Genomic DNA, 72089 nt, shown 5'->3' with positions numbered 1-72089 from the left:
GCATTCGGGCGAGTCATGTCAGCACTTTGAATTTCCTGTGCAATTTTTGATTGTTCGAATTTTATATTTCAAAAAGAAAAAAAAGTATTACATTTGGAATAGGTGGTCTGTTTTAATGAGTTTATGCAACTCGGTTCTGAAGTATATCAATATTTATACATAGCTAGTTTTTATTACTCTTTCTACCTTTCAAATGAACACTAAATTGGCTGTTATGGAGTAAAGTTTACCGCGTAAGCGTCAAGAACTGTTGTATCAGTCATACATATTGGCAAATTCACCCGTGTCTGTAGCTAAAACATTTAGTGGATTAGAATACAGCCAGAGCTTTTCAAAAGAAAACTGCCCAGTGTTTTATCAAAACATAGGGGGAGCAACCACACTATCTACGAGTCTAGTTTATGGGACGACGGACAAATATAAGATATGATGGGGGGGGGGGGGTCTCATGTCCCCTCCTGAATAACCCAGTGTTGAGTGGGTTAAGTTGAATCTTCATTTATTTGCTTGATTTAACCTCGTTTTTACGACTGTTTAAATGTTACCACATTCAGAAAGTCTATCTGTAAAAACAAACGACACATTAGCACGTTTATCCATAACACACACACACACACACACACACACACACACACACACACACACACACACACACACACACACACACACACACAGAGGTAGGAACCTGGGAGGCCGCAGGGGGTGGGGATGCTGTCCCACACTTGGTTTCGTCCTACTCCATATGTGAATGTCACAGACTCATATTTACTTTCCACGTGCAAGATGCAGGTCCGTGTCAACAACATGAAATCTAGGACGAACTAAACCTGGGTGAACAGGAGCAAGGGCGAAACAACATAGGGTTCCAAACGGTTTCAGGGCGAAACGATCCAGATTCGAATCAAAGATGGCAGTTATTAGTGTGCACGTGCAAACGCAGCACTGTTGAAAATCAACAATCTATGCAATGCTAAAAGCAACAACCACATAAGGGTTTTGTTTAAATTGTGCTCGTGTTTTGTTTTGTTTATGTTTTTAAATTATAGTGTCTATTGAATTCCTTTCACCTAACCGAGCACTACCAATGTAGGCGTATACTGACAACGAAATTGGCCGAAGTGTTCGAATACATTTTTTATTTTAATAGACTGGTTACCCCCACATTTCCACAAAAATCACGTACTGGTTTGGCTGCATAGTATACATACCATACAACTAGTCAGTTGAATTATTATCAAAACTAAGTTTTTGGTTATTTTACAAACATTTATTTTGGACATTCCGAAATAATTCACTGTAACAAATACGCGACATACAAGCTTTTGACTTGCCCGACTGTGTTTTCACTCGTCTGGGCCGACCTAGCAGCGCTCAATTTTTACGGTCGTCCGGTCGTCTGTGACGACCTAATATTCAGTCGGGCAACTTAATTCTATGATACTAGTTGCCCGTCGGACGACTGACTTTTGTTTAAACACCAAAAGGCGAGTTGTGTCGCATAATATTGTGCAGTTTCCTTGCCCACAATCGCTTTTAAACTGTCGTTATCTAGAGTAGAGGGGATGATTTTCCGCGATCACGAAAAACACGGACGGAATCGCGGAATTTAGTAACTAAATCGGAATTCGCGATTTTAAAAAAATAACCTTCAAAAGTTGTATTTCTGGTTCAAGCACCATTATAAATCTTTTTGGTAGTTTTAAGATTCAATATTAATAATATACGCATATAGTGTTTTTGTATGCCAACTTTCGTATGCTTAAACACTTCCAGAACCGTTCATTCTCGGAAGTTACGCTGTAAGCTTGTAACAAAGCATGTTGACTGTTTAACCGTGTCACTTTACACAGTAAAATTTAATTTGAAATATAATAACTAATACAATTTTAGAATGTTGATTATATAACAAAATTTCTAGTATGTTCAATTTCAATATTTTTTAATAATACTTATTACGATTCGTAAGCATAACCGATTTACACAACGCTTTCGTTGGAAAATATAATTTCGTAAAACTCTGGGCATATTCGTTAATCTGTCTGTACGGAAGCAATTCACATTTATAGTCCGTCCCACAGGAAACACCTTTTTTCATGCTATGGAATTTACTACAAGTTATTTATTTCTGAACCGATTGTTTTCTAAATTGCACACAAAACAAGCATTTTACTTTTCTTCTTACTGGTTTATTCTAGTAGCACATGTAGCACGTGCTACGACCCCGCGCTTCAGGGGGTCCCGCGGGGAGTAATTGTGTACATTTATTTTCCCCAGGTAATTTTTCCTCTCTCCCCGAAGGGGTTGAAAAAATATTTATCTTGGGAATTGGGCCCCGCTGTTATTTGTGCTATTGGCCCTGCGAATCCTTAAACTGGCTCTGAATACATAATTCTAAACTTTTTTTTTCTTCTTTTTTTTCTTAAAAAGGCCTTCATTTAAAAGTTATAAAACAATGTCGAAACTGTAAACGATCGACAGAACAGTGCTAGTGTCGGTTCACTACCGCTGGCCTATATCCAGCTTGACCCGACCACGTTTGAATATGTAATTTGTGCACACGGCACGCTAGTTAGGCTACATAAAAACATACATGTGTAATCGGGTGGGTACTAGTAATTCTTACTTGTGCACTTTTTTTTGTTTTGGTTCACGTTTTGTAATCATACTGGACCAAATAAAATGTTATCATGTATTTATTGATATATTTTTTGGCAACTAATGTAAGATTACGAACAATGCATTACCAAGTTCTTGTTAATATTTTCATGAAAATAGCGGGGTTTGTCAAATGTGTTTTGTTTATGAATCTTAACCATAATCCATTAAAAGAAATGAAACTGAAAGCCACACAATTATGTATTGTTTGAATTTAAGGGAGAATGGATCTCTTTATTTTTATTAAATACAAACAATAATTAACAGTAATTAAGTTTGTAACTTTGTTTTAACTGCGGCTTATGTACGGACGAAGGTCGAAACTTTGTCTAAAACCAAGTGGTGCGGTTTATACACCAATAAGTGTAATAGGCCAGAAAATATGGTACATCACTTTTTTAGTCTTTATTAGTGGCAAGTAAACATTACTTTTCTTCTTTTTTTAAGTTTGTGTCAACAAAAATGTTTACAGGTATTTAACAAATAGCAATAGCCAACAAGCTCAGAGCTGGAACAATAAAACACAAATGGATATAGTTTATAATAATAAAACATGACACTAATTAACACATAAAAAGGAAAAAAACACCCACGGAATTTGCAAAAATCTGAAACGGAATGTGGCAAAATCTGAAACGGAAAATCATCCCCTCTACTAAAGAATCAGTCGAAATCACGTGGGTTTGTTTGCCACTCGGAACTCCTCGGCCGATTCCGTGAGACATCAGGAAAAATCGTAATCAGCTGAAGTATTCCGAATAGTAAACATTCCAGTGCATTCGATTGGAACATAGAGTGCATTCGATTAGAAAATAGCTGATGTCGCCAAATCACAACAATCTTAAGCAATTAGGCCCTATGTGTACATGTGTATAACTACAAACATTTAAAAACATTATTAAAAAGTAATGTATTTTATTGTCAGACAGTACATATTACATTTTACATTGACAACATATTAATTCCAAACCTGTTGGTTGCTGTTTCATTGGAATATAAATATAACTCTAGTTTCAAAACACGCATGAAATCAGGGCAACCAATTTTTTGGAGGGGCAACCTCAATGTGAACCCATACTTGCCCTCAGGGCAAGCAACCAAAATCCTTAAAATTGAGCACTGCCTAGTGACCGTAAAATGCACACCATGTAATCACCTAAAATATTTCAATGAAGTGTGACGTGAACTTTTGCCAAGGATAAATGGGATATCCAAGAGTACATTTCACACACACACACACCCCTCTCTCTCTCTCTCTCTCTCTCTCTCTCTCTCTCTCTCTCTCTCTCTCTCTCTCTCTCTCTCTCTCTCTCTCTCTCTCTTTTGTTAGTGTTTTGTTAGTGGGTTTGTTGTTTTTTTTTGGGGGGGGGGGTCCTACTTTAGTGGCCCACCCCTCAAACTTCAGATTCAATAATATGGTTCCTTCTGGCCTGTTTATGTTCATTATATAAATTTAATAAACATAATTATGTGCATTAAATATTACGGATTGATATTTAAGCTTTGTGGGTTTTAAAACAAACCCCAACATAATCTTAAATTATTTCATCGACCATATATTTGTAAACATGCAGTCAGGCGCGTCTGCAGGGGTGGGTTTAGGGGGGTCGAAAGCTCTGCCAGCTTAAGCAAATTTTATTTTTTGTCAATACATTTTCGGGAAGCATAACTCGACCCGCCTAAAAACTTCGCTTGCTACAATCTAGACCCCGCACTGATAACCTTTCTGCCTACTCTTTTTTAATATATATGTATATGTATATGTATATGTATATGTATATATTTAATCCTTATTTTAATTATATAATTACTATATTATTAAAATAATAATAATAATTAATTTAACAGGGCAAGTGTATAGGCTATCGCTTGAGGTGCTTGCGTCACAGGATCGAACCACCTCGGTGGATCCTATCAACTGATTGTGTTTTTCTCGTTCCAACAAGGGAAGCATAACTCGATCCTCCTATAACGTTCGCTCTCTAGTCTAGACCCCGCCCTGGTAACATTTGTGGACACGCGCCTGGCGTTCTCGTTAACTTGAACACCAGACCCCGTGCTTATAAACCTTAAAGTCTACACTTTAATGAAGTCCAGACTTTAACGTCATAGCAACGCCATTCAAATAGCATTACGTTAAAGTCTAGACTTGAAGTTTTATAAGCACGGGCCCAGTTTAACATCCCGATTGATGGCTGTCCAAGAAACGATCTCTACATCAGATCTTCTCCGATTCGGGCTGCACGCGCGTTCTGACAAACTGCTTGGCCACAGTTACCATGACGACTACGGGACGGTGAAAACAAACCGTTTAGTCCAGTCAAATTATGGTTTAACCCGCAACAAATTGCAACAGAAACACTTTTAAAATGAATTCTGTTGCAATTAGTTGTGGGTTGACCAGCTAATTTGATTGGACTAGTTATTCGTATGGGACTTGATGGGAGCACTACATGAATGTCATTAATTACGGACTTCTGTCCGTGCAAATTTAAAATGCCGAAAACCTGAGCAGCCTTTAGCAGTACAAATCATATTATGAACATGAAAATGGATCAGTAAGGAGGTGGTGATTACTAATCGGTGGCAGATTTAACGCAACATAGGACTATACTTTATTCTGTCCCATCTTCCCGAAAAAATTTTTTTTTTGGTTTGACGTAAGTAGAAAAGTAAAAGTGCTTTGGAAATGACCCCAAAAACAACAACAACAACAAAAATTTGTTTTTTGTTTTTTTAAATTGTGTGCAATTTAGAAATCAATGAGCTCAGACCGGCCTCGGTGGCTGAATGGGTAGGTGTAAACCACTTGCACCGACCAGTGATCCATAACTGGTTCAACAAAGGCCATGGTTTGTGCTATCCTGCCTGTGGGAAGCACAAATAAAAGATCCCTTGCTGCCTGTCGTAAAAGAGTAGCCTATGTGGCGGCAGCGGGTTTCCTCTAAAAAAATCTGTGTGGTCCTTAACCATATGTCTGACGCCATATAACCGTAAATAAAATGTGTTGAGTGCGTCGTTAAATAAAACACTTCTTTCTTTCAATGAGCTCAGAAATAAAGAACGTGTACTATATTCCGTTGTATGAAGAAAAGAAAAATGTTCTCTGGAGGATTATAGGACTACATGTTGTTTTGGTTTCTTTCCTATTGCATTAACAGGTCATAATTTTTACTCATATTTTTGGTAACATTTTGTAAACAAAATGTTATAAGTAGTATCAGGGCCTGTATAGAGCCGTGACCTACTTTCCGTGACCTTGACCTTGATGACGTCACGGCCTTGTCACGTGACCTCGTCCTACTGACCCGGCCCTGACCTACTTAGACTGGCCTACTGTGCCGTGTGCAACCTCCTACTGACCCGGCCCTGACCTACTTAGACTGGTATACTAGCCCGGCCCCGACCTACTTAGACAGACCCCTGACCTACTTAGACCGGCCCCTGACCTACTTAGACCGGCCCCCAACCTACTTAGTCTAGTCCTGACCTATTTAGCCCAGCCCCGATCCGTCGTACTTAGCAATGCCCGTGCTATCCTGTCTGTGGGAAGTGAAGGATCCCTTGCTACTAATGGGAAAGTGTAGCGGGTTTCCTCTCTAAGACTGCCAAAAGTATGTTTGACATCCAATAGCTGATGATTCATAAATCAAGGTACTCTAGTGCTGTCGTTAAACAAAACCACTTCTAAGGACTCGGCCCGACGCGAGGTAGTGTGTTTAATTTTAGCGCACTGAATGTTGAATGGTTATAACTGTTTACATCCGGGAAGCGGTGGTACCCTTTTTTTTATTGTTGGTGGCAATACTCTTAGGAACTAGAAGTTACATTCTTAAAGACGTGAAATAAGAAATGATTTAAATAGGTGTAAAATAGAATTCTCGTCCCACTATGTCTCCCGTGCTAGCGCATTTACAAGATTATTAAACTATTTTAACATACCCAAAGAACGCGCTTCGCCGCTCGCATATATGTATATGTGGTTTAAATGACAGTCTTTGTTTACATGTGTGAAGTAGCCAACTGCGAACGAGTGGAAGGTACGCCGTTCGTATCTGAAGTGGGCAAATTACTTTTTTTTCTATTATTTTTTTAAAAATTAATAATTTATAGTTTATTTATTTGTTTTTATTTATTTGTTTGCTTATTTATTTATTTATTTATTATGTTACTAATTTTTTTAAGCAGCCTCCTTTCACATTTGTACAATCAGCCTATATATCATCGTTGGGCGGGGGTCTGTATAGGTAGCTTGTTTTGAAATTTAACATTTCATGTTTAAACGTTAGTTTAATTAATTTATATTAGATTTTAGGGTACATATATATTCACATTCATATATAAAGACATTTACGCTTTAAAACTGTACCATGTATACAGAGAAGATTTAAAACTAGTATGCCTTTTGAGGTGTATTGTGATTTTGTTTTTAGTCAGTATATGTGGATGTAGCCTATTAAATATACAGAGATTGTGTTGTTCAATGGTTCAATGCTACCCATCATGTACACATCTAAAAATTTTGCAACAGGTGATCAATGTAATTTGCATGTTACCCACAATTAGGCATGACTGATATACAGTGGATTTACTTGACATATGTTTTTCCCAGTATCCACAGTGAAATTTGAAATTTTCAAATCATTGGCAATATATATTGTAGTGAAAACAAAACACAGTGCCTACATCCATCCGTCCATCGTTTTGAGCGGAGAGACACTGGTCATACCTATCACACACATTCATTCAAACACTCCTGTCATTTTTTTTATTTTTTTTTACATACATTTTTTACATACATTTTTGAGGGTACTGAGTTCCTTTTCCTAAGAGTTTTATTATTATGAGTTAGTTATTGAAAGTTTATTTATTTGTTTTTATTTATTTATTTGTTTATTTATTTAATATGTTACGATATTTTTTTTTCAAGCAGCCTCTAATAACCCTGTGGGGACGGGACGTAACTCAGTGTTCCCTTGATGTGCCGTCGGTCTGGGATCGATCCCCGTCGGTGGGCCCATTGGGCTATATCCAGCCAGTGCTCCACAACTGGACAACGGCCGTGGTATGTACTATCCTGTCTGTGGGATGGTATAGGATCCATTGCTGTTATTCAAAAAGAGTAGCCCATGAAGTGGCGACAGCGGGTTTCCTCCCTCAATATATGTTTGGTCCTTAACCATAGGTCCGTATAACCGTAAATTGGCCTCGGTGGCGTCGTGGCAGGCCATCGGTCTACAAGCTGGTAGGTACTGGGTTCGGATCCCAGTCGAGGCATGGGTTTTTTAATCCAGATGCCGACTCCAAACCCTGAGTGAGTGCTCCGCAAGGCTCAATGGGTAGGTGTAAACCACTTGCACCGACCAGTGATCCATAACTGGTTCAACAAAGGCCATGGTTTGTGCTATCCTGCCTATGGGAAGCGCAAATAAAAGATCCCTTGCTGCTAATCGGAAGAGTAGCCCATGCAGTGGCGACAGCGGGTTTCCTCTCAAAATCTGTGTGGTCCTTAACCATATGTCTGACGCCATATAACCGTAAATAAAATGTGTTGAGTGCGTCGTTAAATAAAACCTTTCTTTCTTGTATAACCGTAAAATAAAATATATTGAGTAAATAAAACATTTCCTTGTAAAATAAAGATTAATTGAACATAAATATTTTATTTTGTTTTAGTCATAGGAAAAGAAAGACATATTTGTCTCGAAGAAAGGAATATTTGTTAAGAAGAAAGGCATGTGTTAAGGAGAAGAAAGGAATGTTTGTTAAGGGAAAAAAGGAATGTGTGTGTGTGTGTGTGTATGTGAAACACCTCAGCCCATTGCTTTGAAGAAAGAACGCGTGACTGCAACTCAACGCTCCAACCTAGCCTATGATCTTTTAACTGCATTTTAAACACAAGTATTTTCCTAGAGTACAGACAACCAGTGTATTATGTCTGGTATATCAAAGGTCGTGGTATGTTCTGTCTTGTGCACACAGCTCTTGCTACTATAAAGTAGCGGTAGAAATATCCAATCACAAATCTAGTCATAGAGTAAAAACACAAAAAACAAACGCAATTGTTTGGTTTTTCATTTATTTCTAAATTACAAATCACTGACACATTAAGGGCGACATGTGAATAATATTAGTGTTCATTTCTCTTCATCTTCGTCCTCATCATCAGTATCATCATCATCGGTATCGTCGTCGTCTACTTCGTCCAAATATTCGCCGATCCAGGAACGATACTGATTTAATTTAGAACGAATCTGTGGTCTGACATCTCTGTCTGGATTCACAGACTGTAGAAGGTTCTTCGAGTTGGGGCCTTTGTCAAAGTAATGCATATAGGTCAGAAAGCGAGAGTACGTGTCTTTAAATAACTTCCATTGTAAATTCTTCATGTTTCTTTCGATGGCATCTTGGGACATGTTTTTTTCTTCGTAGCGTTTTCTCTTGTTCTGTTCCTCTTTTTCTTTTTTCCACGTGGGATCGTAGAGTTCTAGACATCGATCCACACTGTACATGATCTGGCTTTTCCCACCACGTTGAATTTCGAAGTGAGGTTGAAGTTTGCCTTGAACCTGCAGTTTATAGAAAAGGGTCCACTTATCAACGTCGGGTACATATAATTTGTATTGGTCTGACATGTTGCTCCTCTGAAGGTTCTACCTCAAATGACGAGTTTTAAAAACTATTTTATTTATATACCTACTTCCTGTGACTTTCTCGTGCTATTTTAACATTTGAATTTGTGTCTGTCACACAGAAGTATCAAACGTAAATGACCTTTCTCTCTCATCTGATTTATAAACTTTCCACCCAGCCGAGGGACACACTCAGGGACACATATTTACACTAGAGGGACACGTTTTAGACTGGAGGGACACATGCAGGGACACACTAACACACTACCCTACTTTAGCTATGGATATTGGGGGAAAACATATACCAAGTAAAGTAAATCCAATGAGATACCGTTCCCACCGAGACATAATTCTTAACTGGCCTATAGGTCATAAAGCTATTTATAAATAACGAATTCATAAGATACAACACAAAATGTTATTACTAAACAACAGATTCAAAAATGTAGTACATAAAATATATGACAAAACATACAGTTATGACAAAAACATACATGTGTCTCACACGTGTTTGAAACAGTTAATGTCTGAACACGTTATTCACATGGGGACATCTTGGAGAAAGTTGTAATGTTCCATCACTGGGTCGTCCATTCTCTGCCATCGATAGGCGTGTAGTCCACAACAGTAACAGACGACGGCATCGTGATCCCCTGTGTAGAAGAAACCGGCCTTGGCGAGCTCCCTCGGTTTCTGGCGTAACTGTATGGGCCACCACCCAAATGTCTGCATCCGCGTGTAGACGTGGCGCATTTCGGGACGATGGCAGAACAGGTAACGTCTCGAACAGCAGTCTTCTTCATCCCAGGCAGCGTCTGTTTTATATTCCCGAGCGGCATCTGTTTGATCCACGGGTTCTTTGATTTCACCATCTTCATTTTCATCCATATTGTCACAGGCAGCATCCGTTTGATCCACAGCTTCTTTGATTTCACCATCTTCATTTTCATCCATATTGTCACAGGCAGCATCCGTTTGATCCATGAAATGTTCTTCTTCTGGTTTGGTAGCCACTCTTTTACATTTCATTGTATGTCTTTCTGAACATTTGCAGACCAAGACGTCGTCCTCATCGCTACTGCTGCTGCTGCTACTAACACTGGTCGAATATCCCGATGCCATCTTCTTCGTTCCAGATAGAGTGCAACAAGACACAAAAATGTCAGAATCATAAAACACGTCTGTTCTCTAGCACAGTCACAAAGCAAATGAAGTGTAAACCATAAATCCATTCTTTTATACCTTCGAGTTCATCCAAAACAAAACTTGTTCACCACTGGTGACATTCGTTAGGGTTGCAGAAGTTACACTGAAGAAATCCCATCTGGTTTTGATGGTCGTCTTGCATGGCGCAGGGCACAATCGAGTCCAGCTCTGGTACAAAGTCACACATGACTGTGAAACAGCCTTTCAGTTTTTTCCCATTGTTGTAGAGAAAGGAATATCCCCTCTTCGAAGGTTTCACAGATTTAGTTTCATCACACCACCACCACTGACGCAGGTCCACCCCAGCAAAGTTCTTGTTGACGCTGACTTGGACGTTGGCACCAAGGTGTCTGAACAATGTTTCGTCTTTCCCCTGGTTTAATGCTGAAATTGTTTCGTCAATTTGGCTTTTACATCCACACAGTTCGATCCACTGTTTAAGACTAAGGACAATACCTCGCTTGGTGGGGAAAGTTTTCCCCTTGTCACTGTCAAATTTCCTTATGTGAATAGCAGTGTCCCCTTTCCATAACTTGGCCACCACGTAGACGTTAGTTCCAAGTTCTAGACGACATCTCGCTTCATCACTTGTGGAACAGGCCATCTCTGGACTGAACGTAGATCTGATCGTTTTCGGCGAGTGAATGACAATTAAACCGTATCTAGCCTTTTTATACTCTTCGTGTCAGTCTAAGTAGGTCAGGGGCCGGTCTAAATAGGTCAGGGTCGGGTCAGTAGGACGTTGCACACGGTACAGTAGGTCAGTCGAATTAGGTCAAGGTCAGTCTAAGTAGGTCATGGCCGGATTAGTAGGACGAGGTCACGTGACAAGGCCGTGACGTCATCAAGGTCAAGGTCACGGAAAGTAGGTCATGGCTCCCGGCAAGCCTGGGTACTACTGTTATATATTTTGTACATTTTTGTAAATAAAATGTGGTATTTACTTGGCACTTTTCGTTTCTTTTCTCTGCTTCTTCTGGGAAGTTTTAACATGAAAATTGTGAATTTTTAGTGCCACTTTATTTTGGGAAGGGTCCTGTGTTCGAACCCACAGAACGCCTGGATAAATACCTGTTATTATATTATATTTTATTATCATTATTATTAGTATTAGTAGTAGTAGTAGTAGTAGTAGTAGTAGTAGTAGTAGTAGTAGTAGTAGTAGTAGTAGTAGTAGTAGTAGTAGTAGTAGTAATAGTAGTAGTAGTATTCTTCTTATTATTATTATTATCTGATTATTATTATTATTATCTGATTATTATTATTATTATTATTATCTGATTATTATCTTATTATTATTTTTATTATCTGATTATTATTATTATTATTATCTGATTATTATTATTATTATTATCTGATTATTATTATTATGATTATTATTATTATTATTATTATTATTATCTGATTATTATTATTATTATTATCTGATTATTATTATTATTATTATTATTATCTGATTATTATTATTATTCTGATTATTATTATTATCTGATTATTATTATTCTTCTTATTATTATCTGATTATTATTATTATTATTATTATTATTATCTGATTATTCTTATTCTTCTTATTATTATCTGATTATTATTATTATTATTATCTGATTATTATTATTATTATTATTATTATTATCTGATTATTATTATTTATTATTATTATTATTATTATCTGATTATTATTATTATTATTATTATCTGATTATTATTATCTGATTATTATCTGATTATTATTATTATTATTATTATCTGATTTTTATTATTATTATCTGATTATTATTATTATTATCTGATTATTATCTGATTATTATTATTATTATTATTATTATCTGATGATTATTATTATTATCTGATTATTATCTGATTATTATTATTATTATCTGATTATTATTATTATTATTATTATCTGATTATTATTATTATTATTATCTGATTATTATTATTATTATTATTATTATTATTATCTGATTATTATCTGATTATTATTATTATTTATTATCTGATTATTATTATTTTATATTTTTTAATGGGCGGGGGTACTTATGGCAACACTGTCAATGTTTTGCTTGGCAGCAGATAGACGCTCGGGACTATGGACTTATGCACATGTGTATGCAGCAACTTTAAGTAACATTAACAAACTATTTTTTATTTCACGACATATCATGTTTAGGTGTAGTTATAATATAATCGCAATACAGACAGAATCGAAAATAGAAGTGCTGTGCTGCTCAGTGAACAAACACGTCTAACACTAATAGGCGATTCAATGTAAATGAGTCATTTGTTTTCATCCAGTTCACTGGCTGCTAGACACGCTAGGGGTAAATTGTATTGCACTCACATCTTTCAAAATATGACAAAGAACAATCGATCATAACGTTTATTTAACACTTGTCATAATGATTCACTTGTGTATGTCACTAATCAATAGATTTAGTAAAACTGGCCGCTGACAGTCATTCATTTATATTATAAACGTTGTTTACAGCGCCCAGCATCATTTTGGTCTCACAACAGGAGTCGACAGAGGCGGGTGGAATTTCTGGATCCGCCACTGGTCGATGTGCAGTCTGGGAATTCGTATATGAGCTGGGGTGGGGATGGGGAGTTAGGTAGGGACATTAAAATTAATAAACGATTATAGTCCATGTCAGATTCCATTGTCTGTTTGTTTTGTTTTTGTTTTTTGTTTTGTTGGGGGTTTTTTGAGGAGGGAGAGTTTTTTTAATTAATTATTTAAGTTTGATTTCACATACGAAGGACCGTAGATGCTTACCTTGGTGAACCAGGTTTGACGTATGAAGGAGAGTCAAGGTGAATAACAGAAATGTATAATTTTCTGTGCAATTTAAAAGCAACAAGAACATAGTGTGCCCTAGGCCTGGGCCTAGTCGGCCTGTGCACTAATATGACTGTGCATATTGCAAGACTCGGCCTACACCAGTCCATAAATAGCACAAAGGCGGCCATTAGTCGTGGTCTAAACTGTGTAAGGCGAAGTTGAACGAGGCTGGGAAAGACAGCTGAGTCTTATGACACACACGGTCATGGTCTAACTGTGTAGGGTGAAGTTCAACAAGGCTGAGAGATGCAGCTGAGTCGCCCATTCTGGGTGTTCTTAGGATTTCTCCGTTACTTTTGGAGAAAACAAAAATTCCTAGCGACAAAGGGGGCATTTTGTTTTTCATAAATTCAGGGCCAGTTAAAGAAAAATCTTACTGACCCTTCTCATATTCAACTAGCCAACCAAATACTACATTGAAATATAATTGCGCAGACAAATTCAAATCTACTACTCAAAAGAATTTAAGGGTCAAAAATTTATAACCAAATAAGTTTCAGAGTGTATTAGATTGATGATGTAAACTACACCAACATTTTTATTTATTGTTCCATATTTACAAAAAAAACACAAATAAACGTCACTGTATACAAGGAAGTCACATGACATGCTGTCAAAGTTGAAGGTTGTCAAACATGGATTTTACACATTAGAACATTCGTTTAATAGTGTGTAAATCCACCCCTGGCGCGAATACACTCGACACATCGTTGCCTCATGCTGTTGATCAGACGTCTGAAGAACTCTTGGGGAATGGCCTGCCACTCTGCCATAAGAAGTTGACCCAGATCATGAAGGTTGGCCGGAGGGGCATGGTTATCCCGAACTCTCCTGCCTAATTCGTCCCAGGCGTGCTCTATTGGGGCCAAGTCAGGCGAATATGCTGGCCAATCCATCCTGGCGATACCTTGTTGTCTGAGAAAGTCCGTTACCACCCTGGCGCGGTGGGGTCTGGCATTGTCATCCTGCAGAACTGCCCCGCCGCCAATCTGCTGAAGGCCTGGGAGAACCAACGGCCGGATAATCTCATTCAGATAGCGGATTCCATTCAGATTGCCATCCACCACATAGAGGGGGTCCTGTGGTGGATAGAGATGCCGCCCCACACCATGACGCTGCCACCACCGAACCGGTGACGTTGTCTAACGTTAACGTCAGCGAAGCGCTCCCCAGGACGTCTGTAGACAGGAACCCGACCGTCGTTGAACTGGAGACTAAACCTGGACTCATCAGTGAACATCACTCGACCCCACTGAACACGTTGCCACCGCAGATGAAGTGTGCACCAGTGACGTCTGGCCGTTCTGTGACGTGGTAGGAGTGGTGGTCGAACAGCCTGGCGACGGCAGCGTAGATTATTGCCTCTCAGACGATTGCGTATGGTTTGATCAGACACTCGAGTTCCAGTCCAGTCCGCAGATTGTCACGTAATCGGCGTGCAGTGGTTGTGCGTTGACGTAGAGCCATATTGGTGATGTAGCGGTCCTCTCTATTTGTAGTGCTTCGGGGTCTTCCCGAACGTGGACGATTTCGAACAGAATTCGTTGCTTGGTACCGTTGCCACAGTCGGCCAACGACACTCTGACTGACACCAAGTCTCAGAGCAACATTTCTTTGCGTATTGCCATCCTGAAGCCAAGCAATAGCCCTTCCTCGATCTTCGATAGTCAGCTGACGTCGTACCATTGTCGAATTTGGAGTGTGCACCGTACACGAACGCAAGCTCCAATTATACGGAAATTCAGCATTGGGAACATGGAATACACATGCAAAGCGTGCAAATGAAGCGCTTTGTGAAAAAGCAAGTTATGGGCACTTAGCAGACCTTTCGCTTTCGCCCTTTTTTACGTGCAAATGTAAGCATGTTTTCGCCATTAGAACTAGTCGACAGTGTCAATGACAGTGGATTTTAATTCATTTATGGGTTGCTTAGACCCACTTTCGTCAAAATGGAACAATACCATGCGTGACATTATGGTCTAGCTAATATAATTGACATTCAGAAAATAATGTCGAAAATATCGTCTGACCCTTAAATTCTTTTGAGTAGTATATACATACATATATTATACATGCATGCATGCACGCATACATACATACATACATACATACATGCATACAATACATGTACATACATAGCTCAGAGTACATCGTGGTTAGTCTGCAATTTGTGGGCGATTCGGTGCCACAGGTTCGAGTCCCAGCAACGGCATGGGACAATTTTTCAGGCAGAAAAGATTTAATTATCCCCTGCACCAGTGCGTTAATATGTATGTATGTAACAGTCAACCTCGACATAACACACACACACACACACACACACACACACACACACACACACACACACACACACACACACACACACACACACACACACACACACGCGCGCGCGCAGACAGACAGACAGACAGATATACCTACATATATACATTAAATATTTTTAAAAATCGATTAAAAAATCAACATGCACACCAAATAAACCAAAGTGATTTCTTTTCTGGCTCCTAACTGGACATCCTGATACCAAGGTGCAAATAGACAGGATGACCACTTATGTCCAATCATTTAATCAGGACATGATATTTGCTGTGACATGTCGACAACATAACCTCCAAACGATTTCTTAGAAACACTTACTGGAAACATTGCACAAGCTTTGGTATCGTGTTTGCCAAACACGCACATGGGTTGGACAAGGTGCTAGGGCTGAGGCTGGTAGTACCAGTTGAAAATGAAATGCAATGAATCAAATGAGATAAAACACATCACATCTGTTCTGGCGTGAACTATAGATCTGGCAGCAAACGACATAGAACATGATCTAGCATAATTTGACAGCACCAGACTCACCAGACTAACCAGATCCAGCTTTGGTGTTTGGTGGACCTTAGTTTTGCAATGTGTTGAAGTTCAGTTTTAGGACGATGTGGTCCATAAACCTTGATTACACTTCTGTGCTATTGACTCTATGACTAAAGCAGATATGTTTCAACATTGAACACCAAGTGTTGGACATCTATGTAGCCAGTACACATGTGAATCCATTGCTCCATCCTACAAGAGAAAGCCATATCCAGAAAACCAGGGAATCTGCTAAAGGTGCCTGCAAGAATCTAATGTAGATCCTTGCAGAGAAAACCTATCCAGAGGGTCGATGAATCCCAAGGTGGACTACATGTAGGTTTAACATCAATCAAATGTCAAGCTCAGAAGATGCTGAGTATCTGCGTTTCTCAATACACCAGCCACAAAAGTAACCACAGTGTTTAAAATCGTCATGCAGTCAGAATTAATCAGGGAGAAACTAGTTGTTATTACAATTATGATACTTATTGAGCAAACACTTTTTGTAAAAGCTACTGAAATAACTTAACACGTTTTAAACATTCTTCTAAGGTGTCCATCTTTTGGGGTCCATGACTAAACAAGAGTCATGATATTAGGGTATATAAGTACGTCTAAGAAACCATAACGAAACTAGTACTGTAAGGGGGATTCACAATGTGGGTGAAGGACACTGTTTAAGGCGTCAGTGATTTAATGATCATTCTTAGCATGGTTGGTGATTTGAACAGAAATTCAATTGTGTGTTGTAAAGTCCACTCTTAGGTGAGGTGATGCAATGTGGATATAGATTTCATAGCACACCTAATTCACAACAATGGAGATCTATCCTCATACTGGATGTCTTACATATATATGCTAGATAATGTAATAATTGGCCGTCTGTATGCTTTTCGTGTAGGGAACTGGGATGTGTACCTAAGTGCCATAAGATCTATAATCTCATGATGATTTGCCTATGGTAAGATCAACTATGGCAGGTGCCTAGCCCCAGTGTTTGCTCTGGAGACGAATTCCCCAGATACGAATCCCATTTTGGATGGATCCCCGTGAACCAGACTACTAAGGTCACAATAAAGATACTCAGATTCCTGGAGGTACCATTTCAAAGTTGGAGTTATCAAACAGTATTATTAACAGCTGAGACCAGCAGCACATTTCTAAGTCAGTTAAAATATAATTCAATCACAGTTACTTACCAGTAATAAAATAAAAGACCAGGAAGCAGTATCAACAGTTGTTTTTGTCATTACAGGATAGGTCAATTCACAAAAAGTAGGACATCGTTAGAATTTCTACTGCAAAGGTAGCTCCTGGAGATCTCACCACCTTTAGATTCACGAAAGCGTTTAAGTGTGAGAAACTAACAATATGTAGATGTTTAGCAATATGTATAAGAAAGAAGCAAAAGCAAGAGGGAGAGTGAACACTGTAAAAGCAGATTAGTATTTGTTTGGTTTGATCCTAGTGGTGGCAGAAGGACACAAGCTCCAAATGGATGGTATTTTATATCAATCCCTTGGACCATTACGGTGAACTCTGTCCATATCAGTTTCAGGGAAACCCAGGGCATGTTCTTCAGTTGGATCACGAATGGACCCCCTCCACCCGACAACTAAAACCTCCTAAGTAAACGCATTCCTCAGTGTACCATACATTGAGGTCAGTGATCTCGGGTATAACCTGTTTTCTGTGAAGAAGGTTGTGTTATACAGCCATCAGCATCCAGGTTATAGATACTGCTTAAGACCTCGATGTGAAACATATAAAGGGGAATGTCTGGAGCCAGAACTGAGTGTGCAAAGCCCTGTTGATAGAGCATGTAAGATTAAAAAGAAAGAAGGAGCTGAAGCTATTTTGGATCTAGTGGTTTGAAACTGTCCAGAGACGTGTACACTGCCACATTGCATGTGTGTGGCAAATAAACTGGCAATAAAGTACACTGATATGTACAGACTACTAGACTATGGGGAAATGACAAATAAGGGCGAAGAAAATGAATATGATTATCACATTTCTCTTGAACACTGCATTGCTTACAATCGTTAATTAATTCATTTATACTTATTCCTGTGCTTCTGTTCAATTAAGGTTCAAGCACACTGACCTGGGCATCAGCTCACCTATCTGGGATGTCAGTCTTGGACAACGGGTTAGTGATTAGTGAGAGATGATTCAATGTAGTGGGTTTACACCTTCCCATTCAGTCGTCTGACTCAATCTGTGTTGGACTCCGTAAAGGGATTCGAACCCAGTACCCACCAGCTATAAGTCCTATAACTTAACCACTACACTACCGAGGCGGGTTTAGAATAACTACAACATGTTACTATAACTTAACCACTACACTACCGAGGCGGGTTTAGAATAACTACTACATGTCTGGAGAGTATTCTTAAACAGCAATAGGGAAATGAAATACAATTTCTAAAATAATAAACAAAAAGAAGTTGTTTTTTTCGTTGGGGGGGGGGGGGGGGATAACATTTTTTATTTTAGTGATTTTAATATATAAATTACACAACAAATTTTCAGTTATGTGGATTCCTCTATAAACTAGCTATAAACATGTGTATTTGTATGTATTCCAAAGCCTTTATTAACGTTGTGAAGCTAAATGATATATAAATATTTTTTTGAAACTGAAAGATTGGATTATACAAAACTTAGGCACTGCAATGTATGTATTACCATTGCTAAAATGTTCAACTTTAATATTTTATGAAATGTTTTTTTTAAATGATATCTAATATTACCACAGGTGTGGCAAATATCATTAACAAGGGCTGTTCAATGATGAAGTAGCACTGGGTTTATGTAGGTTGTTTTACCGTGTGTTGGTCGTATTTGTAAAATCATTATTTTAGGGTAGGATCAGGAAAAGTGTGATATTACTCAAAAGCTACCACTATTCCAATGATATCACCTATTTTCAACACCAGATATGCATACATTGCTAAAAATTACCGTGAGCCTTATTCCCCAAATTAATACCGATAAACCCTATTGGCTCATGGACTATTACACATAAAAAAAATTATTTACAAATTACCATTAGATTATATGCATATTAAATATCATTTTTAACACAAGGGGTGAATACAAAATGTTAGAACAGCCATGGTATGCAGCGTGACTTACATTGTCTCTGAAGTAAAATATAAAGCAGTACAAAGATACTAAAGGTATTTATACGCGTGCTTTAGTCAACTAACTAGTCTGGGAATAGACGTCCTCTTTGGGGCGATGCAAGAGGGATGGCATTTCTAGTAAAGGATTTCCTCGGGAGTGGCTGTGCTATAAACGAGACACTAGATAGGAAATTGAACTTGAAATTGTTCATTTAACGACGCACTCAACACCTTTTATTTACGGTTATATGGCGTCGGATATATGGTTAAGGACCACACAGATATTGAGGGAGGAAACCCGCTGTCGCCACTTCATGGGCTACTCTTTTCGATTAGCAGCAAGGGATCTTTTCTATGCACCATCCCATTGACAGGATAGCACACACCATGGCCTTTGATGTACTAGTCGTGGTGCACTGGTTGGAGCGAGAAATTCACTAGACAGAGATCTATGGAAGCATCCATTAGTTTATCACATGCTCGCAGTGTGTTTTGTTACATTCGATTCACTTTCAATGCGTTTCTTTTTTTAAGTGGCACCATACTCGCCAGACTATAAAATTGGGACTGCTCTATATTCCGAAGGTTCAGTGGTTTGAAAGTCCAATAGTCCGAAGGTTCAATAGTCCGAAGGTTCGAAGGTTCAATAGTCCACAGGTTCGATTCGAAGCACTGTAAAAATTTCTTCTCCCGGTAATTTTAAATTTAAATATTTTATATTTACATATTTTTTTAATGCGGTGTTGGTGTATGTGTGTATGAATGTATGTAGTGCTAGGGTTAGCTTCGGGTTTGTATAGGGCAGGGTCTATTATCTGGCAGTAATGACCCCACCCTTCGCCGGCTTGTCCTTAATTTTTACCATTTGATTTATCTATTTAAAATTTATATTGGTGTTTGGCTTTTTCTTCTGTTTTTTTAAATGTTTACTGGCATGCTCTTTTAATGTGTTTCTTTATTTTATCCAGTTTTTAGAAATCTTTTGATTTATAAAAAAATAAAGAATTTAATAGGGCGGGATACTGCTCCTATGCCGGCGTTCTGTGACCTGGTTAACCCATACCTTCTCTCAGTGGTTTGGATTTATAAATCAAAGGGTGCCAGTGTCTGTTGAATGACGTAACGTTTTTGTTCTTTTGGTCAACAGAGGCGCGCCTCGGTTCTTCCTGGTCTGCAGAATGCGTTTCACCGCCACGACTTGCCGGATTCAACTATCTCCTATCAACCACTAACTTTTAATCTGCCTCCAGCGCTGGTTAAATAATCTGTGTCCCTCTCCTAGGGATACCACCGTTGGAAATCTATACGAGGGGTACTGAAATTGGAGGGCACGACGGTTGGACTGGTGGGGGGGGGGGGGGAATGAGGTATTCCACCAGAATTTAGGGTTAAGACGCTTAGGCGTAGTCGGTTTAGGTCGTAGGGTGAGGTAGGTTTGTCTGGGGGCTTGCCCACTCTCCCCTGTTTTCGCGCTTACCCCCCCCCCCCCCCCCTATTTTGGTCACACTCTAGTTACCGATATGCTCGGTACCCCTCTTTAAATACTGCTAATTGTTAAAATCTAATAACAACTTCCTGTGGCCTTTGCACAACTTACAATCCTTCCTTTCTCCCCAGACAGGACGCAATTTAGAATTTTATTTGTTATTAATTTGTAATTGTTTTTTTAGAACAGCCCGCTCAAAAATAGGTGTATAAATTTAAATGGTGATAATTTGTTTTTGTTTTTTTGTTTTTTTATATATATATATATATAATTTTTTTTAATTAAATTAAATTTTTGGAATTACACCAAATAAATTTGTACTAGTTAATTTTAGATTAAATATGTCCCTCTATTTATTTTTACCTGTTTTAGAGTAATTTTCTAAATTGTCCTGTTAAATTTCTGGCCCGGAGCAGACCTCTGGCTATCCAGGACTCGGCCCCGGGGCAGACTTCTTGAAGCTCTAGTGCCGTAGTGGGGGTTGTTAGTTGGACTTTTAAGTAATCCCCTGTTCAAAAGATGGAGAATCTAGTACCAAAAAAAAAAAAAATGATATTTTGCTTCCCGACCCCAGTAACCCCCCTGTACATGGCCCCTGAAAATTCGCCACCAAAATTTCCCCCTTATTCTTATTTTCGTAATTTTGAGCTTCTATATGATAATATTGGCTTATGATGCGTCCTTATATAGGTTTTCGATGGTGCTGAGTCCAAATATGGGCTTAGAAATAATCTTCGAAAATCCAATATGGCGGAAATCCAATATGGCGGCCATAATCGACCATTTTCTGATATGAATGATCAATATAATATAATAATATGGTTGTCATATGTCGTTTTATAGGTTTTCGAGGGTACTGAATCAGAATATGTGGTGGGAAATACTGTAGGACCATCCAGTATGGCGGAAATCCAAAATGGCGATACACTCAATGAATCAATTTGTGACTATGATCAATAAAATGAACATAAACTCCTGAATTATGGTATCATTATCATACAATACATTCTGTAGCTGTAATTACTTTGTACCATTTTATCATAATGACCGAATCTTGGGATCTACGCATCCATTGAGATCAGTGCTTGATTGAAATCATCGAGTGTAACAGTAGTTTTTGATGTAACATTACCTAGGTACATTTTCAAGTTCGTTGCATCGGTCTTTGAAGGTAAGTTTTTATACTTTTTTTTTAATCTGAAAATGTCACTGTTTTTTGGGACAGATAGTGCCGTATCCCTTGCATAGCGAACCTCTAGATAGAGGCGATTATTTTTCGCAGTTTCATTCGTGGTTAGATCGCTCGTGTAAGTTTCTACTTGTTCACATGATGTGAATGGTCCTCCCAAAGCTTTCAACGTATCTAGGTTTCTGTTCCTTCTCCGATCGACAGCCACATTTGCAATCTCTTTGTTTTTTAGTCCTTGTTTCATTACGTCCTCTTGTTTTTTGCTCCAGGCTTCCATAATTTCAGGAATTTTTCCTCCGCATTGTACAAGTTTAGTGTATTTAGTATAGAATCCTGACGGCTGGGTTTCTATTAAATCAGCTGACTTATATTTCACTTGAACTGACGATGCACATGCCAGTTGTTTAGCATCTCTTCTCTGAAATTCATAATTTATGAAGCCAACACTGCGCTCGGCTGTTAGATTGTGTATGGGTGCTTTCTCCAGCTTTTCACTGTCCATGCGTTCGAGGGCATATTCTGATGCTTCATTATGACCTACACCAAATCCAAACATACCAATATGGGCTGGGACCCACTCGAGGACAACAGACACCTGTTTGACAACTAATTTATTATAATTACAAACTTTCCGAATTTATACGATTTACTGTATTCTGATTGGCTGACGTCGCTAAAAAACCAAGCTTTATCCTTCGATAAACCTCATAAAAATACGTCATCACGGAAGACCAAGATCGATTGGAACTATTTTTAGCTGGATGGGCGAGAATCCCAATGACCCAGTTCGGTGATCGTTTTAAAAATAGAACAAGGAAGTGACCTTTTTTCTCGATTAAAAAAATAAGGTAAACTGGATGAGATATTCATGTTATAAAAAAAAAAAATTACATAGAGAATACTAAACGAGTCCCCGTGAGAGACCGTTTATATTACAACGAGTGTGTTTTCGATCGTACATCACGAGCGGAAGCGAGTGATGTACGATCGACAACACACGAGTTGTAATATAAACGGTCTCTCACGGGGACGAGTATAGTATTCTATTTATTACAACGCACTACATTATTAATTTGAGTCGCCAAATATATTTTTTGTCTCTCACTAAACAGGGCACTGAACGTAAACAAAACAGCGGAGTGATTCAGAGGGCATAACCCTTCTTTGCCTATGCACTCTTTTTATACTATTAAAGTATTTACGCTTTCGCAATGTCATAGAGTCCCTCCATCCCAAAAATAAAACTAATTAAAACAAATAACACACACTAGTAGTAAACAGCTGTAAATTGTAAAGCATGTGTATACTAAAAAGCAAACAAATACATAGGAATTGAAATAATTAGTTTTGAATTTGAATGACGTCGGTATTCCAATGACGTCACTTTGCATCGCCTTACAATAACTATAAATTGGGTACATGACGTTTCCGTTTTAAGAATGCTGGAAAAATTTCAGTGCAAAATTGCTATTGATTTGGGTTTTTTTTTAACAACACACCTGAATGTCTTTGAAGAAAATCTTGTGATTAAAACATTGTACCTTTTACTAAATATGGCTTTCAAGTGAAATTACGGTAAGATATGCTACATTTATTATGTACAAAGCCAAAACAAGGGTGCGAAAAGTGATCGGAGGTCATGACCTCTCAAAAAGCATATCTCACATTGTGGGATATGAAAAATCTCTCACGGGTATCTCCGTCACCACGGTGTAATAAAATATTTTTTTTATCAGAAAGTTTGTAATTATTTGTTTTTATTTTGTAAAAAAACAAACCCAAACCATTAAGTCAGGGGATTTGACCAAAATAAATTCTTATCTCACTGCTGATGATGATGCCGAAATTCTAATGTACAAAGTGTGGTATACTTTGGCAATACATTTTGTAACGCGGGGTATTGAGTTCCATCACCAATTAAATGTGCAGTCACTTGAATTTTGCGTTGACTATTCAAACAGAGAATATGTAAAATTGTCCCACGAAACGCAACAAAAAAACGTCCAGGGTGGGTTACAAAACTGCGAAGCATTTTCTGATAAAATAATTTATGCCTCTGGGGATAAAAATTGCCCTATTGCTGCTATAAGAAATTTTTTGAGCCACCTTCATCCAGAATCCAAAGCACTGTTCAATAGGCCCCAAAAATCCATTGTAAACCATATCTGGTATACCACCAAACCAATCAGTAAAACAATTTTTTCACATTTCATGCCAAAGCTGTCAAAACGATGTAATTGCAGTGCAATATACACAGGGCATTGTCTTAGGGCAACTGCCATTCAAATGCTAAGCGATGCTGGAATAGAACTTCGACACATAATGCTAATGTCCGGCCATAAAAACGAAGCAAGTGTCCGCAGTTACAGTAGAGAATGCTCGTCGGAACAAAAACGACACATTAGCGACACGCTTGCACAAAACGCACATGGTGCTAATTTTACATTATGTAAATGTGAAGAAATTCCAGCCGCATTGGGCCGTGCGCCAGATGAAATTCCTTCTGTAACTATTGAAAACACACAATCGAATAGCACATCCATGTCAGCACAATTCTCTTCCTTATCACACGGCTTCTTGTCCAAAAGCACTTTCAATAACTGTCAGATTTCAATAAACATGCATTAGAAATAACCGCACAACACCAACAGTCACTACACGTAAACAAAAGTTAATATCAAGGTCACTTTGCGATAGAAAAACACGACAAATCTGCACATGAAATTGTTTCATTTTTTAAAAAGAAGTTATACGTTGTTGCAATATTTCGTTTCCTATTTCCTTTCATGTTCAATTAAATTAAGGACTATATAAGAATTGTTTTCTTAATTATTCATTTATTATGAAAGAAAAGAGCGCCGATTGGTACTGTCGTACAATATAGAGCTAAATTTGTACGTGTTTAAGTGAAAAAATAGTTCTAATTAATAAATGATTTATTACTTTCAGTTTTGACTTGATGATAAAATTACGGAAGAACAGTTGTATTGTGAATATATATATATAAGTTAAAATAAAGATATATACACTCTTTTTGTTGATTCAATACTAATTTTTATTTTTAGACGGACAATTACCAATAGTATGTATACATGTATTCCTACGCTTATTTACAGAAAATGGTTGACGGTAAGAACGAAAGAAATTATTTTTGACTGTTTTAAGATACACTTCTTGTACAGTTTGTAATTATAAGAATTCTTTCTCATTTTTTAGGAATTTATCGATGTATAAAAGTCACAAATGTAGTATAAAATCGCGTAGCGACGCGATTTTATACCATTTGTGACTTTTATACATCGATAAATTCCTAAAAAATGAGAAACAATTCTTATATAGAATTTAAATATTTCTTTAATAATTTCCGGTCTGACGCCATTAGTTCCAGAGATAGCCTGGAGGGCGCTAAGGCTGTCAGAGAAAACCACATATCTAAGAGGGCTATGAAGTTTATGATAGCTGTCTATCCACACCAACGCATAAAGGATGGCCATTAACACGGTTGTATAAACTGATATATGATCTGTTACCCTAGCCCTAACGGTAACAGGTTTACTTTGGATGTTTTTGTTTTTGACAATAAAGGCCATTCCTGTCCTGCCGGTGGTTGTGTCCTTTGACCCGTGTGTATATACTTGTATAACATCAGGGTAAAAGTCATCAACCACCGCACGAAATAGAATATTTAGGTCTTTATGTTTTTCTATTTTAAGAATTTCATTGCGTATGTGGAATTTAATAATAGGGGTGCCAATCTGCCATGGAAATTCAAAATTAATATTAGCCCTGCTAATCAGCAGATCAGCAACGCCAAAATCAACTAAAATTTTATATAGATAAGAGATTATAGATGTGTGGTTATCCCTGACAGTGACTAGCTTATCAGCTTTAGTTAAATTGCCGTTGAGCAGGCAAGGGACCCTGTTGTTGTTGCGGCGGCGAAGCGTAAGGCCACTACACCTGCCATCCAGCCAGATACGGACAAGCCGCCGAGCCGACAACGTTTGGTTTGATGCATAAGAAAAAGGTAAAAGTGTTTTGTGTGCAATTTACAAATCAATCACCTCAGAAATATATAATTTGTAGTAAATTCATAGTATGAAAAAGGCGTTACCTGTGGGACGGACTATAAAAATAAATCAGTCTCACGGAATGTTCAACCATATTTCAAATTCCAAGAACCACCAACTCTTTCTTTTTCATACACTAAAACAATAGCGTCTAAAATATTTCAATTACACCCGCATTCCATACAGAGCATTGATTTGAGCAGTCTCAACATATCATTCTCTGTATGTGGATAATTGTCTATACAATTGTCCTGTCTACCAGGAGGACCAGAGAAAATTATGTTTTTCATCCAATAACCGATGATTCATAAATCAATGTCCTCTAGTGATGTCCCTAACACAAACAAACTTTGACGGTCAGTGTGCATACCATAACAAATTTATTCTGCTACTTAAGACGGGCACGCGTCGGTATGTCTTTTGCAGTTCACCTGGTTTCATAAACACTCGGAGAGGCGTAATAAAATGCCTTTGTATGAGGGCTGATGAAGAGGTCTGATAAAGTACTCCCCTATTATAAAGCGAATGAATCAATGGCTGAATGACGGCAACAAAGAAAACGTCGACAATGTGCTAAAGAAATACAAATGAATGAAAATCATCACAGGAGGAGGAGGGTCCTTCTTTAAAATAAATACATATGCCTAATACGTGCACGTCACAAGATTACTTCATGCTTCCTGCACCGCCTGTAGGATGACTACCACTCCCATGACTGGCTTGACAGAATGAAGCTTGTTCGCAACCCCATCATTCCAATCACCTTGCTAAGTCGAAAGGATATATCGGTTAATATATTTAAAATCACTGAGGTGAACACCAACACTGGCATGGGACAAATTAAAAACAGACTTGGCGGCAGAATCTGCCTTTTTATTGCCATTAATGCCAACATGGCTCGGTATCCAACACAATATAACACCTTTATTGGCAATGGATAAAAAGACACACTTTCGTACCGCCATCCCAACCAAGGGATGGTCCACTTCCTGTACTGTACTGTATGGAGATAGGAAAGCGAGTCTGTACAGATAATATATGTGGATGCGCATGAATCCTTAATGTCTTTCAGGGCCTTAATGATAGCCCATATTTCTGCAGTAAATATGGATGCCGAATTGGGCAATCTCATGTAAATTATTGTGTCTGATGGAAAAGCAGTAACACAAGCCACATAATTCCCATCCCGTGATCCCTCTGTGTAAACAGGAATGTAATCAAGATACCTGTCGTGGATTTCCAAAAAATGTTGTTTATAAATCTGTGCGATCCTTCTTCAGATGCACAAGATCGAATACAATGTTGGGTGGTTTGATACACCAATGTGGCAAGTCAAAATATGAAGGTGTTTCCAAAATATCAGTGAAATCAATGTTGGAAACTGATAAAAACTGCTTAATGCGAAGACCAAATGTTCGGATGGCATTCGGCCTCGCATCAAACAACTTTATATATTCGTTATCAAAAACCGGATTGTGTGCAGGATGTATTGGCAAAGATTTAATCTTGGTAGCATACTGAAGAGAAAGCTTTGTACGTCTGGCACCTAAACTAGGTTCGTGTGGGTCAACGTACAAGCTCTCCACATATGTTCTGAAAGCACCAAGACAAAGCCTAAGTCCCTGCTTGTGTATAAGATCTAGCATATGCAAGTAAAACTTGCATGCTGACCCATACACAATTCAGCCGTAATCAAGTTTCTACCTAACTAACGGTCAATAGTCGAATCATAACCTTTCGATCTGCTCCCCATTCAGTCTTGCCAATAACTTTTAAAATATTGAGGGCCTTTAAACCCTTCTTTTTAACATATTTTAAATGGGGCACAAAAGGTAGCCTCCTGACAAATGTAATCCCAGAAATGTGGTCTCCTAAAAAACTGGAATCGGATTTTTGTCCAAAAATAATAGCCTATGCGTATTGTGTGTCGTTAAACATTAATTGATTCTTTGAAAAGAGCTATCTTTTGAAAACTCTGTGAAGAGACCATTGAATAAGAATGAACTTCTATATGTAATCTATAACTAACAGGTAGGTTTGAATTGAAAAATATGCATTTCAATAAAGGTATTAAAGTTGTAATCTCGAGTGTATGTATTTTTTCAATCTAATTAAAATTAGCTCCACTATTACATGTGGATCTAACACCAGCCAGTTGGAGCTCATGTCCACCAATCAAAACTTTACTTGCAGAATCCTGCCAGTGATTTAAAAATAATTTGAAAACATTCCGATTTATCCTGAGGGTATACGACATATGGTGACAGTGGCCAGTTACGTGTAGGCGGTGGCGTAGAGGGAGATGGAGGTCAGTCTGCGGGCGTCTCGCACATCGGCGCGTTGAGAGCATCCCTCGGTGTTGACGGCGGGTCCGGATGAGCTGGTCCTTTTGTCTTGGGCCGAGCCGGGGGCGGCGACGCAGAAGGGACCGCCGCTGGCGGTTGAGCCGCCAGTTTTGTTCCCCCCTGAGCCGCTCCAGGCGCACGTTTCTTCTTCCTCCGTCCTCTTCCCTTCCTCTTCTGCGAGTCCGAGTCGCCGTACACCAAAGTCACAGTTGCCCGTGACCCGGTGTACGCGACGCGAAACTCCAGCAACGATCCAAAGCTTGCAATCAAGCCCCCCAGGTGAGGGGGGGGGGGGGGGGGGGGGAGTCGAGAGCACAGGCGACAGCGTCCAGCTTCATCGAGAGTTAGCTTGGAAGTGTACAATGTATGAAATTTGTCTTGTTATTTAGTTTATGTATTCATTACATAATTAATTACTACGGGACAGACATCGGTTCTATGGCGATGCATGCAACTTCGCCACGGTGTGTAAAAACCTGAACATATAACAGAACACTTGCGATCATACGAAAACAAAAGAAACGGATCCACAATTCTCTTCATAAGTTCTTTTTATACGCTTTCACGTGCAATATTTCACTAAATACTATTTGGCTACCAGTAATCTGTGACACATTCATGACATTAATATTAATTAATTAATATACCGACCGATCTTGTTTTATTGAAGTACGTTAAACTATAAAAAATGTAAATTTTTACAAACCATTGTTAGATTTTGCAGCGAAAAGTTCGATCTTAATAGTAATGTAAGCGTAATGCAGAACGATATCCAGTCTGTGTGCGTGTGTGTGTGATAATGCTGTCAATTGCTGTACTAGATATAGTAACTTTATTTACACTGATGAATATATTTATCATGTTTTGTAAAGTAGACAAGCCATAAAGTAGGGCTATGCTTAAAAAGGAAGTAGAAAAATTCTGCCACTTATGTGGATTGATTGATACTTTTATTATTGAATACATAACATTCCAATAGATAATATATTTGTTTGAAAATGGCCTTTTCGCGTGCTTTAAACTATTGTTTTGAAAGGGGCGTTCGCGAGCTTAAAAATGGAAATACCAGAAATTTCCGGAAAAAATATTTCCATTAGGTTGGTTGCCCTGTACATCAATATACAGGGGCGTAGGCTGGGGGGGGGGGGGTGTGTGTGTTCGGACGACCCTCCCCACGCTTGAAGCAAATGGTCCGCTTTCAGTACTAAAACATACATGTATATAAATATGGAGTTTCGGATGCAAAAACAAAATAGGAAAAGGTCCACTTGGTTCATATTCGACCCCCCACCCCCACCCCCACTCCAGCTCCAGATCACGCTACGCCCCTGATATATATATATATATATATATATCCCCCCCCCCCCCCCCCCCCCCCCCCCCCCGGCTACGCCAGTTACTATCAGCCATTAAAGAGCCATTTTACCCAAATAAATGCAGTTTTTGTCATTTATTCCAAAATGATTATGCTACTACATATATTGTATACTATTACTGTAATTATGTCATATCTGTTTTAGCGAATTTGGCAAATGTATCATTTGGGACGAAACGACGCGAATTCTCCGCGGAACATTCACTTCCGGTTTTATTTGTATTTGCGTAGTAAGACAAACAAGCCCAGTCTATGTGTAAAAAAGGAACGTGTTCGGCATTGTTATCAAGTTTTAACAGGTACGAAACGAGTGTCTGCCAGTGGCGTAGGCAGGGGTGTGCTGCACGGGGACCATGCCCTCCATGAAACGTTTTTTGTTTTACTGTATTATATTTTACATTCGAGTTTATTTTTATGAACTAGCCCATACATAGCTCGAGTGACCTCCAGCCTTCCTCGAGGTATCAACCGGCCTCGGTGGCGTCGTGGAAAGCCATCGGTCTATAGGCTGGTAGGTACTGGTTTCGGATCCCAGTCGATGCATTGGATTTTTAATCCAGATACCGACTCCAAACCCTGAGTGAGTACTCCGCAAGGCTCAATGGGTAGGTGTAAACCACTTGCACCGACCAGTGATCCATAACTGGTTCAACAAAGGCCATGGTTTGTGCTATCCTGCCTGTGGGAAGCGCAAATAAAAGATCCCTTGCTGCTAATCGGAAGAGTAGCCCATGTAGTGGCGACAGCGGGTTTCCTCTCAAAATCTGTGTGGTCCTTAACCATATGTGTGACGCCATATAACCGTAAATAAAATGTGTTGAGTGCGTTGTTAAATAAAATATTTCTTTCTTTTTTCCTCGAGGTATCAGGTGTGTTTGTGTGTGTGTGTGTGTGTGTGTGTAAATACTTTTGTTTGTATACATGGTGCTAATTATGCATCAGTTCATTTGAAAATTGATATTCTACAAGCTATTTACTGGTATGAATGTAATGTCTATCTGTATTGAGTCATTGACAAAAGTTTTAGCGATGGGTGTTTTGGTAAAACGCGGACCAGACCGGAATGCTTGACAAACTTAATTTATCCTTTAAAAAAAACACGAAACAAAGTTTTCGTCCATTGTACATGTATATATCAGAAATATATATTTTTTCATACAGTAACAGTGGCCTTAAAAATGGAAAATGACGAACTGCACATGCGCGGTACGATATATTTTGCAAACGCATGCGCCTGAACGCAGTTAGAAACGTACTCTTTCCTGTTTTTCGGAGGGTGTTTCACTTTTATTTACTAGAATGGATTTGTTTTACGTCCACATTGTTGATTTTTTACGTTAGCTGATTGCATGCAATATATTTTGTGTCGTGTATCATAACTGAAAAATGTAGAATAGTATTTCCGTAAATATTGTATTCATGTTTTTGTTGTTAGGTGAACTCAGTTTTATTGATAATATTAATAATTATTGATAATAATATCAATATTTACAGCCCTCCCCTTATTGATAATAATATTGATATGTACCATCGAATCATAGTCACATAGTCATTTCGTACCATATAGTCACTTCGAATTCAATTCGTATAATACTGTACGCCTGGTCATTTCATAGTGCAGGGTGCATATTAAGTCAATAACCACACGGCTGTTCGGTCTAGTCATTTTGTACCCTAGTCATTTTGTTCCATTGTAAAAAGTCATTTCTTACTCTAGTCATTTCATACCCATGGGGCCATTCAAATATTATGTAATGCTTGAGGGGATGGGTATAGGTTGAAATATTATGTAGGGTTACAGGGGGTGGGTGACCATGGGCTATTTAACCATTATGTAACACTTTTTTATTACTAAAATCTTTTGTTAAATTGTTTTCATAAACACTCTTGTCACAGCGACAATGTTCACGGCGACAATGTTTAACGTAGGTAGTTATAGTTAGACGTCTACACACAATAATGATTATAAATAGTTAAAATGCATATCTGCACTTTCCCAAATCGCAAAACAGTCCATTAAAATTATATTATATATATTTTTTGGGGGGTGGGTGTGGATGGTCTAGTGTTATGTAATATGTTTTGGGGTGGATGGTCTAGTGTTATGTAATATTTTTTGGGGTGGATGGTCTAGTGTTATGTAATATTTTTTGGGGTGGATGGTCTAGTGTTATGTAATATTTTTGGGGTGGATGGCCAAGTGTTACGTAATATTTTTGGGGGTGGATGGTCTAGTGTTACGTAATATTTTTGGGGGTGGATGGTAGTGTTATGTAATATTTTTTGGGGTGGATGGTCTAGTGTTATGTAATATTTTTTGGGGTTGATGGGCAAGTGTTATGTAATATTTTTGGGGGTGGATGGTAAAGTGTTATGGAGCGTTAAGGGGGGAGTATTTGACAAAAATAGCGTTAAAGGTAGGGTCAACTCAAACAAGAGCCTTATGTGTTGGAAAAATGCATACTGGACAACCAACACATACTGACACTTTAAGAAATGAAAAATGCGTAATTTTAGAGTTAATAAAAAAACATGATTATTCCTGCTAACTGAGGGCAGCCATTTTGTTTCGTTTTTTGTATAGTATAGCTGGCCTCAGACCACAATTAATTTCGCTATATGTTTCTATATAGCCTTAGTGGCTATAACATTTTTATTAATATCAGCAGGCCCGTGAAGTTTTGTATGTACCTTTGCCTGCATGGGGGACACACACCCTGAAAAGGACAACCCCTGTTGTCCAGCTCTTTCTCCCAGCATATTGGTTTAAACAGACACACCCTCTAAACCAGGCCGGAGTACACCCATTTTACACAAAAAGCACTACTTTTGCATGGGCCGGAATTACCACAAACAAGTCTTCAATGTCAACAAGTTACACATGTTTACAAACTACATGCTATCCCCTGTCACTTCAGTCAAACAGTTGCCACTTCATAGCTGTCTGCCATGAAATAATCACAGTCAAACAGCAGACTACTTGCGCGGTGAAACTTCCTGATTTTCGACAACCAAATGGGAAGATAACTGTAATCTGAGGCCAGCTTGGGGCGAAGTGACATCAGCTCCGTCCATACACAGTGTAAACAAACGCTCTAATTTATGACAAGGTGCTTCGCTTTCATCAACCTGACTTGTAAAACAACATAAATGACTTGATTGTATAATAAACTATTTAACTAAATATATTTTAACTTGCATCAATAGAACGAAATGAAGTTATAGTATTTTTCTTTTTTTTTAAATCCAAAGAAAAAATGCATATTATTAGGCCTGTTGGTAAGGTACGTTTGAGCAAAAACGACCACTCACGATACCGGTGATACTTTTCTTTTCTTTGGGACTACGTAATTGGTCAGTTTTGTGATTTTAGATGGGAAAGTCTACTTAAGCAAGAGTTTTACAGAATTACTGACAGTAATAAGACAGGGCAGCTGGTAATTGCCATTACGAATAGAGGGGTATCCGTGCGGTTATAACACAATACCCTGTGATCTTAATAAAAGAGGCACATCATTTTAGTGTGTCTAGACAGTGTCTGGGGACCATCTAAATTTACAATCAGGAACCACAGGTAGAGGCCACGGAAAGAAAATACCAATTAACCAAGAAAACACTGATTATTATTTCAGTACATGGGTTAATTTATGTACAAAACATAATAGTTATTTCAGCACTTTGACAATGGTGGTTTATTTTGTATTGAAAAATAATATATAATTGTTACTGGCTTACTGGAATGACTATTATTACAGAACATTGCGATGCATCTGCAAAAATCAGGTATGTTTTGTTTCTTCAGTTCGAAGACTAATTCCTGACTTGACACGTTAGGTATTACGTAACCACCAGCTCACCAGAGGGCGTATTCACTGCACCTGTTATATATAATAGCCATCACATTTAACCGTTTTATTAATTAACTATAATATTATACTTGTTGATATTAAGCAATAATGTGCATTATATATTGTTGAATATATGCATACCAGGCCAAATGCCTTAATTTAAGTAATATTTGAATGGCTCCCAGTCATTTCATACCAGTACATAGCGTTACGTATTATTTGAATGGCTCCTAGTCATTTCATACCAGTACATAGCCTTACGTAATATTTTGAATGGCTCTCAGTCATTTCGTATTACATTACATTATGCATTACAATTTTCTTGTTCTAGCTGATATAGTGGTGACCACCTTGGATGTAAATGCTGTTGCAATGTCTTAATTAGCTGTGAGTAGTTCATAATTAATCTTCTGATCCCTAAACCACTGTCACGAACATCAACACTTTCGTCATTGTTGATAAAGTATTGGACATATCTCCGTTCTGTTTTGACAGTCATCTTGGACGCCATCTTGAATATTTAAAAATGCTCGCGGATCATTAATCAGCACTTCCAAAAGATACAAAAATCACAAAGAACATTGTGCGTACCGATCTACAGGATTTATAAGTGCTTTGGCAAACACTAAAACACGGACTTCTCAGATTTTTTGACCACCTCAATGATAAGTGTTAAAAAATGTGATAATTAGCTAAAGCTACCCTATTGAACAGTCCATTAATCATTTTTGTTTTGTCCTAGGTTGTTCTAAAACAATTATGACAGTTTTGTTTTTGGTGCCCTCAGATGGTACCAATTTTTGGTCTGGCTCGTGAACTAATAATAATTATCTCGCCTTCATGTAAAATACTCGAAATTCATTGGTTATTTCGCCTTGGACAAAACCCTTATACACTGCGTGGGCAGAGTTAAATGTCTTATTCCACACCTGCAATATCTGACTATTGTAATAATATAGGTAATTTTGAATTTGAATTACGTCAGTATTCCACCCAACATTGTATTCGATCTTGTGCATCTGAAGAAAGATCGCACAGATGCACTTATTTATAAACAACATTTTTTGGAAATCCACGACAGGTATCTTGATTACATTCCTCTTTACACAGAGGGATCACGGGATGGGAATTATGTGGCTTGTTTTACTGCTTTTCCATCAGACACAATAATTTACATGAGATTGCCCAATTCGACATCCATATTTACTGCAGAAATATGGGCTATCATTAAGGCCCTGAAAGACATTAAGGATTCATGCGCATCCACATATATTATCTGTACAGACTCGCTTTCCTATCTCCATACAGTACAGCACAGGAAGATGGACCATCCCTTGGTTGGGGATGGCGGTACGAAAGTGTGTCTTTTTATCCATTGCTAATAAAGGTGTTATATTGTGTTGGGTACCGAGCCATGTTGGCATTAATGGCAATAAAAAGGCAGATTCTGCTGCCAAGTCTGTTTTTAATTTGTCCCATGCCAGTGTTGGTGTTCACCTCAGTGATTTTAAATATAATATTAACGATATATCCTTTCGACTTAACAAGGTGATTGGAATGATGGGGTTGCGAACAAGCTTCATCCTACAGGCGGTGCAGGAAGCATGAAGTAATCTTGTGACGTGCACGTATTAGGCATATGCATTTATTTTAAAGAAGGACCCTCCTCCTCAGTGTTTGGTGGAGTGTAATCATCTGAAGCCGACGAGGAATGTTCTATTTAGCAACAGAAATGTTTTGCTATATTTTAAATTCCACCCAGAATTATTTTTAAAGTTTTTAAAAGACAGATTTCTATTACAAAGTTTTAAAATATACGAACTTGATTATTGTATTATACTTTTCCCCACAGCTCCTTACACTGTGGTTTTACACAATGATATATACTCTTCAAAAAAAGAAACGCAAAAGGGTACAAATGGGTTATAACTCCGATTTTATGTTTCCTACCGGTTCATGCTTTGTGAATATAAGGTCATTGCATGCTCCAAACACATTCCCACGGTTACATTCGATAAAACGCAGCTACTGTACAATAAAGTTCCAAAATGTGAATATTCGAAAAAACGCAGCCACGTGCAAACCATGTCACCACTGCACGTGCGTTGTCTGCACGCGCAACATGAACACCGACAGTATAAAAGTGCAGGGTGTTCGCTTGCCTGGCCTCTGTATCTGGCCGACAGTTGACAATCCAGGACATGCCACGTCTCAGTGAACCGCAGAGAAACAATGCCATCGGCCGACTAGACGCAGGCGAATCCAGAACGGCCGTTGCCAGGGCATTCCATGTGTCCCCAAGCACCATCTCCAGACTGTGGGACCGTTACCAGCAACATGGATCAACACGTGACCTCCCTAGATCCGGTCGACCACGGGTCACTACCACCGGGCAGGACCGCTACACCCGGGTACGCCACCTTCGGGAACGATTGACTACTGCCACCTCCACAGCCGCAGCAATACCAGGTTTGCGCAGGATATCCGACCAGACCGTACGGAACCGCCTACGTGAGGTAGGAATTCGTGCCAGACGTCCAGTTCGAGGTGTCATCTTAACACCACAACACCGTCGACTCCGACTGCAGTGGTGCCAGATTCATCGACAATGGCCTCAACTGCGATGGAGACAGGTGTGGTTCAGTGACGAGTCCCGATTTCTGCTCCGACGTCATGATGGAAGATGTCGCGTGTATAGGCGTCATGGTGAACGTTGTGCGGCAAACTGCGTGCAGGAAGTGGACAGATTCGGCGGGGGTAGTGTCATGGTGTGGGCAGCCATCTCACACACTGGCAGAACTGACCTGGTCCACGTGCAGGGCAACCTGAATGCACAGGGCTACATTGACCAGATCCTCCGGCCACACATCGTTCCAGATATGGCCAACGCCAACGCAGTGTTCCAACATGACAACGCCAGGCCTCACACAGCACGTCTCACAACGGCTTTCCTACAGAACAACAACATTAATGTCCTTCCTTGGCCATCGATATCACCGGATTTGAACCCAATTGAGCATCTATGGGACGAGTTGGACCGACGCCTCCGACAGCGACAACCACAGCCCCAGACCCTGCCCGAGCTGGCAGCAGCCTTGCAGGCCGAGTGGGCCACCATCCCCCGGGACGTCATCCGTACTCTGATTGCTTCAATGGGCAGGCGGTGCCAGGCAGTTGTCAACACACGCGGAGGCCACACCCGGTATTGACTCCAGATGACCTTAACCTTGGTGGTGTGTCCTATCACTTACTCACAATGGACTAGAGTGAATTGTGAACAATCCTGCAACATTTGGTAATTATCGGACTCACCATTCAATAATTAAATCAATTCTCCAAATGTTACGACAATGTGGTTTTGCGTTTCTTCTTTTGAAGAGTATATATTGATTTAAGATTTTACTGATGCAACTTCTATTGGATATGGAACTAATTAAGGTGTAAAGGCTCGTAATGACGTTATCCAATCGAGCAAATGATCTAACTGATTTTGTAACCTGCATTGCGGAATATACAATTTTAACCCACTTTGCGGAATGCATAGTTCTGCAGTGCTGGATTTTAACCCACTCTGTGGAATGCATAGTTCTGCAGTGCTGGATTTTAACCCACTCTGCGGAAGGCATAGTTCTGCAGTGCTGGATTTTACCTCGCTCTGCGGAATGCATAGTTCTGCAGTTCTGGATTTTAACCCACTCTGCAGAATGCATAGTTCTGCAGTGCTGGATTTTACCTCGCTCTGCGGAATGCATAGTTCTGCAGTGCTGTATTTTACCTCGCTCTGCAGAATGCACAGTTCTGCAGTGCTGGATTTTACCTCGCTCTGCGGAATGCATAGTTCTGCAGTGCTGGATTTTAACCCACTCTGCGGAATGCATAGTACTGCAGTGCTGGATATTAACCAGTATTGCTCGGTTTTAGCAGGGTATAAATATGGATCCTGCAATGACTTGTCAGTTTCGGTCAATCATTCGCCCCGAAAGGTGGGTTGGGTTTATTTATAGAATACTAAATTATACAGGTTTTATATATGTGAATATTATATTGTAGAGACCACACTCACAACCTTAATGATTAGATAATTAATAAAGATTAAAGGGTATTATTTTCAGCATTTATTATTGATAGAATTTAGGGAGACAGACAGCACCTATTACACAGAAGAGGGGTACGGAATTTAAAATATTCCAAAACATTTCCTTTGCTAAATAGAACATTCCTCCTCGGCTTCAGATGATTACACTCCACCAAACACTGAGGAGGAGGGTCTTTCTTTAAAATAAATGAATGCGTCAAATACATATGCCTAATACGTGCACGTCACAAGACTACTTCATGCTTCCTGTACCGCCTGTAGGATGACTACCACTCTCCCATGACTGGCTTGACAGAATGAAGCTTGTTCGCAACCCCATCATTCCAATCACCTTGCTAAGTCGAAAGGATATATCGGTTAATATATTTAAAATCACTGAGGTGAACACCAACACTGGCATGGGACAAATTAAAAACAGACTTGGCGGCAGAATCTGCCTTTTTATTGCCATTAATGCCAACATGGCTCGGTACCCAACACAATATAACACCTTTATTAGCAATGGATAAAAAGACACACTTTCGTACCGCCATCCCAACCAAGGGATGGTCCAGCTTCCTGTACTGTACTGTATGGAGATAGGAAAGCGAGTCTGTACAGATAATATATGTGGATGCGCATGAATCCTTAATGTCTTTCAGGGCCTTAATGATAGCCCATATTTCTGCAGTAAATATGGATGCCGAATTGGGCAATCTCATGTAAATTATTGTGTCTGATGGAAAAGCAGTAACACAAGCCACATAATTCCCATCCCGTGATCCCTCTGTGTAAACAGGAATGTAATCAAGATACCTGTCGTGGATTTCCAAAAAATGTTGTTTATAAATCTGTGCGATCCTTCTTCAGATGCACAAGATCGAATACAATGTTGGGTGGTTTGATACACCAATGTGGCAAGTCAAAATATGAAGGTGTTTCCAAAATATCAGTGAAATCAATGTTGGAAACTGATAAAAACTGCTTAATGCGAAGACCAAATGTTCGGATGGCATTCGGCCTCGCATCAAACAACTTTATATATTCGTTATCAAAAACCGGATTGTGTGCAGGATGTATTGGCAAAGATTTAATCTTGGTAGCATACTGAAGAGAAAGCTTTGTACGTCTGGCACCTAAACTAGGTTCGTGTGGGTCAACGTACAAGCTCTCCACAGATGTTCTGAAAGCACCAAGACAAAGCCTAAGTCCCTGCTTGTGTATAAGATCTAGCATATGCAAGTAAAACTTGCATGCTGACCCATACACAATTCAGCCGTAATCAAGTTTCTACCTAACTAACGGTCGATAGTCGAATCATAACCTTTCGATCTGCTCCCCATTCAGTCTTGCCAATAACTTTTAAAATATTGAGGGCCTTTAAACCCTTCTTTTTAACATATTTTAAATGGGGCACAAAAGGTAGCCTCCTGACAAATGTAATCCCAGAAATGTGGTCTCCTAAAAAAAACTAGAATCGGATTTTTGTCCAAAAATAATAGCCTATGCGTATTGTGTGTCGTTAAACATTAATTGATTCTTTGAAAAGAGCTATCTTTTGAAAACTCTGAAGAGACCATTGAATAAGAATGAACTTCTATATGTAATCTATAACCAACGGGTAGGTTTGAATTGAAAAATATGCATTTCAATAAAGGTATTAAAGTTGTAATCTCGAGTGTATGTATTTTTTCAATCTAATTAAAATTAGCTCCACTATTACATGTGGATCTAACACCAGCCAGTTGGAGCTCATGTCCACCAATCAAAACTTTACTTGCAGAATCCTGCCAGTGATTTAAAAATAATTTGAAAACATTCCGATTTATCCTGAGGGTATACGACATATGGTGACAGTGGCCAGTTACGTGTAGGCGGTGGCGTAGAGGGAGATGGAGGTCAGTCTGCGGGCGTCTCGCACATCGGCGCGTTGAGAGCATCCCTCGGTGTTGACGGCGGGTCCGGATGAGCTGGTCCTTTTGTCTTGGGCAGAGCCGGGGGCGGCGACGCAGAAGGGTCCGCCGCTGACGTTTGAGCCGCCAGTTTTGTTCCCCCCTGAGCCGCTCCTGGCGCACGTTTCTTCTTCCTCCGTCCTCTTCCCTTCCTCTTCTGCGAGTCCGAGTCGCCGTACACCAAAGTCACGGTTGCCTGTGACCCGGTGTACGCGACGCGAAACTCCAGCAACGATCCAAAGCTTGCAATCAAGCCCCCCAGGTGAGCAGGGGGGAGGGGTTGGGGGTTGGCAAGTCGAGAGCACAGGCGACAGCGTCCAGCTTCATCGAGAGTTAGCTTGGAAGTGTACAATGTATGAAATTTGTCTTACTTGTTATGTAGTTTATGTATTCATTACATAATTAATTACTACGGGACAGACATCGGTTTTATGGCGATGCTTGCAACTTCGCCACGGTGTGTAAAAACCTGAACATATAACAGAACACTTGCGATCATACGAAAACAAAAGAAACGGATCCACAATTCTCTTCATAAGTTCTTTTTATACGCTTTCACGTGCAATATTTCACTAAATACTATTTGGCTACCAGTAATCTGTGACACATTCATGACATTAATATTAATTAATTAATATACCGACCGATCTTGTTTTATTGAAGTACGTTAAACTATAAAAAATGTAAATTTTTACAAACCATTGTTAGATTTTGCAGCGAAAAGTTCGACTCTTAATAGTAATGTAAGCGTAATGCAGAACGATATCCAGTCTGTGTGCGTGTGTGTGTGATAATGCTGTCAATTGCTGTACTAGATATAGTAACTTTATTTACACTGATGAATATATTTATCATGTTTTGTAAAGTAGACAAGCCATAAAGTAGGGCTATGCTTAAAAAGGAAGTAGAAAAATTCTGCCACTTATGTGGATTCAGGGCCGTACCCTGACCAAAATCCATGGGGGGGGGGCACTAAATTTTATAAATAATTTTTAACATACTATAAAGATTAAACATTTCTATGCTATTACTGGAGATATATAAAATAAAAAAAAAGGACAAGATTCTCAAGCTGCCCCCCCCCCCCCTGCCCCCCGGATGGTACGGCCCTGGGATTGATTGATACTTTTATTATTGAATACATAACATTCCAAGAGATAATATATTTTTTTGAAAATGGCCTTTTCGCGTGCTTTAAACTATTGTTTTGAAAGGGGCGTTCGCGAGCTTAAAAATGGAAATACCAGAAATTTCCGGAAAAATATTTCCATTAGGTTGGTCGCCCTGTACATCAATATACAGGGGCGTAGGCTGGGGGGGGGGGGGGGGTGTTCGGACGATCCTCCCCACGCTTGAAGCAAATGGTCCGCTTTCAGTACTAAAACATACATGTATATAAATATGGAGTTTCGGATGCAAAATCTAAATAGGAAAAGGTCCACTTGGTTCATATTCGACCCCCACCCCCACCCCAGGTCCAGATCACGCTACGCCCCTGATATATATATATATATATATATATATATATATATATATATATATATATATAATAATATATATTTATATATATATCACCCCCCCCCCCCCCCCCCCCCGGGCTACGCCAGTTACTATCAGCCATTAAAGAGCCATTTTACCCAAATAAATGCAGTTGTTGTCATTTAATCCAAAACGATTATGCTACTACATATATTGTATACTATTACTGTAATTATGTCATATCTGTTTTAGCGAATTTGGCAAATGTATCATTTGGGACGAAACGACGCGAATTCTCCGCGGAACATTCACTTCCGGTTTTATTTGTATTTGCGTAGTAAGACAAACAAGCCCAGTCTATGTGTAAAAAAGGAACGTGTTCGGCATTGTTATCAAGTTTTAACAGGTACGAAACGAGTGTCTGCCAGTGGCGTAGGCAGGGGTGTGCTGCACGGGGACCATGCCCTCCATGAAACGTTTTTTTTTTACTGTATTATATTTTACATTCGAGTTTATTTTTATGAACTAGCCCATACATAGCTCGAGTGACCTCCAGCCTCGGTGGCGTCGTGGTAAGCCATCGGTCTATAGGCTGGTAGGTACTGGGTTCGGATCCCAGTCGAGGCATTGGATTTTTAATCCAGATACCGATTCCAAACCCTGAGTGAGTACTCCGCAAGGCTCAATGGGTAGGTGTATACCACTTGCACCGACCAGTGATCCATAACTGGTTCAACAAAGGCCATGGTTTGTGCTATCCTGCCTGTGGGAAGTGCAAATAAAAGATCCCTTGCTGCTAATCGGAAGAGTAGCCCATGTAGTGGCGACAGCGGGTTTCCTCTCAAAATCTGTGTGGTCCTTAACCATATGTGTGACGCCATATAACCGTAAATAAAATGTGTTGAGTGTGTTGTTAAATAAAATATGTCTTTCTTTTTTCCTCGAGGTATCAGGTGTGTTTGTGTGTGTGTTAGTGTTTGTGTCACAATGTGTGTGTCTGTGTGTGTGTGTGTGTAAATACTTTTGTTTGTATACATGGTGCTAATTATGCATCAGTTCATTTGAAAATTGATATTCTACAAGCTATTTACTGGTATGAATGTAATGTCTATCTGTATTGAGTCATTGACAAGCCCTGCCCAACCAGTGACAATGTAGAGGGCTGGATATCTAGCAAGCGATTCGACCATATCATAAAAGGGTTAGGGTTAGGGTTAGAAGCCCTGCCCAACCAGTGACAATGTAGAGGGCTGGATATCTAGCAAGCGAATCGACCATATCATAAAAGGGTTAGGGTTAGGGTTAGAAGCCCTGCCCAACCAGTGACAATGTAGAGGGCTGGATATCTAGCAAGCGAATCGACCATATCATAAAAGGGTTAGGGTTAGGGTTAGAAGCCCTGCCCAACCAGTGACAATGTAGAGGGCTGGATATCTAGCAAGCGAATCGACCATATCATAAAAGGGTTAGGGTTAGGGTTAGAAGCCCTGCCCAACCAGTGACAATGTAGAGGGCTGGATATCTAGCAAGCGAATCGACCATATCATAAAAAGGGTTATGGTTAGGGTTAGAAGCCCTGCCCAACCAGTGACAATGTAGAGGGCTGGATATCTAGCAAGCGAATCGACCATATCATAAAAGGGTTAGGGTTAGGGTTAGAAGCCCTGCCCAACCAGTGACAATGTAGAGGGCTGGATATCTAGCAAGCGAATCGACCATATCATAAAAGGGTTAGGGTTAGGGTTAGAAGCCCTGCCCAACCAGTGACAATGTAGAGGGCTGGATATCTAGCAAGCGAATCGACCATATCATAAAAGGGTTAGGGTTAGAAGCCCTGCCCAACCAGTGACAATGTAGAGGGCTGGATATCTAGCAAGCGAATCGACCATATCATAAAAGGGTTAGGGTTAGGGTTAGAAGCCCTGCCCAACCAGTGACAATGTAGAGGGCTGGATATCTAGCAAGCGAATCGACCATATCATAAAAGGGTTAGGGTTAGGGTTAGAAGCCCTGCCCAACCAGTGACAATGTAGAGGGCTGGATATCTAGCAAGCGAATCGACCATATCATAAAAAGGGTTAGGGTTAGGGTTAGAAGCCCTGCCCAACCAGTGACAATGTAGAGGGCTGGATATCTAGCAAGCGAATCGACCATATCATAAAAGGGTTAGGGTTAGGGTTAGAAGCCCTGCCCAACCAGTGACAATGTAGAGGGCTGGATATCTAGCAAGCGAATCGACCATATCATAAAAGGGTTAGGGTTAGGGTTAGAAGCCCTGCCCAACCAGTGACAATGTAGAGGGCTGGATATCTAGCAAGCGAATCGACCATATCATAAAAGGGTTAGGGTTAGGGTTAGAAGCCCTGCCCAACCAGTGACAATGTAGAGGGCTGGATATCTAGCAAGCGAATCGACCATATCATAAAAGGGTTAGGGTTAGGGTTAGAAGCCCTGCCCAACCAGTGACAATGTAGAGGGCTGGATATCTAGCAAGCGAATATTTATCATAAAAGGGTTAGGGTTAGGGTTAGAAGCCCTGCCCAACCAGTGACAGTTATTTGGGCTGGATATCTAGCAAGCGAATCGACCATATCATAAAAGGGTTAGGGTTAGGGTTAGAAGCCCTGCCCAACCAGTGACAATGTAGAGGGCTGGATATCTAGCAAGCGAATCGACCATATCATAAAAGGGTTAGGGTTAGGGTTAGAAGCCCTGCCCAACCAGTGACAATGTAGAGGGCTGGATATCTAGCAAGCGAATCGACCATATCATAAAAGGGTTAGGGTTAGGGTTAGAAGCCCTGCCCAACCAGTGACAATGTAGAGGGCTGGATATCTAGCAAGCGAATCGACCATATCATAAAAGGGTTAGGGTTAGGGTTAGAAGCCCTGCCCAACCAGTGACAATGTAGAGGGCTGGATATCTAGCAAGCGAATCGACCATATCATAAAAGGGTTAGGGTTAGGGTTAGAAGCCCTGCCCAACCAGTGACAATGTAGAGGGCTGGATATCTAGCAAGCGAATCGACCATATCATAAAAGGGTTAGGGTTTGGGTTAGGGTTAGGGTTAGGGTTAGAAGCCCTGCCCAACCAGTGACAATGTAGAGGGCTGGATATCTAGCAAGCGAATCGACCATATCATAAAAGGGTTAGGGTTAGGGTTAGAAGCCCTGCCCAACCAGTGACAATGTAGAGGGCTGGATATCTAGCAAGCGAATCGACCATATCATAAAAGGGTTAGGGTTAGGGTTAGAAGCCCTGCCCAACCAGTGACAATGTAGAGGGCTGGATATCTAGCAAGCGAATCGACCATATCATAAAAGCAGATGTGCTGCATTTTTGCCACAAATATGCTGTTTTTATTTCAAATTTTTTTATTTATTTATTTTTTTTAACTTTATTTTGACAGTTGGAAATTCAGAACACATTATTTTCATTTTAGCCGAGTTGACCAGACCCTCATTTGGTATTTACTACTAATTGCCAACTTCTCTACGGGTTGTCATCTATGTCGATCATGTAGCAACATCCTGGTAATTAATATAAGTGTCAAAAACAACAAAGCAACATAATGGACCAAGAAAATGTTTATTTATTTATTAGGCTTTCTTTTCAAAACTTTGACTTGTTTCTTTTTTATTAACAGGGACGAGGAGTAGGCATCGAAATAAGCATTGTATCTGGTAACCCATTTACAGGTTACCACAAAATATACCACAACTATAAGATGACGCTGCTAAAATGCGAATGTTCTGAAATTGTATTGGTGCACTCGAACATCCGTATGAAAAACGAAATCCGGAAGTAAATTTATCTAGTGGGCACTGCTTAAACACTGAATGACTATAATTGCTTGCGATTGCACAAGTATGTGTGAACATCGATGCAATTCCTTACGAGAAAATGAAACGTTGCGTTGCCTGGTTTACGTTCGGAAACTAACATTCATTGAAATTTTTCTTACACATGGTAACCTCCCGGTAACCTGAATTACCATTCTCGACTTATTTTGATGCCTGGAGATGTAGCCCAGTGGTACAGTGTTTGCTTGATGCGCGATCAGTGTGGGATCGATCCCCGTTGATGGGCCCATTGCATTATTTCTCGCTCCAGCCAGTGCACCATGACTGGTACATCAAAGGCCGTGGTATGTGCTATTCTGTCTATGGGATGGTGCATATAAAAGATCTCTTGCTGCTAGTCGAAAAGAGTAGCCCATTAAGTGGCGACAGCGGGTTTGCTCTCTCAATATATCTGTGTGGTCCTTAACCATATGTCTGACGCCATATAACCGTAAATAAAATGTGTTGAGTGCGTCATTAAAGAAAATATTTCCTTCTTCTTCCTGTCAGCGTCACACGCATGACGTCACACAACCGTTTATAAACAGCATTAAGTCATTAAATTTAGAGGTGCACACATTTTTGCTTCAGAAAAAGATTCAACGTTGGTATTTTAAAAGTAAGTACGTCCAACTAAACTGAGAAATAGCATATGAATATGTAAATAGGTTCTTGGGGAATCCCCCAAATTTCCGACGGATACATGTTGGTTTTACTGTCGCAAATGGATTTGATTAGCCAATCAAATTTCACATTATATGCAAAGTGAATCAGAAATGACCATTTGTAGATGTCCGTGCTAGTTTTATTATCGCAAATTGAGTTCATCGTCTGTGCTCATGGAGATGATAAAACAGGTATATGTGCGACTGTAATACCACCATTAACATCGGCAAATGGTGAAATATAACTTGCATGTCATTATCCACATCTATATGTAAGCAAATTCAGTTTATGCATTTGCCAAAAACAAAAATAAAATTAAATGGTTTTTTTGAGTCTGGCTTAATATAAATGTATTTTATTATACATGTAGTTAACCTTTATCACTACTGTTTCTTCTCTCTTGCAGCCTGCCGTTTTCTGATCCCATGACAGCTCATTTTGAATTTTGGCCACACTGACAGCTCATTTTGATGTTTGGCCACACTGACAGCTCATTTTGACGTTGGGCCACACTGACAGCTCATTTTGACGTTGGGCCACACTGACAGCTCATTTTGACATTGGGCCACACTGACAGCTTGGATGGACAGTATTACACATGAAGACCAGTTTACAAAAATGTGACGTTCCTCACATTTACAGATTTACATCCATTACATTTTAGATAAATATCAATGGCAGGCCGTGCTTTTACACTTCATTACGGGAGACATTTCTATGAGAATGTGCATACAAAATATTCCATTGTAAGATTCTTTAGTAGCACCTGTGGCACGTCTGCCGTTTTACCCACAAAACATGATAAAATAGCTTGTGTGACACCAGGATTAAAATCTTGTGAAAATCTGCGTATGCATAATTGGAACAGTTTTGAGAAGATAGTGATTTTAAAAGTCGGTACCTCTGGTTACAAGACATTCAGTTTTCTGCAGACATGTTACAGAGAATTTCATTTTGCGACAACACTGTGCAGTTCTGATCCAGTTTGTACAAAACGTGGGATCACAAAGTTTGTTGATGCCGATGACAATATTTCTGCGGATTCCAAACCACATGTAAATTCCTCTGAAAGTTGCTATGGTAACGACGTTTCTTTTATCCTCCATCCTGAGGAAGAGCCTGGTTCCTCTTTTACTCAAAACCATTGCAAAGATGTTGTCAGTAAACCACTCGGTGGTCGTGACGATGATGATTCCATGACATCCTTACAATCAGACTTGTGTGCTAACAACAGTAACAGTGAGAAAACAACTGGTAGTCATGGTAACCATTATTCCACAGATTTTACTCCCAATGAACTTGATGTTCCTGAGGATCAAGAACCCAGTGGTGTGTTAGCCTGGAATAACAGAGAGTCCGCTGTTGATTGTTTACGAAGTGTTTCACAGGACAGGCATCACCCAGAAATCTTCTCACCTCCACTGAATGACGACCAATTGGAAATTGTCCCGCTTCAGCAGAAACAAAAATCAAAACTGTTGCCAGTACACAATTTGGCTGCCCTCGTAGACAAATCGGCAAGTTTAAGTGAGCTCGTCAAGCTAGGGGTCGACCTGTCAGAGGTGGAAAAGGTGGACGGAGCCGCTGATATGATTGCTAAATTGGATTTTGAAAATGACATTCGACCGTATTTGTTGTTTCTGTCTGATGTGGGAGTTCCCGGGGACAGACTGGGACACTACTTGAGTAAAAATCCTCTCCTACTGGAGAAAGAAATCCCAGATCTTCAGAGTAAGATCGGTTACTTGGAGTCGAAGCGGTTTACTCCTGATGCCATCGCGAGGATTGTCTGCAAGTGCTACGTTTTCCTTGTGCTGCCTCTTAAGATGGTTGATGCAAAACTGGGATATCTGCAAACACGCTTTCAACTTACAGGTACCGCAGTTGTTTTTTCTTTCACTAGAGCTGGGTGGTATACCGTATATACCATTCAGTATCAGTATCATGTCAATACCAATTTAAATAGTGTAAACAGTGTATTTCAATAAGCTAACATTCTATCAGGAGAGCAGAGTTTTGGAATTTACTGCAGTGTTGAAAAAGTGATGTCCATTTTCATCACGTCCTGGCACATTTTATTTTTCACTTTAAAAGTCTTTTTTTTTTTTATAAAAACAAAATTAGGCCTGACATGCTTATACTACTATATGTAATGAGTCTATAAATGATAAAACTGCAATTTCATTTAGAAAGGACTTTTAATGAAGGAGATCATAAGAGTCAGAATGTCACGTCCTGGTTTAAATAATTACCATGGAATGGCCCTTTACCATACGGAGCAAATTTCAAAATACAGAAATTTTGGTATTGAAATTTCCATATTGATAAATGTTTCCCACCATTTAGTAAAGCACTAACAATATATCTGACAAACGCAAAATGGGTTGGGTATAAATCAGACGAGAGCCTTGTGTTTGGAATTTAATTTTATATAGATGGAATTAGCAGGTGAGCCTTAACTCAGGCATGCATTTAAAGCAGAGTATACCGAAAATACCATTCAATATTGGTATCAGTATTAACTATTATGTCAATACCGAATACCATACCGATACCGAGGTAAATCACCCCAAACATACTGATATCAATACCGAATCTCAAATTTCAATACCGGCTAGCTCTATCTTTCACCGAGTGCTAGGCATGTGCGCAGGAAATCATGCAGGTGTTTGTGAGCTCTATCTTTCACCGAGTTCTAGGCATGTGCGCAGGAAATCATGCAGGTGTGTGTGTGTGTTTGTGAGCTCTATCTTTCACCGAGTTCTAGGCATGTGCGCAGGAAATCATGCAGGTGTGTGTGTGTTTGTGAGCTCTATCTTTCACCGAGTTCTAGGCATGTGCACATGAAATCATGCAGGTGTGTGTGTTTGTGAGCTCTATCTTTCACCGAGTTTGAGGCATGTGCGCAGGAAATCATGCAGGTGTGTGTGTGTTTGTGAGCTCTATCTTTCACCGAGTTCTAGGCATGTGCACAGGAAATCATGCAGGTGTGTGTGTTTGTGAGCTCTATCTTTCACCGAGTTTGAGGCATGTGCGCAGGAAATCATGCAGGTGTGTGTGTGTTTGTGAGCTCTATCTTTCACCGAGTTCTAGGCATGTGCTCAGGAAATCATGCAGGTGTGTGTGTGTTTGTGAGCTCTATCTTTCACCGAGTTTGAGGCATGTGCGCAGGAAATCATGCAGGTGTGTGTGTGTTTGTGAGCTCTATCTTTCACCGAGTTCTAGGCATGTGCGCAGGAAATCATGCAGGTGTGTGTTTGTGAGCTCTATCTTTCACCGAGTTCTAGGCATGTGCGCAGGAAATCATGCAGGTGTGTTTGTGTTTGTGAGCTCAGTTTCTAAGTAGCTTGAGTCATACTCCCCCATAAAATATATTTTAAAAAAACAACAATTATTCAATTTTGCTGGGGGGGGGGGGGGGGTAGTAGTAGTAAAACAAAAACCTGTATGTATCTCAGGTGAATAAGAAAGGTCCCAATGACGGGGATCGATCCTAAACCAACAGTGCATCAGGTGATTACTTCACCACCAGGCTACGTCACACCCCGTACTTACATGTAGTGGAAGGTGAAGTTTGAGATACACGTACTAGAAGTATTAGTAAGCACTTCACCACCAGGCTACGTCACACCCCGTACTTACATGTAGTGTAAGGTGAAGTTTGAGATACACGTATTAGAAGTTTTAGTAATACTAATATTAGTTCACATTATATCTTGCAGGAAGTGAAGTCCGAAGTGTGGTTACTAGGCTACCAAAGCTGATTGCTTGGAAAACTGACAGACTTATGGTATTTGCAAACTGATATCTAGTTTGAAAGCAATCACAAAACATGACTTTTCAAATGATAAAGATGGCAGACAAATTAGATCGAGGAAGTTGTATCCAATTGATGTACTTAACACTAGAATTTTCTGTCAGTAAATTTCAGTCCGTTTGAATGTTATTGGGACCCAGTTAATTGTCATGAGATGAAACTGAATAAGCAGCGTCCTATTTTGAAGAAGCGTTCTGAGAGTTCTGCTAAAGCAATACATAATATGTACTTTAAACCCTACTGTGGGCCCAACACATTTTCTTATCTCTTAAGTTCAAGGGCCATTACTCAGTGAAAAATTAGTAAATCACAATGAAAGTCAAACTTGATTTGTTACTACACGTTAAAGCTATGCACGATAGTTTCAGCTCAATGAAGGCATCAATTGTGGAAAAAAAACCTAATGTGCAGTAAACCGACAGACAGAAGGACGGAGATGAAACCTACGGTCCCCTCCGGTTGGACGAGTAGGGGACAAACAAGCAGTCTTTTACTTTGAATAAACAACATCCTGTATTAAACATCCTGTGTTAAGCAACATCCTGTATTGAACAACATCCTGTGTTGAACAACATCCTGTGTTGAACAACATCCTGTGTTAAACCAGCATTCCGAGAGTACTGCTATTTAATGCAAAACGTATATCCTCTATTGGCCCCAACAAATATCCTATGTTGAAGGGCCATAACTCTGTTAACCATACATAAAAATATTTGACAGAGTTATGGCACTTGAATAAATTCCCATGAAAGTCAACCTGAAAAATTGGTAACTCCCATGAAAGTAAAACTTTGTAGATCTGTAACTGTCCCTGATAAAGATATACACTAAATGGAAGTTTAAAATCTAGAGGCACCGGGGGAGGGAGGGAGGGAGGGAGGGGAGATCCCCAAAATGATGTGGGATAGACCGGATGGAGATGAAACCTACAGTCCCCTCCGGTTGGACCAACAAACTTTCAAACTTGGCCAACTTTGTTTTCATGTTCCCAAATTGTCTGTTTCAGTATGTGTACATGTATCTTATATTTTTTTACTTGGTTTTATTTCAATAGACAGTGAAACTCTGGTTTACAGAGGGTCTGGTTTTGAGGTAATTCCAGTTTACACAGGGTCTGGTTTTGCGAGGTTTCACTGTACATGTATATTATATTTTTTACTTGATTTGATTGCAGTCAACTGGTTTAATTTATTTTTCAGGACACTGTCTTCTATATGAAAGAATTTCTTGGGTTTTCTGAGTCGGAGATTAAGGAAATATTGCTTGCTCAACCAAAGGTTTTTCTCACGAGTGAGTTTGGAGCATTTATTCTTAAATATGCACCGGTAGACCGCGACAATTGCTAATTTTTATATGAAGTGGCTCAAATGTTTAGTTTTCAGCTACTAAAATTTTTGTTTAAATTAACCACTTGAATAATTTTCAAGAAAATAAATAATGTACATAGTCGAGCACCATGTGTCGATATTGTGGGAACCACATAAAAATATTGAGTTAACCAAATATTGACTGAAACGTTGAGTCCAAAAAAATGTAAAAACCCCAAATGTGATGTATGTGTGTGTGTATACACAATAAAAATACATTTATATATTTATTCGAATCTCTCGAGGGGCAGGACGTAGCCCAGTGGTAAAGTGTTCGCTTGATGCATGGTCGGTTTGTGATCGATCACCTTCAGAGGGCCCATTGGGCTATTTCTCGCTCCAGCCAGTGTACCACAACTGGTACATCAAAGGCCATGGTATGTGCTATCCTGTCTATGGAATGGTGCATATAAAAGATCCCTTGCTGCTAATCAAAAAGAGTAGCCCATGAAGTGGCGATGGCAGGTTTTCCTCCCTCAATATCTTTGTGGTCCTTAACCATATGTCTGACGCCATGTAACCGTAAATAAAATATGTTCAGTGCATTGTTAAATAAAACATTTCCTTCTTCTTCCGAATCTCTCGAATAAGATGCTCTAATAAAGCCAGCATATAGCCGCCACCTTCTTAACAACTAATTAACCTACATTACCAGTCATCAACTTGTCCAAGCCACAAGTCAAGTAGCTAGTTGCATTCTGTAACAGTCATCATCTTCTTGCGTTTTCTTTTAAGTTCGATGAAACCATTTAATACCTTGTTGATTGTTTTAGATAAAACTAACAACATTCGTTCATCTCACATGTGAACTGTTACAGTAACCACAGATCATGTTTAAAGTAAAATGTCGGCAACTCTTTTGATGGTGCTCACAATACTGCTACAGCATTGATTTCAGATTGCATAATTCATACATGTATCTACCTTCTTAAATATTTTATATTGACACATAATATTACTATCAACACATGTACATTTTTCCATATAAAAGTCTACGTTGCAACCCAAAAATAAATATACACAAATGTAATATCGACTCAACCAAGATAAAAACATGATGGTTAATACACATTTTGGCCGGGATCGACCAGTCATATCGACACAAGCAAAATATCGACTCAACCAAGATAAAAACATGATGGTTAATACACATTTTGGCCGGGATCGAACAGTCATATCGACACAAGCAAAATATCGACTCAACCAAGATAAAAACATGATGGTTAATACACATTTTGGCCGGGATCGACCAGTCATATCGACACAAGCAAAATATAGACTCAACCAAGATAAAAACATGATGGTTAATATACGTTTTTGGCCGGGACCGACCAGTCATATCGACACAAATGTAATATCGACTCAACTGAGATAAAAACATGATGATTAATACACGTTTTGGTCGGGACCGACCAGTCATATCGACACAAATGTAATATTGACTCAACCGAGATAAAAACATGATGATTAATACACGTTTTGGCCGGGATCGACCAGTCATATCAACACAAATGTAATATCGACTCAACCGAGATAAAAACATGATGATTAATACACGTTTTGGCCGGGATCGACCAGTCATATCGACACAAATGTAATATCGACTCAACCGAGATAAAAACATGATGATTAATACACGTTTTGGCCGGGATCGACCAGTCATATCGACACAAGCAAAATATCGACTCAACCAAGATAAAAACATGATGGTTAATACACATTTTGGCCGGGATCGACCAGTCATATCGACACAAGCAAAATATCGACTCAACCAAGATAAAAACATGATGGTTAATACACATTTTGGCCGGGATCGACCAGTCATATCGACACAAGCAAAATATCGACTCAACCAAGATAAAAACATGATGGTTAATATACATTTTTGGCCGGGACCGACCAGTCATATCGACACAAATGTAATATCGACTCAACCGAGATAAAAACATGATGATTAATACACGTTTTGGCCGGGACCGACCAGTCATATCGACACAAATGTAATATCGACTCAACCGAGATAAAAACATGATGATTAATACACGTTTTGGCCGGGATCGACCAGTCATATCGACACAAATGTAATATCGACTCAACCGAGATAAAAACATGATGATTAATACACGTTTTGGCCGGGATCGACAAGTCATATCGACACAAGCAAAATATCGACTCAACCAAGATAAAAACATGATGGTTAATACACGTTTTGGCCGGGATCGGCCAGTCATATCGACTCAACCGAGATAAAAACATGATGATTAATACACGTTTTGGCCGGGATTAACCAGTCATATCGACTCAACCGAGATAAAAACATGATGATTAATACACGTTTTGGCCGGGATCGACCAGTCATATCGACTCAACCGAGATAAAAACATGATGATTAATAATACACGTTTTGGCCAGGATCAACCAGTCATATCAACACAAATGTAATATCGACTCAACCGAGATAAAAACATGATGGTTAATATACGTTTTTGGCCGGGACCGACCAGTCATATCGACACAAATGTAATATCGACTCATTCGAGATAAAAACATGATGATTAATACACGTTTTGGCCGGGATCAACCAGTCATATCGACTCAACCGAGATAAAAACATGATGGTTAATACACGTTTTGGCCGGGATCGACCAGTCATATCGACACGAGCAAGATAAAAACATGATGATTAATACACGTTTTGGGCGGGATCGACCAGTCATATCGACTAACCGAGATAAAAACATGATGATTAATACACGTTTTGGGCGGGATCGACCAGTCATATCGACTCAACCGAGATAAAAACATGATGATTAATACACGTTTTGGGCGGGATCGACCAGTCATATCGACTAACCGAGATAAAAACATGATGATTAATACACGTTTTGGCCGGGATCAACCAGTCATATCGACTCAACCGAGATAAAAACATGATTAATACACATTTTGGCCGGGATCGACCAGTCATATCGACTCAACCTAGATAAAAACATGATGATTAATACACGTTTTGGCCGGGATCAACCAGTCATATCGACTCAACCGAGATAAAAACATGATTAATACACGTTTTGGCCGGGATCGACCAGTCATATCGACTCAACCGAGATAAAAACATGATGATTAATACACGTTTTGGCCGGGATCGACCAGTCATATCGACTCAACCGAGATAAAAACATGATGATTAATACACGTTTTGGCCGGGATCAACCAGTCATATCGACACAAGCAAGATAAAAACATGATGATTAATACACGTTTTGGCCAGGATCAACCAGTCATATCGACTCAACCGAGATAAAAACATGATGGTTAATACACGTTTTGGCCGGGATCGACCAGTCATATCGACTCAACCTAGATAAAAACATGATGATTAATACACGTTTTGGCCGGGATCAACCAGTCATATCGACTCAACCGAGATAAAAACATGATGGTTAATACACGTTTCGAAAAGTCATATAGACTCAAACCGAGATAAAAACCATGATGATTAATACCCGTTTTGGCCGGGATCAACCAGTCATATCGACTCAACCGAGATAAAAACATGATGATTAATACACGTTTTGGCCGGGATCAACCAGTCATATCGACTCAACCGAGATAAAAACATGATGATTAATACACGTTTTGGCCGGGATCAACCAGTCATATCGACTCAACCTAGATAAAAACATGATGGTTAATACACGTTTTGGCCGGGATCGACCAGTCATATCGACACGAGCAAGATAAAAACATGATGATTAATACACGTTTTGGCCGGGATCAACCAGTCATATCGACTCAACCTAGATAAAAACATGATGGTTAATACACGTTTTGGCCGGGATCGACCAGTCATATCGACACGAGCAAGATAAAAACATGATGATTAATATACGTTTTGGCCGGGATCGACCAGTCATATCGACTCAACCGAGATAAAAACATGATGATTAATACACGTTTTGGCCGGGATCAACCAGTCATATCGACTCAACCGAGATAAAAACATGATGATTAATACACGTTTTGGCCGGGATCAACTAGTCATATCGACTCAACCGAGATAAAAACATGATGATTAATACACGTTTTGGCCGGGATCAACCAGTCATATCGACTCAACCTAGATAAAAACATGATGATTAATACACGTTTTGGCCGGGATCAACCAGTCATATCGACTCAACCGAGATAAAAACATGATGATTAATACACGTTTTGGCCGGGATCGACCAGTCATATCGACACGAGCAAGATAAAAACATGATGATTAATATACGTTTTGGCCGGGATCGACCAGTCATATCGACTCAACCGAGATAAAAACATGATGATTAATACACGTTTTGGCCGGGATCAACCAGTCATATCGACTCAACCGAGATAAAAACATGATGATTAATACACGTTTTGGCCGGGATCAACTAGTCATATCGACTCAACCGAGATAAAAACATGATGATTAATACACGTTTTGGCCGGGATCAACCAGTCATATCGACTCAACCTAGATAAAAACATGATGATTAATACACGTTTTGGCCGGGATCAACCAGTCATATCGACTCAACCGAGATAAAAACATGATGATTAATACACGTTTTGGCTGGGATCAACTAGTCATATCGACTCAACCGAGATAAAAACATGATGATTAATACACGTTTTGGCCGGGATCAACCAGTCATATCGACTCAACCCAGATAAATTTCTAATTTACACTAACCAAAACACCATTACTTACGTTTCTAATTCACACTAACCAAAACACCATTACTTGTGTTTCTAATTCACACTAACCAAAACGCCATTACTTATGTTTCTAATTCACACTAACACCTGTGACCATGACAGGCGTGCGCTAAAACAGCTTGCTTTGAATGTGCATGTTAAACTCTATGTCCTGACCGACTCCCTTTCAATAATATTCTGGTGAAATACGTAGGTGCTGATGGGTTTCTTCGTGTAGTGTGTCCGAATGTCACGACTGCTATATCAAAGGCATGTGTTATCCTGTCTGTGGGATGGTGCATATAAAAGATTCCTAGCAGCTGATGGGTTTCTTCGTGTAGTGTGTCCGAATGTCACGACTGCTATATCAAAGGCATGTGTTATCCTGTCTGTGGGATGGTGCATATAAAAGATTCCTAGCAGCTGATGGGTTTCTTCGTGTAGTGTGTCCGAATGTCACGACTGCTATATCAAAGGCATGTGTTATCCTGTCTGTGGGATGGTGCATATAAAAGATTCCTAGCAGCTGATGGGTTTCTTCGTGTAGTGTGTCCGAATGTCACGACTGCTATATCAAAGGCATGTGTTATCCTGTCTGTGGGATGGTGCATATAAAAGATTCCTAGCAGCTGATGGGTTTCTTCGTGTAGTGTGTCCGAATGTCACGACTGCTATATCAAAGGCATGTGTTATCCTGTCTGTGGGATGGTGCATATAAAAGATTCCTAGCAGCTGATGGGTTTCTTCGTGTAGTGTGTCCGAATGTCACGACTGCTATATCAAAGGCCGTGGTATGTGTTATCCTGTCTGTGGGATGGTGCATATAAAAGATTCCTAGCAGCTGATGGGTTTCTTCGTGTAGTGTGTCCGAATGTCACAACTGCTATATCAAAGGCATGTGTTATCCTGTCTGTGGGATGGTGCATATAAAAGATTCCTAGCAGCTGATGGGTTTCTTCGTGTAGTGTGTCCGAATGTCACGACTGCTATATCAAAGGCCGTGGTATGTGTTATCCTGTCTGTGGGATGGTGCATATAAAAGATTCCTAGCAGCTAATCGAAAAGAGTAGCCAATGAAGGGGCAGCGGGTTTCCTCTCTCAATATCTGTGTGGTCCTAAACCATATGTCCGACGCTATATAACCGTAAATAAAATGTGTTGAGTGCGTCGTTAAATAAAACATTTCCTTCCTCTTCGGTCGGTGTTTCTGTCAGAAAATATTTTGGGTATGGTGCTATGGATTTGAATGCAACTAGTTAACAGGAGGTATGGGGACCTACCCCAGAAAGAAAATGGGTTACGTTTAGGGTTAGTGTTAAAAAATTATACAGTAATAATAAATGCGTTATTAATTTTGTCAAAAGGTTAACTTAAAAAAATTAAATCTGCAAAACAATTTGGGTATGGCCCCCTACCCATTTTACCTTCTGGCAAAAAATCTGTCAGGCTATATCAGTTTTTACTTTAAATAAATAAATAAATACTGTTTTTCCTTTCTGCAAAACCTTTTCACTTTTGTATTCATGGACCTGAATACATATTTGTATTTGTCACCTCGTATTTGTGTTATGTATTGTATGCGCCACCATGTGTATTCGTTACACCCCTAATAAACAACGGTGCTCGACTGTATCTGGATTTTTATTTATTTATCTATTAAATAAAGTTTATAGACTCCAGACAATAAATATGGTAGTGCCAGGGTTTGGGGTCCTGGTGTCTCTACCCTAAAATCATTTAAAAGGCTAAACATTGAACTTAAGTGAATAGTACTGATATATGTAGTACAGTAATTGAAGAGTAACAATGAACATACATGTAGATACATGTAAAACAGTTTATAGTTTTATGGAATTAACAGAGTAGCTGGAAATAACAGTTTATAGTTTTATGGAGTTGACAGAGTAGCTGGAAATACATAGTTTTATGGAGTTGACAGAGTAGCTGGAAATAACAGTTTATAGTTTTATGGAATTAACAGAGTAGCTGGAAATAACAGTTTATAGTTTTATGGAGTTGACAGAGTAGCTGGAAACAGTTTATAATTTTATGGAGTTAACAGAGTAGCTGGAAATAACAGAAATGAACATACATGTAGATACATGTAAAACAGTTTATAGTTTTATGGAGTTAACAGAGTAGTACAGTAATTGAAGAGTAACAATGAACATACATGTAGATACATGTAAAACAGTTTATAGTTTTATGGAGTTAACAGAGTAGCTGGAAACAGTTTATAGTTTTATGGAGTTAACAGAGTAGTACAGTAATTGAAGAGTAACAATGAACATACATGTAGATACATGTAAAACAGTTTATAGTTTTATGGAGTTAACAGAGTAGCTGGAAATAGTTTATAGTTTTATGGAGTTAACAGAGTAGCTGGAAACAGTTTATAGTTTTATGGAGTTAACAGAGTAGCTGGAAACAGTTTATAGTTTTATGGAGTTAACAGAGTAGCTGGAAACAGTTTATAGTTTTATGGAGTTAGTTTATAGTTTTATGGAGTTAGTTTATAGTTTTATGAAGTTAACAGAGTAGCTGGAAATAGTTTATAGTTTTATGGAGTTAACAGAGTAGCTGGAAGGAAGCAAAGAAAGAAAGAAGTAGGAAAGATTGAAGGAAAGTAAATTCATTTAAAGAATAAATTTAGGAATAGAAAATAGCCTATTTATCATTATTATCAACTACTGTTTAATGTTTCAAAATTGTATAGCGATTTCTGAAACTTGCGCAGTGAATCGCACCACAATGTTCCCTGTATGTGTAAAGGGAAATACTGCAGCTTGACCAATCATCTCATTATTACGTGCATCAATCCATCATGATCTTGATCGATGTGCTAACAACAATGTCTTTGTTTCTGTGTTAAATACATGTAGTTGTATCTAAAATCCTTTTCTTTCCCCTTTTAAAAGTGTAGCCCATTGGTAAAGCGCTCACTTGATGCGCGGTCGGTGTGGGATCAATCCCCATCAGTGGGCCCACTGGGCTATTTCTTATTCCAACCAGTGCACCACGACTGGTATATTAAAGGCTGTGGTATGTGCTATCCTGTCTGTGGAATGGTGCATATAAAAGATCCCTTGCTGCTGATCGACAAGAATAGCCCATGAAGTGGCGATACCGGGTTTCCTTTCTCAATATTGTGTGGTCCTTAACCATATGTCAGACGCCATATAACCGTAAGTAAAATAAACCATTTCTTACTTTTTGATTTTAAAAGATTAACTTATAATACAAGTATATAGAGTTTAAATTTTGATTTATGTATACATGTACTTTATATTTTCAAAAAAAAAAGATTTAAAAGAAAAAAGAAGATAACCTCATGGCTCGCTCTCTCTCTCTCTCTCTCTCCCTCCCTCCCTCTCTTGCTCTAGTGGTGTTGTTAATTTAAACAAAACAAAATTTAACTTTTTGCCGCTCTACATCAGTTATCACAAAAATCCAGAATGACATCACATCGCAAGATTCAGAGAACGCTACACAATATTAAAACATTAAAGGGTAGTTGCTAATGAATTTTCAATTTACTATAAATGTACTATCGAGGTTTAGATAACAAAATGTTTCCTGGACTTTTAAGAAACAAAAACATTTCAGACAAGTATTACCTGGATATTATGTAATGATAATTTCAGACGTATTACATAATGATAATTTCAGACAAGTATTACCTGGATATTATGTAATAATAATTTCAGACAAGTATTCCCTGGATATTACATAATGATAATTTCAGACAAGTATTACCTGAATATTACATAATGACAATTTCAGACAAGTATTACCTGGATATTACATAATGATAATTTCAAACAAGTATTACCTGGATATTATGTAATAATAATTTCAGACAAGTATTCCCTGGATATTACATAATGATAATTTCAGACAAGTATTCCCTGGATATTAGGTAATAATAATTTCAGACAAATATTCCCTGGATGTTAGGTAATGATAATTTCAGACAAGTATTACCTGGATATTACGTTATGATAATTTCAGACAAGTATTCCCTGGATATTACATAATGATAATTTCAGACAATTATTACCTGAATGTTACGTCATGATCATTTCAGACAAGTATTCCTTGGATATTATGTAATGATAATTTTAGACAAGTATTACCTGGATATTACGTAATGATAATTTCAAACAATTATTACCTGAATGTTACGTCATGATAATTTCAGACAAGTATTCCCTCGGCAAGAAGTTTGACTACCTGCACAATGTGATGGGGATGGATCACAAGAAACTCGTCCAGTGGCCCAACATCTTCCGCACCCGGCTACATCTTCTACAGCAGCGGCACGGCTACCTGGAGAGTGTCAGCCGGGCACAGTACGACCCTGCCACAGAACACTACATCTCACTCAAGGCCCTGGTGGGCAGCAGAGAGAGAGACTTCTGTGAGCATCTTGCTAAAACAACCGTGTCTCACTACCGCAACTACTTGAAGACATTGTGAATCAAAGCTATTGCCCCATCAGTGGGCCTATTGTGCTATTTTTCGCTCTGGCCAGTGCACCATGGCTGGTATACTAAAGACCATGGTATGTGCTATCCTGTCTTTGAGATGGCATATATAAAAGATTCCTTGCTGCTAATAGCACAATGTAGCAGGTTTCCTGTCTTAAAGACTATTTATGTTGAACAAAAATCACCAAACGTTTGACATCCATTAACGGATGATTAATAAATCAGTGTGCTCTAGTGGTGTTGTTAAATAAAACAAACCAACGTTTTTACAAAGCTATTGTGTTGTTAGAAGATGCCAACAACTGGAGTAACGTAATTGTCTGGCTAATGTACTGCAATGTATGATCTTCATAACTGGTCTACTAGTGTGCCCCACCCCCTCAATCAGTGCTTCCAGTGCTTGTGGGCAGTGTTGTTAGATGTGTGAATAAAACATTTGTCGTCATGGGATGTGAGTCGGTGATACAACACTCTAGTGTTAGTGTTTAGTTGTAGTGGGATGTGATTCAGTGATATAACACTCACCTGCATAGTTTAAGCTGTCATTTGTGGAATTTACTTCATTATGTATCTTTCATTTTTTTAATTTACTTCATTATGTATCCTAATAAGCTCATGTTGTAAGTGTTTACAGTTGGTCTACGATCAATCCCTGTTGATTTTATTTCATTACCTACCCAATCAGCATTACCATTGTTTGACACCCAATAGCCGATGTATTTTTCATGCTGGGGTGTCGTTAAACATCCAATCAGTCTACGATCAATCCCCATTGAGGTATTTCTCATTCTAACCAGTGCTCCACAACTGATGTTGTCTGTTGGATGGCACTTATAAAAGATCCCTTGCTGCTAATCGATGAGTGGCCCATGGTATGGGAGCAGCGGGTTTCCTCTCATCTGTGGTCTCTATCCAAATGTCCAACACCATATAACCCTTAATAAAACATTTCTCCCTTCTTTTTTATAATTAAATTTTTGTTTTTTAATTCACTAGCAATCAGGCCAGCGAGTTTCAAAATTCACTGGCCATGATTGAAAGTTCACTTCAGCGAGATGTTTATATAGTCCGATCAAATCCCCTAGGTGGACCTATTCTCCGACTGGAGTTTTATCAGTTCCCTACAACTGGTATGTGAAAGGCTATGGCATGTGCTGTCCTGTCTATGGGGAAGTGCATGTAAAAGATCTCTTTATGCTAATGGGAAAACGTGGGTTTCCTGTAAGACTACGTGTCAAAACTCATCAAATGTTTACAGTGTGTCCACAGACTTGAAGTGAAAATAAAGGAGATAAAGACATAGGCTTTATTAAAACAACAAGTGACCTGAGATGCATTCCGACAGCAGCTAGAGTCATCATTTCAAAGTTTTTCCTGAAGACAAATGTCCACAATCTATAAGATTTTAACAAGATGTATTAAATTATAACATAACATACTATTTAACAGCTGCTTTATTTTAATGAATGGCCTCCTCCTTTACCTCTCATAGCCATTCCAACCTCACCTATATGTACTTCATTAACACCTACATGTATATGTATATGTACTTCATTAACACCTATATGATACACAGTACATTATATTATTAATCTTGAAGGCTGTTACAATGATTCAGCCCTGCCTACCCCCTTTTTTTTTTTAAACCTAAGGACTGGTGGAGACCTATCTTGTTAGACAATAGATGGAGAGCTATACACTTATAATATAGACCTGAATGGGAAAATAGACGATACACCATTATAAACCAGTGTTTTATTGCAGGAGAAGCTCAATTTGAAAATTTGTATAAAAGTCGCTCAAATACAATTACACACTCAACTGTGAGAAAATAAGCCAATAAAAATGCAGACAATCTCCTTTGACAAAAAAAAAAAGGGAGGAAATAAACGAGAACACACTGGTTTGACATCCAATAGATGATTAATAAACTAATGTGCTCTAAGTGGTGTCATTAAACAAAACATTTGGCATTCTTGCTGATAAATGTTCATTCATACACTTCATAAAATCAACAGGTTACTAGAATCTGTTTGAAATAAACCAGTGAAGAGGTTTCATGTTACAGTATATGATCTAAACTGTTAATGTATTTTGTAATATTTGACCTTGGTTGATCAAGATAATGTTGTACAAGTGACAAACCAGTTCAGCATCTACGTACTTGGTAACACCTTTTAGTCTCACCTTTTCCAATGAAGGCAGCAACTTTCATATTTAGCTAAACTGTAATGTTTTGTGGTCAGCTCCATTTCACTCAAGTCCTAGGTCAATGAAGGCAGCAACTTTCACATTTAGCTAAACATAATGTTTTGTGTTTAGCTCCAGTTCACTTAAGTCCTAGGTCAATGGAACTTCACTTTACAGTTTGAATTTTTTAAAAGTTTAACAGATACAACTGTCGGAAACACTGAAGTAGTTTAACAGATGCAACTGTCGGAAACACTGAAGTAGTTTAACAGATGCAACTGTCGGAAACACTGAAATAGTTTATGGGAAGCAAAACATTTATTTCCGTGGAATTCTTGACTTTTCATGTTTTTTGTAGCATGGGTTCCATACAACAAACGATGAAATGGCTTTGGTAAGACTTCAGTCCATCCCTGCCTTCAGAGTTAGGTACTGAAAGTGAAAACAACAACGTGTTAATATCAAGGTTACTTAAACATACATCAGCTTTACATGTGCACATAGGTGCATACAGTGCATACAGCCTATTCGTGAAAGAAACCACATGTTGCCATATTAATCTGGTTAACATTAATTTATCCATTCAACTGATTGGGATTTTCTCATTCCAACCAGGGCACCACCACAACTGGTCAAAGGCTGTGGTATGTGCTTTCCTGTCTGTGGGAAAGTGCATATAAAAGATCCCTTTCTGCATTAGGAAAAATGTAGCAGGTTTCCTCTGATGACCGTGTCAGAATGACCAAATGTTTGACATCCAATTAATTAATCTAATGTTCTCCAGTGGTGTCGTTAATCAAACAAAACAAACATTAATTTAATTGTTAATAAAATTATGTGTCTTAAATGTGTAATATATTAAGTGCTTTTCAAAAGAAAATGATAATATTACAGGGCTACAATGTAGCTGTGGGTGAGCAGAAACTTTCACCATATTAGTTGGGTCCAGAACCCCAATTCCGTGACCATTCTCGGACGTCTATGGACCTTTTATGAAAAAATTAGCCTTCCATGTCCCTCCCAAAAATCCCATCATTTTTTGCCAGAGGGCCAAATCCAAGATGGCTGCTGGCACCATCTTGAAAAATTTACTTTTTACTTAGAATTATGTATCGAGACACTTTTTCAGGTAAGTCGACCACTAGCATTCCACTTCTGATTTCAGTTTGAAGCTATGACATCATTTTGACCCTGAAATCCAAGATGGCCACCATCTATTAAAGTGAAAACAACTTTATGAACGGGAGCACCAAGGATCATGAATGAAAACATTATTTTGGCTAAATCGATGCTCTGGTGAAGTTTCAGTCCATCACAGGCTGGCTCTACTCCAACATGGCCTGCGACAACTCGGTCCACCACAGGCTGGCCCTACTCCAACATGGCCTGCGACAACTCGGTCCATCACAGGCTGGCTCTACTCCAACATGGCCTGCGACAACTCGGTCCACCACAGGCTGGCCCTACTCCAACATGGCCTGCGACAACTCGGTCCACCACAGGCTGGCCCAACTCCAACATGGCCTGCGACAACTCGGTCCACCACAGGCTGGCTCTACTCAGGCTGGCCCTACTCCAACATGGCCTGCGACAACTCAGTCCACCACAGGCTGGCCCTACTCCAACATGGCCTGCGACAACTCAGTCCACCACAGGCTGGCTCTACTCAGGCTGGCCCTACTCCAACATGGCCTGCGACAACTCGGTCCATCACAGGCTGGCTCTACTCCAACATGGCCTGCGACAACTCGGTCCACCACAGGCTGGCCCTACTCCAACATGGCCTGCGACAACTCGGTCCACCACAGGCTGGCCCAACTCCAACATGGCCTGCGACAACTCGGTCCACCACAGGCTGGCTCTACTCAGGCTGGCCCTACTCCAACATGGCCTGCGACAACTCAGTCCACCACAGGCTGGCCCTACTCCAACATGGCCTGCGACAACTCAGTCCACCACAGGCTGGCTCTACTCAGGCTGGCCCTACTCCAACATGGCCTGCGACAACTCGGTCCACCACAGGCTGGCCCTACTCCAACATGGCCTGCGACAACTCGGTCCACCACCGGCTGGCCCTACTCCAACATGGCCTGCGACAACTCGGTCCACCACGGGCTGGCTCTACTCCAACATGGCCTGCGACAATTCGGTCCATCACAGACGAGCCCTACTCCAACATGGCCTGCGACAACTCGGTCCACCACAGGCTGGCCCTACTCCAACATGGCCTGCGACAACTCGGTCCACCACCGGCTGGCCCTACTCCAACATGGCCTGCGACAACTCGGTCCATCACAGACAAGCCCTACTCCAACATGGTCTGCAACAACTCTGTCCACCACAGGCAAGCCCTACTCCAACATGGCCTGCAACAACTCGGTCCACCACAGGCTGGCCCTACTCCAACATGGCCTGCGACAACTCGGTCCACCACAGGCAAGCCCTACTCCAACATGGCCTGCGACAACTCGGTCCACCACAGGCAAGCCCTACTCCAACATGGCCTGCGACAACTCGGTCCACCACAGGCAAGCCCTACTCCAACATGGCCTGCGACAACTCGGTCCACCACAGACAAGCCCTACTCCAACATGGCCTGCGACAACTCAGTCCACCACAGGCTGGCCCTACTCCAACATGGCCTGCGACAACTCAGTCCACCACAGGCTGGCCCTACTCCAACATGGCCTGCGACAACTCAGTCCACCACAGGCTGGCTCTACTCAGGCTGGCCCTACTCCAACATGGCCTGCGACAACTCGGTCCACCACAGGCTGGCCCTACTCCAACATGGCCTGCGACAACTCGGTCCACCACCGGCTGGCCCTACTCCAACATGGCCTGCGACAACTCGGTCCACCACGGGCTGGCTCTACTCCAACATGGCCTGCGACAACTCGGTCCATCACAGACAAGCCCTACTCCAACATGGCCTGCGACAACTCGGTCCACCACAGGCTGGCTCTACTCCAACATGGCCTGCGACAACTCGGTCCATCACAGACAAGCCCTACTCCAACATGGCCTGCGACAACTCGGTCCATCACAGACAAGCCCTACTCCAACATGGCCTGCGACAACTCGGTCCCCCACCGGCTGGCCCTACTCCAACATGGCCTGCGACAACTCGGTCCATCACAGACAAGCCCTACTCCAACATGGCCTGCAACAACTCGGTCCACCACAGGCAAGCCCTACTCCAACATGGCCTGCAACAACTCGGTCCACCACAGGCTGGCCCTACTCCAACATGGCCTGCAACAACTCGGTCCACCACAGGCAAGCCCTACTCCAACATGGCCTGCAACAACTCGGTCCACCACAGGCAAGCCCTACTCCAACATGGCCTGCAACAACTCGGTCCACCACAGACAAGCCCTACTCCAACATGGCCTACAACAACTCGGTCCACCACAGACAAGCCCTACTCCAACATGGCCTGCAACAACTCGGTCCACCACAGACAAGCCCTACTCCAACATGGCCTGCAACAACTCGGTCCACCACAGGCAAGCCCTACTCCACAGGCAAGCCCTACTCCAACATGGCCTGCAACAACTCGGTCCATCACAGACAAGCCCTACTCCAACATGGCCTGCAACAACTCGGTCCACCACAGACAAGCCCTACTCCAACATGGCCTACAACAACTCGGTCCACCACAGACAAGCCCTACTCCAACATGGCCTGCAACAACTCGGTCCACCACAGACAAGCCCTACTCCAACATGGCCTGCAACAACTCGGTCCACCACAGGCAAGCCCTACTCCACAGGCAAGCCCTACTCCAACATGGCCTGCAACAACTCGGTCCATCACAGACAAGCCCTACTCCAACATGGCCTGCAACAACTCGGTCCACCACAGGCTGGCCCTACTCCAACATGGCCTGCGACAACTCGGTCCACCACAGGCAAGCCCTACTCCAACATGGACTGGGACAACTCAGTCCATCACAGACTGGCCCTACTCCAACATGGACTGGGACAACTCGGTCCACCACAGGCAAGCCCTACTCCAACATGGACTGGGACAACTCAGTCCATCACAGGCTGGCCCTACTCCAACATGGCCTGCAACAACTCAATCCACAACAGGCAAGCCCTACTCCAACATGGCCTGCGACAACTCAGTCCATCACGGGCTGGCCCTACTCCAACATGGCCTGAATGAATGAATGTTTAACGACACCCCAGCACGAAAAACACATTGGCCATTGGGTGTCAAACTATGGTAATGCAAACAAATAAAGTGATGATCAACATCAATATAAAAATTCAAGACCTAAACAAAAACAGTGTAAAGAACTGTACAAAAACACAAATATCACAGAATTTTACGGATACTGAATTTTACTTCAATTTTGTGCTGTATTGGCCATTCTCAAAGAGAATGTTACACCCCTGCACCACGGTGAGGTTACAGCACACACGGGGGCCAACTCCAACATGGCCTGCGACAACTCGGTCCATCACAGGCTGGCCCTACTCCAACATGGCCTGCGACAACTCGGTCCATCACAGGCTGGCCCTACTCCAACATGGCCTGCGCTTCACATTAAACCCAATGTCCATGTTGGGGAACCAATCGCATAGTTCGCGAATGTTAGGAAACCATTTGTTGGCTGCTCTCAGTGTGCATATAGGTCATGCTTGACGGTCAACCGAGACTTGCACTGTCAAGAGACGTCGTCCGTGGACATTAAACAATAGCAAGTAAATTTTCATGTAAATTTATTTAAATATTATATCATAACATTTGTCTGATAAAATAATATAAAAAATTGTAGACAGTGAGGTAATTAACATCTCAAAAGTTAGCTAGATTTTAAAAAGACCATAAATTTCAATTCATTATCTTTTTAATCAAAAACTTTTGACGCAAATGGAATAGTTGTAATAACGTGAAGTTGGCATTCTTAGGCTATGTATTTAACAAGCTGAAATCATTTAACATGACGCGGAAATCAACAACATGGCGCAAATTACGAAATAATTGTTGAGGTGGGGAATTGATGTGTTACTTTAAAGAAAAAGAAATTCAAACCAACATAAAGATTGCTATTTCAAAGGGGGGGGGTCAGAGTCGCTCAGCCGCCCACCTTTAATTTTCACCCAAAGAGAACACTGCCGGGTTTTAACAGAATGCTGACATAATAAACATAAAATAATAATTTAATAATGAAATTAAATCAATAATATAAATTAAATAAAAGTAATTTAAAAATATAAAATAAATAATATAATAATATTAATTTAAAAATAAAATAAAAAACATGATTTGCTGGATTGAAGGCAAACACTTGATTGTTTTCAACCCACTACAGTGGAACCTCGTTAGTCCGGACTCCATTACTCCGGAAACCTCACCTTACGGACGGTTTTATCACAAAACGAAACGACCACCCAGTAAAGTTATTCGTTAATCCGGATATTCAGTTTCCGGAACCGGACGGTCATAATTCTGAACCAAACATAAAAAGCTTCATTTGACCGGTCGCTGCTGATTGAACATAAAAGCAATCCGCCAATTAATGCTCAAGGAATCAACAGAGATAAAATGGCTGCACAGGGTCTCACATCGCAGTTTATTTAACCATTCACCTGTGTTTATTTAGCGTTAGTCGGATACAGCACAAATGTTAAGAGTTTTTTTTTTTTAAATATAATTTCCTTGATCTATAGAAATGCTAAATGAAAGATTAAATACCCTATTCTTTAGTAAATGTCAGATTCGTGAGTTAATACAATTTTGAGCAACAGTTGTCAACAGGTCCGAACATATAAACAAATGTACGCCAATTATGACACAATTCGCTGTCAGTCACTAGGGTGTATACTACCAAATCAAATCCCATAGACTACAATAGTAACATATGTGGCTAAAACTCGTACCTGCAACGTATCAACTGACATAAACGCCACGGATATAAATACTACCACCCCTTACACTTAAAGTGAAACAGAAAAAAATGGGGGTCAAGCTGCTCGTTTCTGAGATAACGGGTAGCGTCTATGACTACCCTAGTTTTTTTTACAGGTACCCCATACATGTTTCAAGCACAAGGCTACTTGAAACATTGGTACTAGATGAAATAAAATTGCACATTTTTTTTACCCAGATGAAACTATTATTTTTTACAACCAACACACTCACATTTATAACCAATCACAGGACTTGTGGTGTTCACTTCTCTATCAAAAGTTGGGTGCACCTCGAACTTTGACCCAGCCGGAAGTTATTTGGTTTAGTACTACCGAAAAAAAGAAAACGTCGAGTCAACCAAAAAAAAGAAAACGTCGAGTCAACCAAAAAAAAGAAAACGTCATGAAATTACTGCCCACGAAAAGAGAGAAATCTGCCGGTATAAATCAGAAAATCCAAAAGCAAGTCTTGATGGCATGTCAAAATATTTTGCTAATAGTTTTGGTCACGGAATAGGAAAATCAAAAATGCAAAATGGCTTAATATAGTTGAAGATGAATCGTCACTTTCTAGATCGCGACATGCCAAGAACCAGAAGTTAGATGAGGCTCTCTACCTGTAGCTAAGTGACATGCCAAGAACCAGAAGTTAGAAGAGGCTCTCTACCTGTGGCTAAGTGACATGCCAAGAACCAGAAGTTAGAAGAGGCTCTCTACCTGTGGCTAAGTGACATGCCAAGAACCAGAAGTTAGAAGAGACTCTCTACCTGTGGCTAAGTGACATGCCAAGAACCAGAAGTTAGAAGAGGCTCTCTACCTGTGGCTAAGTGAAATGCCAAGAACCAGAAGTTAGAAGAGGCTCTCTACCTGTGGCTAAGTGAAATGCCAAGAACCAGAAGTTAGCTACAGGTATAGAGCCTCTTCTAAGTGAAATGTCAAGAACCAGAAGTTAGAAGAGGCTCTCTACCTGTGGCTAAGTGAAATGCCAAGAACCAGAAGTTAGATGAGGCTCTCTACCTTTGGCTAAGTGAAATGCCAAGAACCAGAAGTTAGAAGAGGCTCTCTACCTGTAGCTAAGTGAAATGCCAAGAACCAGAAGTTAGAAGAGGCTCTCTACCTGTGGCTAAGTGAAATGCCAAGAACCAGAAGTGACATGCCAAGAACCAGAAGTTAGAAGAGGCTCTCTACCTGTGGCTAAGTGAAATGCCAAGAACCAGAAGTGAAATGCCAAGAACCAGAAGTTAGAAGAGGCTCTCTACCTGTGGCTAAGTGAAATGCCAAGAACCAGAAGTGACATGCCAAGAACCAGAAGTTAGAAGAGGCTCTCTACCTGTGGCTAAGTGAAATGCCAAGAACCAGAAGTTAGAAGAGGCTCTCTACCTGTAGCTAAGTGAAATGCCAAGAACCAGAAGTTAGAAGAGGCTCTCTACCTGTGGCTAAGTGAAATGCCAAGAACCAGAAGTTAGATGAGGCTCTCTACCTTTGGCTAAGTGAAATGCCAAGAACCAGAAGTTAGAAGAGGCTCTCTACCTGTAGCTAAGTGAAATGCCAAGAACCAGAAGTTAGAAGAGGCTCTCTACCTGTGGCTAAGTGAAATGCCAAGAACCAGAAGTGACATGCCAAGAACCAGAAGTTAGAAGAGGCTCTCTACCTGTGGCTAAGTGAAATGCCAAGAACCAGAAGTTAGAAGAGGCTCTCTACCTGTGGCTAAGTGAAATGCCAAGAACCAGAAGTGACATGCCAAGAACCAGAAGTTAGAAGAGGCTCTCTACCTGTGGCTAAGTGAAATGCCAAGAACCAGAAGTTAGAAGAGGCTCTCTACCTGTAGCTAAGTGAAATGCCAAGAACCAGAAGTTAGAAGAGGCTCTCTACCTGTGGCTAAGTGAAATGCCAAGAACCAGAAGTTAGAAGAGGCTCTCTACCTGTAGCTAAGTGAAATGCCAAGAACCAGAAGTTAGAAGAGGCTCTCTACCTGTAGCTAAGTGAAATGCCAAGAACCAGAAATTAGAAGAGGCTCTCTACCTGTGGCTAAGTGAAATGCCAAGAACCAGAAGTTAGAAGAGGCTCTCTACCTGTAGCTAAGTGAAATGCCAAGAACCAGAAGTTAGAAGAGGCTCTCTACCTGTGGCTAAGTGAAATGCCAAGAACCAGAAGTGACATGCCAAGAACCAGAAGTTAGAAGAGGCTCTCTACCTGTGGCTAAGTGAAATGCCAAGAACCAGAAGTTAGAAGAGGCTCTCTACCTGTAGCTAAGTGACATGTCCAGTCGGAATGCAACAATCAATAACCAAATGTTGATTGAAAAAGCCAAAAGTCTGGGAGAAAAGATGAACTTAATGGACTTTGCTTACTCTCGCGGGTGGCTGTCACGTTTTAAGTCTCGCTACAACGTTGCCAAACACGTGTACGAAGGAGAAGCAGCAAGTGCCGACAAGAATGCAGTGGTTAGTGGGAGAGAAGAACTGAAGAAAGTATTAAACGATTATGCACCAGAAGATGTTTTCAACATGGACGAAACCGGACTGTTTTTTAAGCTGGGCCCAAACTACACGTTAGTTTCAAAGCCTGTGAAAGGTGTTAAAAGATCGAAGGACAGGATAACAGTGGCACTTTGTGCAAATTTTACCGGTGATATAAAAATAAAGCCGTTTGTGATCGCGAAAGCTCGGAGACCACGTTGTTTTGGTAATGATTTCAACCCGGAAGTTTACGTCCGATATCGTAACAACAAGAAAGCGTGGATGATGTCGGACCTTTTTTGTGATTGGTTAAGAGCATTCGACAGGCAAATGAAATCACGTGGTTGCAAGTTATTCTTCTTGTTGACAACGCGGCCAGCCATGCTTGTGGGAATGTGGCATTGAGTAATGTTAAAGTGCATTTTTTACCACCGAATACCACAGCACACATACAGCCAATGGATGCGGGAATTATTCGAGCATTCAAGGCACACTACCGACGGTATTTAGTGAGGCTGTTTCTCAAATGTGTTGAAGATGGCGAACCGCAAGTGCTCAATCTACGACAGGCGTTAAGATTCGTAAAGCAAGCATGGGGTGAGGTGACGTGTGCGACGATCCGCAACTGTTACCGGCATGTCGATATTCTACCTAGTTCGGAGACTGGAGCGCAGGATGATGAAGATGACGACATGCCATTGTCCAAGGTACGTGAGTTGTTAAACGCATATAATGAGTCTGGTGATGATAATGACCAATCGTCTGCTTTGACGGCTGAGCAGTACGTTAACGCAGACAGTCAGGAAGAGACAGACCAGTCACTTTCCGATGATGACATTCTGGATATTGTGTGGGATTCGAAAGACGCAGATGATCCAAGTGATGATGATGATAATGAGCCAGCCCCTTCAGCAAAGGAAGCCAAGGCAAACATTGAATCGCTCGTAAGGTTTTTTGAGACGATGGGTGATGAAAAAAACTTGGAACTCATTCTCAGAATGCAAAACTTCTTTGCACCAAACTGTTCAATCAGACAACAAGCTATCACGGAGTGCTTTGTGAACCATTGAGGTAAACGATGTTTGCCGTACGGCACATGTATATAGTTCTGACAAAAAATAAAGGTTTTTCATTTTTATTTTGTTTGTGAATCAAGGGAGGTTACTCATCACGTACATTTCAGTAATCCAGAAATTCGTTAATCCGGACGTCTGGACAAACGAAGTTCCACTGTACTCCACTTATTTTGACTTGATTTGTGTTACATTGATGCTAAAATTGTAGCGCCTTAAAAAAATCCTAGGGAAAGGCCTGGTTAGGGTTAGGTGTGTATAACACGTACGTTTTTTCTGCTGTTTATCGCTTGTTGCACCCACAGCAGCTCCATGGCTATGTTCTTCCTCAACTTGAGAAGTTCGGCCTCATCTTTAGGATACGAGCTGGGTTCTGCAAAAACAAGACGAAGACTATTAAATGC

At 40.0% G+C, this 72089-nt stretch overlaps 2 protein-coding genes across 4 annotated transcripts in view; one reads left to right on the top strand and one right to left on the bottom strand.

The window, feature by feature from the left end:
* The first annotated feature begins 25857 nt into the window (after positions 1–25857).
* On the top strand, positions 25858–60484 carry LOC121376819 (transcription termination factor 3, mitochondrial-like). 2 transcript variants are annotated; one of them, XM_041504591.1, is made up of 5 exons: positions 25858–26012; positions 46044–47512; positions 49360–49427; positions 50654–50744; positions 59751–60484. In XM_041504591.1, the coding sequence occupies exons 2-5, from the start codon at positions 46312–46314 to the stop codon at positions 60026–60028; spliced, it is 1638 nt and encodes a 545-aa protein (XP_041360525.1). In that variant the 5' UTR covers positions 25858–26012; positions 46044–46311; the 3' UTR covers positions 60029–60484. The 2 variants fall into 2 exon arrangements, with proteins under 2 accessions (XP_041360525.1, XP_041360524.1); XM_041504590.1 differs by lacking the exon at positions 25858–26012 and adding an exon at positions 41445–41535.
* Positions 60485–61331: 847 nt separating this feature from the next.
* LOC121376820 (IQ domain-containing protein C-like) overlaps positions 61332–72089 on the bottom strand; it is an 11455-nt gene continuing 697 nt past the window's right edge. The window contains exons 2-4 of one of the 2 annotated variants that reach the window (XR_005958534.1): positions 71955–72058; positions 61601–62661; positions 61332–61567 (exon numbers count right to left, since the gene is read on the bottom strand). Coding sequence is in view for 1 of the 2 variants with exons in the window: in XM_041504592.1 (XP_041360526.1) it covers positions 62632–62661; positions 71955–72058 (134 nt within the window). In the remaining variant the exon portion in view is untranslated. Of the gene's footprint in view, positions 62662–71954; positions 72059–72089 lie in introns of both variants that reach the window. The other variant, XM_041504592.1, reaches the window with a different exon arrangement.

The sequence above is a fragment of the Gigantopelta aegis genome, chromosome 7 (genome assembly GCF_016097555.1).
Source record: "Gigantopelta aegis isolate Gae_Host chromosome 7, Gae_host_genome, whole genome shotgun sequence".
Classification (NCBI taxonomy): Eukaryota; Metazoa; Mollusca; class Gastropoda; order Neomphalida; family Peltospiridae; genus Gigantopelta; species Gigantopelta aegis.
This window is presented reverse-complemented; position numbering and strand designations above follow the sequence as displayed.

Bases quoted from the DNA above. Each gene is read 5' to 3' on its own strand.
- LOC121376819 (XM_041504591.1), top strand. From the start codon at position 46,312: ATGGCAGGCCGTGCTTTTACACTTCATTACGGGAGACATTTCTATGAG. The intron at 47,513-49,359 runs GTACCGCAGTTG...TATATCTTGCAG, and splicing joins AACACGCTTTCAACTTACAG to GAAGTGAAGTCCGAAGTGTG. The intron at 50,745-59,750 runs GTGAGTTTGGAG...TGATAATTTCAG, and splicing joins ACCAAAGGTTTTTCTCACGA to ACAAGTATTCCCTCGGCAAG.